Raw genomic sequence first — 60948 nt, forward strand, 5'->3', positions numbered from 1 at the left:
GGAACCGTCAGCCATTCTTTCGTTTCTTGCACCCCCACCCACCCACCCCTGACTTGTTTGCCTGCTCCGGTCTGCCAGTGGAGCGGTGGAACGCGGGGGTAGCTGTCTCACCCCCCCATCACCTGTCGAGATGCACCGATGGATGCACCCTGTGGAAATGAACGCCCGGATTATGCAAATCCAAATTGAACTGTGAAGTTAAGAGGCTCGGCCCAGTGACCTCGTCATCTCACTCGGGCTGGGGACGCGTGTGCGCGCAGATCAATGCACAGTGTTCAGGAGTGTGCACGCAGACACACACACACGGAGATGTATTTCTGCAGCAAACACAAAGATGTGAGGAGAGACACAGCCAAAAATCATTGCTTGTGTTTGTGTGTGTGTGTGTGTGTATGTGTGTGTGTGTGTGTATGTGTGTGTGTGTGCGCGCGCGCACTCGTGAGGCCATGTACCCGTCCTGCTTTGGCGCATGAGCTGAATTATAATTTGGTCATTTGTTCTGCGTCCCAAATCACACACACACACACACACACACACACACACACACACACACACACGGAAATAGGAAGTTATCCCAGTAAGTAGAGGAACACAGGAATGTCCCCAGTTATCCCAGTAAGTAGAGCATTTATTATGTCATGCATATGAGCACTCAGATGACATATGGCTATATGTGTGTGTGTGCGTGTGTGTGTGTGTGTGTGTGTGTGATATGTACATACTAGATACATGTGTATCTAGTATGTACATGTATCTAGTAAGCATCTTAGATGCTGTCCTTCTGATAATGTCTGTAATGTAAGTCAGTGTTCACATTGATGGATGGATATGTGGACTAGTGTTTAATTGGTGGAATAATTTATTCACAAAAATTGTGCGCATTTGTTCTCACATAAATTCACACATCTTTATTCAAGCGTCTGTCGCTCTGCCAGCTCTTAAATGATGGTGGAATCTAATGGTTGGCATTAGCTTCAAGTTCCCCTGACGCTTCACTGAAAAAGGGCTTCAGTTGCTATGCGTGTGTGTGTGTGTGTGTGTGTGTGTGTGTGTGTGTGTGTGTGTGTGTGTATGTGTGTGTGTGTGTGTGCGGGGCTCTAACGGACAAGCAGACGGCCGTGGGTGTGGGTGATGTGTAGGAGAGAGAAGTGGAGAGAAGGTGACAGAGATGGAGACGGCGAGTGGAAGATAAAGCCTTATAGAAAGACACTGTGGAAAAGACAGAGAGGCAGAGAGAGAACTAAAAGAGCAAAGGTGAGCCTCAGGAGTCCAGACGGATGAAGAGAGAGGAGCTGAGCGTGAAAAAGACGAAGAAATGAAAGACTGATCCAAAACCCACATGCTAAAATGCTAATAAAACCTTACAAATTAATGTACAGTATTTTTATTAAGTGCCATGCTATGTAGCACCTGAGTTCTAAATATACATCCATCCATCCGTCCATCATCCGTCCATCTTCCTCCAGTCTCAGGTCACAGGGGTGAAGACACAGCAGCATCTATTTCTTGAAATAGCACCTGAGGCTCCTCTTCATCGTTCTCTCCATCAACAAGGTTACGTTCTGACCTCCTTCCACTACATAACAGGATTATGCAAAACCCACCGGATGCTTTTCAACTCGGCGAGAGAAGAATGAGGAAGTACAATGAAGCTGTTAAATTATGGAGCAGAGTCTTAAAATCAGGCAGAACCAAGACTTTCATACAACCTTCCTTAACTTCAGGGCATTTTCTCAACATGTTCGCAAAAAAATGCACAAATCTATTAACGCAAAACTTTGCAGAGAGTTGGGTCATGAGTCAGGCAAAGTATCCAGTATGGTTTGGTGTCCCTCAGGGCTCAGTACCAGGCCCAGAAAAAATAAAAATAAAAATGTGAAACGACAGAACTAAATCATCAATACATCTCAATTTTCCCAAACTAACCCAGAAAACTGACTGCATGTTAACCAATCAGACGCCAGAGTCTTGATCAAGCAAAAGTAAGACCCGGATATACCTGGGGAAAAAAAATCAGATTGGTGTAATATCACATGATCGGATAGTTTTGAAGGTAAAACTGCGAGAGAGAAGACCTGAAATCCTGGTATTGATGATAAATCAGTTGTTAAATCCTGATCGATACGGACAGATCAAGAGGGCTGTGTCGAGAATGTGTGATTCATTTTCTACATAGTGCCTTTAAAATTTCCCACAATGCAATCCCCTCTCCCCTCTACATTCCCCCCCCCCATTACTTACGCTCAGCCTTCATTTCCCAATGACACAGCGGCTCATAGCCTCTCTCTGGGGAACGGGATGTAACCCAATGCAGGTCAGTGATACACAGAGAATGGCTCCACCCCCCCGCCTTTAACCCAGTTAGTCACCGATACTGTGGTGAGTGTGGAGCTGGGGGCGCTTGTGCGTTTGTATGGATGCACGCATTCCGACCGCCCCCCCTCCAACCGTGGACAGGAGATACTTTCCTTCAGCGCGCTAAAAGGGTCGTCATGACCTCATCTCACTTCCTGACCTCTGAGATGCTTCACTAATTGCTCAAATGCTGGTATATGATGAAGATGATGATGACAGTGATGATGACGACGTTGAGGTTGTCTCGCGTTTGCGGATGAGTCTCCCGACTGAAGAAGAATCGCGTCCTTGACTCCGTCCTCTGCCGTTCAGAGGCTTCTTGTTCCTGCAGGAGCTTCCTGTTCGGGAGGGTTGATGGGTTTAGGAGATAATCCACTTGAGAGATGCTTTATCTTTTATTATATGAATTTTGGGTTCTTTTCTCTACTTGGATGTATGATAGACACAACTCATCCTTAATTATTGGGGATTCACGTGCATCCTGATGACCAAACACCACCGATAACATCCTTCAATCGCAGCTTCTGCTGAGGCTTTCCGTCCATTGGAAGAGGGAGATGAATGAAAGCAGTCTTCTGACATGCACCACTGATCTGAATTCAGCTTATCCAGGTCAGCGAATGGCAGCTGTTGTATGGAAACATTAGCTTATTGCTTGAGTCAACACAGGACAAGACGATGACCGGAGGTTTTTTTCATCACCTTGAATACTACCTGGAATTCCATACTGCCAGCAACATCAAGTGCGTTTATCTGGGTTTTTATTCCAGTTTGCAAAGGATGCAAGAAGTCGCAGTAGCAAATGAAGACCCAGTTTCCTCACAGGTGTCATTAAAATTTATTCTAGCTCCGGTACAGTAGTGAGCAGAAAGAAAAACCTCGCTGCAGGCGATGCTTAAGATGCGACGGCAACATTTTCCCCATGAATGATTCATACAATTAAAGCAATTCATGATTTACAACGTGAATGGAACTAAATGCATGCAGTTACATTTTTTTAGCTGGGCTGTGAAAATGAGAGAAGTGATGACATCATGGCTAGGCCAAAGGTCATAGGTCAAAAAGATTAGAAATGACTCGAAACTGACACCAATATCCAAACATTTGAACCGATTTTCTCGATGTTCTTGTTATTTATCCCTGATGTCAACAACAAATTATCCTCAGATCATGAAAAACAGTGAAGAGACACGCATCGAAAGGAAAATGCATGAAGTGACCGCCGCCACGCAGATTTTTTTATGCAAATGCAACCGGATCGCGAGACGTCCTGCATCCTCTGAAACATTCAGTTGCTCGTCGGGGAGTGCCATTTCATTTCGTAGCTGACCAAAATAAAAACTGAGGGGTATTCACAGAGGTGTGCAGGAAAATAGACAGTCGGGGGAGGGTGAAGAAGTGATGAGACACTTGTTGGAAATAAAGCTAAATTGAAAAACACATAACATGACTGGAGGCTGGTGGCAGGAAGACAAATGAGGAAGTTAGTGTTGCTCTCATAAGCAGATACAAGGCATTACCGCTCCTTCCTTGGGGGCAATGTTTGAAAGGTGTTGCACTGAGTTAAATAAGTGACACCCCCTTTAGGAATTTTGCTGCACCTCCTGCAATTTATACTCATTTCGAGCCAATTGTTTTAATGATTTTAAAGGACGTTGTTACTGCTTTACTGAAAGTAATGATCTGTTCCACTGATTCCTGCGAAATAGATTATTTGCGAATAATGCTAACGCGATGAAACAACATTTTCGGAGGCGCTAAGGTGGCTCATTGCCTCGAATCAGACCAGAAGTCGATTTTAACAAATGGGAAGCCCGCGGCAAAAAAAGCTGCGATTCTCATTTGGATCACAGAAATGGGGAATTGGTGATTAATGGTCAATTTAGACAAACGTAGATTGAAAGATCTAAAGAAAGAAATATATAAAATGTTTATGCTGTGAACTCTTGTTCCAACCCTAAACCAACAGAAACAGAGGAAAACATTTGAGTTGCACAATGAAACATTCAAGAAAAATCCACAGGAGAGCATCTTTGTTAACCCGTGTAGGCAGAACGCCGTGGGACCTCATTAGAGGAACAGCTTTATTTGCTTCTCTTTGAATTTTTCCCATCAAGAGAAAACGAGTCGCATCTTGACACCCGTCTTTATCTACTGTAAGAACTTTATTTTAGACATCATGAGTTGTCTCATTTCCATATCGGAGCGGTTGTTATGTTTATCAAAGATACATGTCGAGCTAAGAATAACTTATTCAGTTCAAAAATAAAGGCTAATTCGGTTAGAGAGTGAGATTTCATGACAAAATGAGTTCTTTTTTTGTGTTTGTCCTGTTTTTGTCTGAGTCCAGTAATTTCGTTTTCATATCATCTCATGACACTTTCTTAATGAGCAGATCTAGAAGGCAGGCTCACGAGGTCAGAGGTCAGATGAAGCTGACAAAGCCACCTGCTGCTTTCTCCTGTTTGCTGCCTGGCGACCCAGTTAACAGACAGCATCCCATAGTTTCCACGATCACACGCCGACCGAACAGACAGGAAAGAAACAGAGACAAGGAGCGCCATCAACGATCCATATCAACACAGCTCTAATAGTTGCCCCATCCAGGATAGTGGCAGGAGGAGCCAATCAGAGGACGGCACACTCGTGGAGTGTCGGTATCCCATGGCTACAATCTCCCAGAGTACCCCCTGGGGGGGCACACACAGGATGGTAAACAACATGGAAGTGATGCACAAAGGCTCGTAATAGCGCTGGCTGTCCATCGACCTGCAAGTTTCCACAGAAACATTCCCGATACGACACGAAATGAAATCATCGCATCCTCCGCTGCAAAAAATAGGGTGTGTCTGCAAAAAATATCATTTTTAAAAATCAAGAGTGAGAATGATGAAATGGTTTTTTGTGAGTTTTATTAAATGAGCTCAAAGGAAAGAATTAGAAAATCTGCAGAAAGGTCAAATGCAGAGAGATGGAGCCAGTAGTTTTGAACACAGCGATCACGTCAAGGTTTTGTGATTAAATTTTCCGCTGCAGAGAGATGGAGAGGTCAGCAGGAGGAGCCGGAACCAACGGAGGAGGATGTCTGGCAACAGGTCGGGCATCCGGCGCGCCAAACTGTTAACCGTCTCTGCTCCGAGATGATTAAACATCCAGAGGAGAGACAGGAAGAAAAAGAAAGGATCTGAAGGAGGGTAATTGGGATGACTAAAGGTCAAAAGGGGGAACAAAAGACTTGTAATTGTCAGAGCAAGTTGGCGAGACAGTCAGGAGGGATGGGAGTAGAGGCACGGGTTGGACAGGAGGTGGAATTTGTGAGGACCTGACAGAAGAGGAAGAGATAAATTAAAAGGTAGAATGAATGTGTTAACACGTTTAACAGTTTCTGTCAGGAGTAATAAAAAGTCATGCAGGCAGTCATGACAAGAAAAGGTTGGGCCGATGTTTTTTTGGGCCGAGTTTTTGTGTGTTTTTGTGTACGTAATGATCGAAAATTGCACGACTGTCAATGTGCGGAAATTAAAGCCAAAAATTGTGCCTCCTTTAAGAAGAGAAATAAAAAGGTCAAGGAAAGGTCGTGGCGAGGTAGAGGGCGAGAAAGGGGACAAAACTGCAATTTAGTTAAAGACAAAGAAGATTTTTTTTAGCTAGAGACAATTAAAGCTGTGGTGTGTGTGTGTGGGGGGGGGTTAGTGGGGTAGAAGGTGAAGAAAGGAGGAAAGGGAGTTTAGAGTGAGGGCGACGATGTAAAGGGAGGACGAGGGTTATTTAAGATGACAAGGTTAAAAAGGGAGGGGGGGTCGATTTGGTTACTGTAGAGATGAAACCTGAGAGGAGGAGAGGATAAGGGAGAAAATTAGATGGGTGACAGAGGGGGGTTGACGAGGGGGGGTGACGTCGAAGGAACTGATTAATTAGACTCGTAGATCCACTGGGACTCAAGGAGAGTAAGAGAAGGAGTTAGAAGGCAGGAAAAAGAGTGATAATCCAACAGTAGCATTATCTTAGTGGTGTCAAATAAATTTATAATATTTTAAAACATAGTGCCATCTCATTCAGAGAAGATGGGGTTGATGAAATTATAGTGGAGGGGAGATAGCGACTGAATACAAGATGAGGCATAAATAAATTACAGTAGAGGAGAGGAGAGGAGAGGAGAGGAGAGGAGAGGAGAGGAGAGGAGAGGAGAGGAGAGGAGAGGAGAGGAGAGGAGAGGAGAGGAGAGGAGAGGAGAGGAGAGGAGAGGAGAGGAGAGGAGAGGAGAGGAGAGGAGAGGAGAGGAGAGGAGAAGCTCCCGCTTCCCCTTTTGTCCTCAAAGCGTCGGATTCATACTGGAAAAATTATCACGTCACAGAAAGGCTAACATCCCAGCTCCACAAACGAGTTGGGACGCACAAACTGACCACAGGAGGCGGGGGGGTGGGATGAAAGGGGCAGGCGCTGCATTCAATAATGGCTCAAATTGGAGGAAATGGCTTCTTGAAATTACATTTTCAGAGGTTCTCATTTTAAGTGCATGACTGCAGATCCGCATTCATTTCCTGGGGGACCGGGTCAAGCGTCACATCAATCAAACATCCCATAGCTTCATTTTTACAGCCTCGCAAAGAAGAATGAGATTAAAAGGACATGGATGGGGGGGGGGATCCTCTTGTGTGGGATTGAGGAGGATGCATGACGCACCTGATGGGATATGAGCTATATTTAGAAGAGCCTTTTGTAAATGAAATCAAGAACATGTAGTGGATCTATAACTGTTGATACAATAACACCAATAGTCACATAAAATAACAAGATTTTGATCAGCACAAGCCGGTGTGCAGAAAGGACTCCAGAATCACTATCCTGCACTGACCTAGATAATATATCACAGCACTTCAGGCCACCTTATCGTCATCGTTGATGCCTGCACATCACTGTTAGCTGTAAAAATTCACTCCATGCAAAAAAGCCTTATCATATTTCTGTGAATGAAAACAGGGCCCGCCCAAGCCAAGGATGACTGCGACACACTGCTGCCACCTAGTGGTGAGAAAGCTTTCTCTAGTGAAGCACAAACAAGATTCTAAGAATAAATCTGGATTTGTAATGATTTAAGAGTAATTTAAATAGAGAGATTTTTTTTTGGTGTAACAAATTCTCAGTCTTCCTTTCCTGTAAGTTTTCTGCATGATTGTCACTTTATAATGTTATATTATGTAATTTAATCCTAATAAAGAGCACAAAAGTGTCCATTAAGAACAACTTCCAATTGTTTTCCTCTGACAATAATGTAGGCTGATTTAGATGTTCTGTGTACTCGGTGATAATGTCATTTGTTTGCAGTAATTGTATTATGTCATGCAGTAAACAGGGTAATGAATTATTCATGTTCCAGGGCCACTGCCAACATATTCGATGCAAAGAATAATTGCTACCATTACATGTAGCAGAGCATTTAGAGGAGGTTGAGAGCATGTATGATGGTGATTTAAGAGCTTGACATGGCACCAGAGATCGATCCTACACATTGAAAAACACTTGCATTTCGATTAAAATTTTAAAAACTCACAACTATCTTTTAATTTGAAGACTATATGATAACCTGTGATTTCTTTAAATAGAGGTGTAAACTTAATTTTCATGCTTGTGTTATTATTTGCAAACCAGGTGACAAATGATGATAATCAATAATGGATAGCATATTTCATTTAAAAATATCCTGCGCAATTTTACTTAAAAAAATTACTCCTGTCATGAGACGGGACATGAATTCATAGAATCTCCTCTAGCACTCTCAGTCATTTTTGAGAATCTGCCATGCTTCAATCTAAACCACCAATCAGAGCCACGAGGAATATGTCTAAGACCCCTCCCACAGACACTCCTCCTGGCTCTGATTGGCTAATTAGATTCAGGAACTTAGGGGCACTAGATGGGGCTCAAGGCGACTGAAAGAGATAGTGATTTCAGAAATTAGGCCAAAGAACTAAACGTTACCATCCTTCAGGTGAAATTTTTTTGAAAACAAGAGAAAAATACTGACACAAAATTAATTTCCTTAATCAGAATTAACTTGTTTCTCTCCAATCTGAAACAATTTCTTATCTCTTTCATGACCATTGGTGGAGGAGGAGAAACTGAACAGCGGAATCAGCACCGTGGACAGCGCCACAGCTCTCAAACTCCACGCAGCTGTCACACGCGACGTTTTTTAATTTTTAATTTTTATGTAGCATTAAAAATATTAAAAATTAATTAATAATATTAATTATGTTTGTCCTAATGTAAAGTAGCAAGTTGTGCATAGGCGGAAAGGTGGGCTGACCAATCACTGGGTGGCCTCATTATCATCCAAAAACATTATATTTTCATACATTTTACGTCATAATCGATTTAAATTTGGTTCCAGTGCAAACATACCCGGATGTTAAGGTGTCCACCGCTGCACACAGGTGTTCTTACCTGGTCAGTCAGTCATTGTGATGAATGTTGTCGGACAAGCTCGACGTAAAAACGCGTTTAGTTTGGGCCATTATTGTCCTGACGTAACAGCACAGCTGTAATTATCAGTAATAACTCATAATTAAGCCGCGTCGTGGCGTCGCAGGGGGATGTGAGCTCAATTAATATCTGAGGCAGACCCGAAACGTCTCGTCTCCAGCAGAGACACGGCTGCAGCGCCGTGCCGCTGATTGGCTGATTGATGGTGCCTTTACGTGCTGCAGGAAAGTTGGAAAGGAAGTGTTTGTATCACATACCAAGATGTCAGATGACACTCAGCGCGTGCTTTACCAATAAATTAAAAAAGTTAATGATGATATGCGTGTCTATATTAAAATTGTGATCTAGCCTAAAAGTGCATTTTTACTTTTTGTAACTTGAACTAAATTAAATAATAATAATTCTGTATCTTTATTTTACATAATTTTATAATTTATCATTTGTAATTTTATACGCATATATTGCAGACAAACCGCTCTGGTATGAGGCGTCAATAATTTTGCAAGAAAATTCAGAGGACTTCCCACAGCTGATTCTGTAGTACAGAAATTTGGAATTTTCCGGGGCGCACTTGAAGGCGTCACTCGCTCCCCTCACAGTGCAGGAGATGCTTGCCGCTGCGGTTGGCTGTTCTGTGCTGGCGCTGCGGAACACGACAGAATGAATGTGTAGTGAGAGGACAAGTGAACCGCTCCGGACAAAAAAAAGTGACCGATCATGGCCAGTCGGTGGCGAGACCCCACGAGCGCCCTGAAAACGACGCGAATGCCCCACCAGGACCAGGAATCACCCGAGGAGACAGGAGACTCGCTGCGGGAGCTACCGCGATGGATGCGGCTGTACTTCTACGGGATGCACGGCGTGACTCTGGATGTCCTGCTGTCCTCCTTGCAGGGGCTGATGAACCACCGGGACCCCAAACTGGTGGGCTTTTCCTCTCCTTACCTCTGCGTGATGCATTCACTGACCCACTTCGCGCTGGAGAAGATCTACTCACAGAAGAGGTGTTTCGGTGGACGGCCCGTGGCGTTCCATCTCGTCTTCTACCCGTCTGTCTTCATCGGGCTGCAGATCCTGATCGGGAACGTCAACGCGTTGGCCGAGCAGGTGACGGTGGTTTCCGGCGCGCAGCTGGCCGTGCACTACATCCTGGCTCTCTATTTCGCGCAGGTGTTCCACAGAGGACTGTCAAGACTGCATTACCACCCCTCCGGTCCCGCAGACCACCTGCGCAAACCTGCTCACAATAAAGTGGCCCCTCGGGGCCTCCCCGGCTTTGCGCGCTTCTTGTTCTTCGGGATGCACGGCTTTCTGGATGAGGTGATCTTCACGTCCGTTTTCAACCTGGTGGAGAAGTCGGATCGGACCCTCAGCGGTCACACATCCCTGTGGTCCTTCCTCATGTACGGGAGCTGCAGCTTCGTGGTGGAAAAGCTCTACTACCATCTGCACTTCGGCAGAGGATGGGGGACGTGCCGGCGGCTCCCCATCTACATCTGCTTCATTTATGTGTGGGAGTTCTCCTGGGGTTTGGTGCTGAGGCAGTTCGATGCGTGCTCATGGGACTACTCCCATTATCCTCACAACTTCATGGGACTCATCACCCTCCTCTACCTCCCTGGATGGGTCTGCCTCAGTCTGTATCAGGACGTCCTGTCCAACGTCCTGCTCAGAATCAAGTGCAGCAAAGATGTCAGCTTGCTGGGGGAGAATGGAGAGGTGCATGGACACAAGGAAAAAGTACTTTGATTGATCTTTTAGAGGTTTTAAAAATCAGATTATATTAATTTAGGACAACACAGATTTTATTCTAACAAACATATCACAATAGACTGATTTAAAGAAAAAATGTGTACATTGTGGGACCAGTATGGCCTTTTATCTCAAATCACAGCAGCCTAAGAATCGGCCCGGGTCTCTGGATTTTTCCACATTTCTTTACAAAAATTCAGTGCACTTAATATTTTAGATAATCTGTTTACAGACAGAAGAGGTGACATTTTTCAGAATTAAAGATTTTTAAAAAATACCCACCTAAAGTCACTTGCTACTTGTTTAAATCAAAAGAAGCTACTGCCATTTTTAACCTATCTGATATAAAACCGCAATTCTTAATATTTTACAAACATTCAATACTCATGAACTTTTTTTATTTTATTTTGTGGATTGCATTGCTAGACTTTGCCACAATGAGACAGGTCTAGTTGGATTTGCATCGATTGTACCATTTATGCATCAGCATGCTTTTACTGTAGCTATAATATCTGCATGTTCCAAAGTACCAGTGAAATAACACAGGGAAGTTTTGTATCACAGCTTAGGTTTTGTTCCCTAATTTACAAATATGACCCCTTTATATTGGAGAGTCAATAAATGCTCATCTATTTTTATGTATCTTAAATTTACATGATGAAATTTATCTTGTTTGTGTGAAACATGCATGCAAGGGAATGTGTAGCAAGGAGACCCGTAGCTGAATGGAAACGAGCTAAGTGAGAAAACTGTGAATCTTTCATGAACCAAACGTCACTTTGTTGGAGTGCCTTCCTGTGTGAGAGTCAACCTGACCCCAACAAGCAGCGGTCGGTCTCTTCGGGGGCTCGTCTTTTTAAATATGAAGCACTACTGTTTCATTATTAAAGTTCAAGTTTTAATGAACGTTTATTTCAGCTGTAGAATAAAGTCAAGGTGAAATTTAAAAAAAATAGCTGAAAATTCAGATTTAAATTTGCCGATTTGATTTAACCCACACCATTTGCCCAATTTAGGTTCAATGTGTTTCAATGTGAATAATTCTTCTGGTTAAATAAGAATGGTCCAAGAGTTGAACCCCGAGAAAAAACTTTCTATTGCCTGTGTTTATTTTGTAGTTCTTAACAATTTTGTTAGTTTACGTCACTAATGGACATTTCATGTAAGATCTATTTCTTGACCAAAATTATTACATTTAGAACTTAATTTTACAATTCATTTAAAAACATGTAAAACATACCTGTTTGGAGTCCCCTTATTTTCTACAGTACTTAAATTAACAACTGTGTATGTTGCAAAAAGAATAATTTGCTTTAAAGTGACCTTTTCATGCTTTATAAACAAAGTAAACTTCATTAAAGTACCTTGCACTGTGACAAAAGTCAATTTATTCATTAACTACCCATTACTTTGGTTAAAATGTAGAAACATGTGGCTGATATTTCTGTCACGGTCGTACTTTAGCTTGGTGCTGGAATTAATCCTGCTCTTTAGGAAGCTGCCATTTAGTAAAGAATTAGAATTTATATTGTTCTAATCACAAGTTTAAATTCTGACTATTCTGTGAATAAAGCAATGAGTAGAATTTCCTGTTTTAGCTTGTGATTCGCTGGATGTATTTGAGTCTGTTTTAATACAATCTTCAATAAAAGGAAAAACGATTGATCATGCAGTGCAGCGATGTAATATGTTGATCATCTCTGGATATGATAGAAAAATTCACTTTGGATTCTTTCAATTAAAACATTTTATGGTCTTTTTAGAATTTATCAGCCAATCAGATGGCGTATAGTCTGCACATCTTTACAGGAATAATTGATGGTGGTGACTGATGTGAGTTGTAGTGGATGGTATTTAAAATTAAATCAGAATTCACCCAGTTGTATGACTGACATTCCTTCAGGTATTTACTTTCATTCAGCCAATTAAATGAAATTACACTTGGCTTTACTGAATAGACCAGGAGAGTACGAGGAAAAAGCTTTGCCTTTATTTGTTCTCTTCAGCTTAGAGTGAAACCGATTATCTACTACTGATGTACTGGATGTTCTGAAACGTTCAGTATCTACAGGTTACAGCCAAATAAAACCAGTGACCTATTTCAGACGATATATTATCCACTATAGGCTGCGGGTCCTTTGTTTGCATGTAACTTATGCATGACACAGATTCAAAGGTCTAAAGATTGGTGGCATTGGCTTTATGCCAGGCGCTTATTGGGTGTGCTAGAAAACACACAATGGTCTCTGGTATGCATAGTGTCATCTCTTCTTCCTCGAAGGGATGTTTTTGTGATGAATTCAACAAAAAAAAGCCCTCAAATTAAACTTACAGTACTTGTTTCATATCTGTGTCAACAATGTGAGCTTTTATGCTCATTTGTGTTTGCAGGTTGTAGGAATGGAACAAATATGCATCGTAATGCTGCGCACATCCATTATTCTGCAGCACAGTTTACATGATGCATGGAGAGTAAGTGCATCCTAGCAATTAGTGGCAAAAGAATAATTACACTGAACCGGAGCGGTTTCATCTCTACGTGCCCAGAAAATATTTAAACCAGGGTGCAAAACCAGTAGCTGTCTTTCTTTTTCTCTTGAAACATCCGGCGAGATTGGTAATGGCATCAATGCAGACACGTATCTCATGCTTACCACCCAGAGGACTGAGTCCATACTCCAATGACCCACAGTTTCTGCTGACAACACCACAATGGGAATAGCATTAACGCCGTAATGAGTCATCAGCAGTCTCAATTAGAGATATATGACCGCTGTGTGCAAACATGACAACTGCTACTGCCAGTTAGCAACAACCCTTCAGCGATGCACCTGAAAAATGAGCCATGTCAAATGGAATTTGATGCTACATTGAACATTGAATAAAATGAGTCCATCAGAAGAATAACTGGATTGTTCTAGAGCGGCCGACACTTTAATCCCAAAGAAAATCCATGGTGGAGTTTGAGCAGGTAAACCCAGGTATATTACCCGCCCACTTCTGCTTTTAGCCTTTTTATTGCCCGAGTTTTACAGCATGCATGTTTCCCATCTCTTATCAGTCTTGTTTCCATTTCAGGAAGATGTGGAGCTGTTTTTAGACACAAAAAGCACCAATAAACACACTTAGTTGTCACAATACTGTCTCAAAAGCGAAGCGAAAGCCAAGTTAGCTATTAGCTGGTGAATATTCGAGCATTTCATTGCTTACGTTCACCAGCAGGCCAGTAATATATGTATACACAGATGAATATAATATAAAAATAAATAAGATACCTTCAAAGTTAGCTGTGTTCTCATGGACTTTTTTTCTGTTCTCTTCTATATTTAAAATAAATAATGCAGCCTTTAAGGCCCCTGTGCATCCCCACACAGGTGGGTTCACTTATCAGACTGGACCTTTGCTAAGGGTGTAGCGCGGTCTGGAATGACAGTATCTTAAATCAACAAAGCAGGAGCACACAAATGTCACGATGTACATTCCTGCTGTAACAGATCCAGCTGGAAAACACTCTGCCGACGCCACCGTCACAGGAAACCTTGTATCGCTGCCAGGATGACATCACTTCACGGGGATCTACCTCATGTTTCATTAACACCAATGAATTAATTGCCCTTAGCATTTGGAATCACATGTACATCAGCAGGATTTACTGGTTACCAATAAGAATATGATTTTAAACCCATCTGCCATTGAAGTGTGACCAAATTTCCCTAATCCAAATACATATTTTATTAACTGGCTTTTGATCCAGATCTCCATCTATTTCTCCAGGGGTAAAACCTCATGACTCCTCCATGGGAGGGTATTTCTGTTTTTGATTTGCCTGTAGGACTGAAACTGCAACCGTATCCATATGCGACATGTCAATAAAAACACATTATTAATAGATATAAGAGATATATTGCGGACAAATAAACAAAAAATGGGTGATTACACAACTATACCACATATATATGAAAACATATACAGGGTAAGGAAGATTAATTTTCATCATAATTCCATCGATACCCGGTCATCCTGCTTATTTTCACAAAACCAGAAACAATGCTGCTGCCTGTCTTTTTCTTTATTTACATACACAGTCAAGTCATATACAAATACTTAGTGGGAATATTATTATCACAGGCAACATATGAGTATTTGGATGTTTGATTTGACATCAGGAAACAGGTCTCTGATTTTTAGCACGAAAAACAATCATTTATATCACGTGTCGCGACCCAATGGTGCAGCATTCATTTCTAACGGGAGGCGATCCTGCAGCTGTTGATGAGAAAAGTGTATGTGTGCAATAGATAAATCATTAAGGGCTCTTTAAATTATTTATGAGAATGTATAGCATGTGTAGCATCCGCATTGCAACGCAGCCTACAGACACAGAGCTATGGACTGAACGTGTAAAATCACCCTGATCTGCTCTGACTGGTTTGTTCATGTGGTACGTTTCCTGAAAAAATGGAATTTCATGTCATAAAAAGTCCAAAGGTGACCAACTGCTTTGAGTACAAGCTAATCAAACTAGCCTATGAAGTCCTTTTTAACACCATCTTTAGTTCCGTTGTCCTGTTGCATGTCATCCAATGTGGATTTATTGAGGGTGTGAGCTTTTTGGTACAACCTTTGCTTAAAGCTATACATCAGGGTCTTTGCTAGAGCTCTCTGTGTCCTGGGACAGCAGCTCAGTCCTTTATAGCACTGACATGTAAATCTCCTGCTGAAGGCCACCAGATCCAAGAAGGTAGGTCTTCCTCGGACAAAGTAACGGTTGTGAACACGCACCACCTTGAAATTGTCAGGGTTCAGGTGGAGATAGTGTCCGGAGTTGTAGTGTTTTCTGACACAGCGACCGTTCCCTCGACACAGGAAGTTGCTGCAGAGCTGGGCCGCTGTGGTGACGTTGGTGATGTATGGGTTGAGGGTGGAGGAGAGGTAGAATGAGAGGGCTTCACAAGAAGTCTGGGAAGAAAGGGGGAAAACAGGGAGAACAATTACGACTGTGTCCAAAACACAATGTCACAGCAAGGTTCTGTCAAAGAGATGGCGCCTACAGATTGTGCTTTTCTACATGCCTGCCTCCACAAATACAAAGACTGTTTTCACAAAACAGAACAAAGTGATTCAATACCACATTTTTTGGCTTAATCTGATATAATCGAATATTTTTCAACATGAATAAGAATAAAACAGTTAGATTAATTTGTAATATTTTTGGCTGTATGAACAAATTGTGTGAAGAGGAAGCAGCCACCATGTTACTTCCTGTCTCCTGAAAACAGACTCTAAAATCCTTTTCCTCTTTATAACCTGTGATATTTACTAATACATGTTTAAATGCACCATTCAGCTGTGATATGATGATTTGTCACCATTCGGTAACCACACTGTTTCTTGTTTTGAGCAAAAACCAGGCATCCACAGCAGAGACAGATGTACGATCAGCTTGTCCAATGAAATTTACCATCATCAAGCTAATCTCTTTCTTGCCACAGATTAACTAATTCTGTTGCACAACCATCTAATCTATCATCACCTGTCACTGAGGTATTAGCTCAGGCAACCAGACTCCTGTATCATCGTCTGCAGTCTAACTACCTGCTCTCAGTACTTCCTTCATGTCTCTCAACAGTCCAGTGGAGGTCTGCAGGGTAACGTTACCTGGTCATCGTAGTCTGCGCTGGCCCCCCACAATACAGAGCCGGACGCTCCCACTGCTGCACTCTCACCAATAGTGTTAACCAAGTCTGCCTGGAAATAAATGGTTAAATATTATAGAACTATAATGGTTTATTCAAGGCACAGATGTGTAAGGTGTTGTGTGATGTAAGAAGAGAGGATAGGGGTTACAGGTGAGGGTTACCGGCTGAGCAGGGTGTCGTTACACCAAGAAACCAAACACCTATTCAACCCAGATCTCAATGAAAACACCTCACAGACAGGGTGGAGGAGTAACCTAAGGTGCATCTAATCTTGTCAAGTGTGTGGTTGCTCACTAAAGAGTGTAATCTCTTCAAATGGTGTGTTTAATTATTGATTGGTGAATGCCTATCCCAGTGTTGTTTGTTGGTTCATTTACTTCTTGGAATAATATCAGAATAATAAGAAACATCAAATGGAAACATCTGAATTGCTCTCATCTACCGGGCTGAGGAAGCGTCTGTTCTGGTCGACAAAGACAGGTCGTGTGTAAACAAAAACAGGTGCAGCGCCATCTTGTCTGGGCAGGGCAGATACCCTCAAAGCTTCCTGGACTCGGTTTCTCACCATCAGAGCAGCTTTGGGATTGTCTGAAATAGAGCTCTGAAACAGTTTCAGAAATCTTTGCACAGCCTGCATAGAAATATAGGAAACAATTGCCATCCAACCAACCTGAAGGTAGACAGAGGGGTACAGGGCAGTACTGGACTCCCACAGCCAGAACAGTTCATCATTCTGCTTCTTCACCTCCTTTGAACACCGTCCTGTGTATTCTGGTTTCTCCCAGCCGTAATTATAGCAATTCGGAAACAGGTAGAATCCCCAAAGACAGTTGGGTCTCATGGCTCGGCCTGTTGCTAAAATCCCTGCCATGACATTCTTAGCAGCTGCCTAAAATGATTGAAAAGATTAGAAGAATTATTCATGTATACAAAGTTCTAACTTCTGTTAAATTACCCCACAAAGTTCCTTTTTACCTGAAACTGTTGTTTGGCTTTCTCAGATGCCTGCTGTGCAGTGAGGGAGTGATTAGTACGCATTTCATGGGCCACAGACAAGGTCTGGTAGATTCTCTTAGCTCCCCAGTTTCTGTCCCATAGGGGGCGCCAATCTTCCCAATCGATCACAGCCAAACCTCGGCTTGTTCTGAAATAAACACCGCAGTAGAGCAAAATCAACTATATCGATCTGTCTGTGGTGTTATTTAATAGTAGTTGGCGCACTCGGATGGGATGAAGTAGTTTATGTCTGCTCGGGCCTTGTTCATGCTGGCTCTCAGGTCAGCTCTCTGAGGGATGCCACCATTGACTTGTTTGCCGCTAGCGAGGTCTACATGTGGGTAAAGACCCAGACGGTCTGTGTAGAACAGAGACAGGAACTGGCCAGGGACCTGCAGCAGAAACAAATCTGTAATCATTTATCTGTTGTTGGGACGGAGGATGACTTGAGTCCATCCCAATCCTAATGTTCAAGAGCTAAATGAGCCAATTACCAATGGTTAAAGATGTAAAGGGGTTAAATCACTGCAGGTTTATTATGTAACAGGTGAATTAGGCAGTACTGGAATATGTGTAATACTAGATTTCAGCCTACCTTAGCAGGTGTGGCCACTCCTTTAAAGGCTGAAGTATCCAATGAGATGTTGTACCTGTTGCACACCAGATCTGGGATGTTCCAACTGACAATGAAAGGCTGATGATCAAACAACGGACCAGTGGAATGCAGTTGACCTGAGGCTTCTGGAGGAGATGGCGAGATGTTTGGGGAAAAGGTGGGAGAAGTTTTGCCCGAAGGAGGTAGAGATGTTTTTGAGGTTAAAGGAAAGAATGCAGTGGGAAGGGACAATGTTGAAACAGGAGGGGGAAGTTTTTGTGAAGTGGTTTGTGGTTGAGAGGTATTTTTTGGAAGCACAGTTGAGTTGGAGGCGGGAGACTCTTTAGCCAAGTGAAGAAGTTTTCCGGAAGTCAATTTGGACAAATGGCATCGTAGCAGTTTTTTGTCTAGATATGGTCCCAAAGCTTTGAGGGGTAAAGTCAGACATTGGCAGAGGTGAGGTAGCAAGCTGGAAACATTACAGAAAATCTGTTTAATGACTGGAAAAGAAATGTGAGATAAAGCTCGACATAGAATTGGATAGTTTGAAGAGACTTCTTTGCCAATTTCTGTTTTAGCAGAAGCTGTCAACGATTTCGGGGAATGCAGAGTTGTCAGAGTCGCTTTTGACAAAGTCATCGGGTTGACGGTGGGGGTGGATGTCATTCCAGAACTGGTGTTAGCAACAGGAGCTGTCGAAACGGTTGACGAAAGAAAAGGTTTGAGAGAGGCGGGGAGGGCAGGGAGGGCAGAGATAAGCAGCGAGGAAACGATCCATGGGGTGAACGAGAGAAGCAGCAGCACACAGATTCTGCTCTTCTGTGTGACTAAAAACATCCTTTACCCTGGCTGAAGAAAAAAAATCAAACTGATATGTTACCAAAATGCATATGATGGAGAAAATTTACATTAAAAAACAATGAAATGTTGCTACTGTACAATAATCACAATGCAAAATGTTTAAAATCGCATATATCATATCTCAATGGCTAGTATAGTGTTAAAAGATACTTTTCATGCAATCTATCAGAGGTTCTCTTCAACTAAACCCTCACTGCAGTAATCCAGTCTACCTAACATGGCAACAGAAACCACTAATCTCAGATATTTAAGCATTTCTAAATCTAGATGAAGCCACTATTTAGAATCAAACCTAAGACACAGATCATGTATGTGAAAGAACACAGTACCTGGACATGCCTTGAGTGGAAACGTCTCACTATAACACGTGTTGACCGGACCACGGAGAGCGAGCACGTCCTGTCAGGGATGGCGCCGTCTGATATAAATTCAGCGGGAGTGGCATTGTGGGTAGAGACGTGCCAAATGATGCACGTTCCACTCTCTGTCGTCAGCATACAAAAGAAAATATCTCAATGTGCCAAGTTTGAGTTGTGGAGCCAGGGAGGAAGGCACACATAGGTGTACGGTCGTGGAGCATGCACCACCCTCAAGGCAAAGGCTGCTCAGTGTGTAGGTTCGATTACAAGATCCGAGGTTGTGCAAGCAAACATTTAAAATGTAAGAAAAATATAATTCCGTCCCTCAAGATTTTATAATTACATGCACAATTAATTATATGTTCGAGAAAGAAAAACTGATCCAGGAAATATCAAGATTCCTTGGAAAATTAATTGCCCCATCCACGTCAGTAGGGAGCAGTTAGGAGACAGGAAAGTTCTGACACCTGGGTGGCAAGGCAGGAGGTATTTACAGATTTCATTATTAATAGCGCTTCTTTTTTTATATGAGAATTTTTTTTTTTTTAAAGGGTGTCTGACAGACACAGCGACGCTTTGAGAACTGTCACTAAGACATACTGTAGCTGATAATTACATCTTCCACCTCCGTGTTACAAGTAGTCGTACACTGTGGGGTGTATTTATACTGGACTGTATGAGTTTATGTCTCCGGTCATGGACACAGGATAACAAATGGTGGTAGTTATTTCACATGTAGCAGAACTGGGGAGCCATGGGACAGCGATCTTTGACCTTCCTACTCACTTTTACGAAGGTGACTTGTGTTCGCGATGAAATCCTGTGTATCCTGCAAATACACAGGATTATGTCTCAGTACAGATAAAAACTTATTTTCTTCTGAATGCAGTGTGAGATTGTGTTCACAGGGTGGCTTTAACTCAATACGCGATCTAGCGACAAGGGTTTATTTTTACTTCCCCCAGACATGATCGATAGAGCTGCTGAAACCAGGTCCAGTTACAACATGGCATTTCTACTATCCTTAACAAATAATAAAAATATGGGATGATGTTTACATTTTTATGTTTTACATTACGGAAAAAAAACCATGTGCCTCAATTACAGATTAGATTAGATTAGATTAGATTAGATTAGATTAGATTAGATTAGATTAGATTAGATTAGATTAGAATAATGATGTAATTTGCAGAAGGTTTTATACCACAGATTCCAAATTCAGTATATTCATACATCTACATGGTTTCGTTGGGATATTCAAAACATTTTTTACAAGTTCAACATAAAATGTGAATAAATGGATACCAAATCTTACTTCTCATTAATCCATAGACATTGATCATGCATAAGGCATTATAACATAAGGTGGCGTTAGATCTGATATGCATGCATATGCAACAAGCGTGCTGAGAGCACCAGCTGACACCAGTGATATCCTCGTATATGTAGTGTAACTCTTCCATCTAGTGGTAGAATTATGCACACGGTGCACGTTCCCACAACTGTTTTTATTCATCTCTGCTTTTAAGTTTCTAATGGTAACAGTTCCAAATTCATCCAATGGAAGATTACGCCACTCAAAAGCATCATCATACATGGCTCCATACCATATTTACGAAGCACAACTAATGACATAACCCTGTGATTGTATTTGTTGTGCAAAGAAATGTGTGGTATGCTGCTGTCATTTTGTTTTTGCATTGCATGAATGTTTTACCTCACTGTCTGCCTCGTTGATCATTTTACAGCTTTTAGAATTTTTCTCCTGACCCCTTCAGTGTCCTGATTGCAGCTTCCATTTTCCTTTTAATCACAATCTGCCTATACATTAATTTATGTATGTATGTAATTATGTATGTAATTCAAGCCTTTGTTGTAAACTTTAAACAATATATTATATATATTGTGCACAATGTCTGGCTTTTTAAAATGCTTCTGTCGATGTGACCTTGCCAGAATTTCCAAAAATCCACACTAAAGAGGGGTTGAGAGGCCAACCTCATTAAATATTGACACAGAGGCCTGCAGGGGATATCTTCCTATGGGGTTCAAAATATAATATTCATGTTGTCTTCTTCCCTCCTCCTTTTGTAACCTCAATTTTCTTTTGTTGTGGAAAATAGCTCAAAGGAATATGTCACAGGGTGTCAGGCCCCGGGGTTGTTTCTCTCATGGTAAAAATCACCTCCAAAGCACTTATAACATGAGGATGACAAAGACTTTCACATTCACTGAATACAATCACACCTTTAACCCTATTTATATAAACAAAAACGTGAATTGAAGAGGCTTCCTTGCTCATGGTCACAGATTCCTGTTCACATTGCTCATAATTGTGAGTTCTGCACAGGCAGCATTGTCTGTTCTCCTGGTTTGTGTGAGTGAGCGCATACCACACGTTATTATCATCAGTATGACAGTCATTGAGCCTCCGTGAATAGGCCATCTGTAACCTTCTCAATATGTAAATGAATTAACAATTTACTTCCTCACATTCTTAAATGGCTGCTTATGAACAGCCTATTGCAATCTTTGCTTGTCTGACGGTTATAACTCCATAGAAGAATAATGCATTTAGAGACCGTTCTTGGGAGACAAAAGGAAGCAAGGTCATGAAAGTTTTTTTTTTTGTTAATCAATGTGAAGTCTATTAATATTAGGTCTTTATAAACCCTATAATGAAACATGTAAAAAATATATATATAAAATAGAAATTAACATTTCCTTTTTTATTCACATTGTTCACTCCCATTCTTTCTCTCATTCACTTCTCGAAAAACACAATTCTTTCTTTTTCTTTTCTTTTTTTTTTTTTTAGATGACGTGTTCTTACATATTTTTTCCAAAACTTGCAAATCCAAGTCTAGGTGGGGTTCTGCTGTGTTCCTCAATGTGTATCTCTAACCTGTCAGTCAGGTTTTTCAAGTCTGACAAAACTCTTTTTCAGAACAGAAGCTGAACCTGGCCTAAAGGAGCAGACAGAGGAGTCTTAACAGAGAGTGTCAAAGCACATGGAATGTATGCCTTAAAATCTATGCATTGAAATTTCAATCAAATAATATCTAAATGGAAAAACAATATGCAGATTTTGTTTTTCAGAGGTGATATATCCTCAAATAACAATAATTTGACATCTATATACATCCATATCGTTCATAAATAAGAAATCTAGTCATGTAAAAATTGTTCACAAAATAGAATTAACAAACGAAAGAGATTCCGATTACAAATACTCCACATAAATATTAAAGACAATTAATAATGGAACAGATCTATTGCATTAGTCTCAACATTTGCATGCATTATTTGAGTAAAATGTTTATACAAGCTGCATGAATGTGAGCTGTATTTCCAGTCCTTTTGCGTATCACTCATCCAAGAATGTAATCCTGAAAACCACCCCATCCAGGAGCCTGACTGAGCATGTTGCAGAAGATTGCAAATACTGTGAGCTCATTAGTAAAGTGTGAGCTATGTTGTCCTTGTTCAAGTCCATCTATGCCAGCCCTAAATTGAGTCTTTTTGATGGTTGAACACAATTTATTATAGTCTGATTTCAAAGGTCTAACAAACATTTAAAATAATAGGGTTGAATTTTCTTTTACACACAAAAAAGCAAGCTTTGAAGCATATGCTCCAGTCCTAAGGGTATTTATATTAACTGGAGCAGTGTTAATTCAACTTCACTTTATTTATTGGCTATTTATAGTTTGTTGCAATGGAATCGAGATGTTTGTGTATCCTCCCGGGGGTAATAAATTCTGAGGAAAATCACCGAGGGGGCCGTATAAAAAGCGCTGCAGCTGAGTTTTCTGACTTACACAATAGCACATTTTCATCACAAGGAAATTATCGTTTCTGCTGACTTCACGACGCGTTCCTTGCAGGTGCGGATTAATCTTTGCGTTAATTCTCAGTTCACTAAATCCCCTGTGAAGAAACAGTGTTTCTTCTTATCGTGGCAACTTGCACCTTATTTCTTATCTCCTCCCATTCTGCACTCGCATACATTCCTGTCATAAAAGCCACGGGCGAACAGAGCCAAACCATCATTGGGGGGGGGGTGTTAGGAAAACTGTCATTTCCTTAAATAATGGTTATAAACTTTTCTTGATTAGAAATAAAAGTCTTTTTTGTCCTAAAACCACTTATTAGAATAGTGTGAATGGCTTACCTCGGAAATTTTCGCTTGATAATTATATGGGACACAGCTACGATTCCCTGTCTCCCCCATTCCCGGATAATGGACTCGTCCTTACTCTGCCATGTTGGATGGAACTGGCTCCGTGCTTTCAAGCGGCCGGACTTCCCAGGAAAGTTTTTACCTTGTACCGTCTTCACCAAGTCTGTGCAGTTTTGACATTATTGTGAAGAGGATCGGGATATCACTTTGCATTCCCAAATTACTTAAATTTTGTGGCACATCGGTCTCGGGGATCCCTGGAATAAACCAAACCGGTGTGAGTGGGGGTCGCAGGAAGGCCACGGATGACCGAGGGATTGTTTATGTATCTTTTTGGATCCCATATAACGAATTACAATCGGTTTACACTTTATAAATTGATCACCAATCATGAGCGGACCACCGCCGCAACGGCGGCAAGCGAATGTCGGGTCGATACTACTGACACCACAGGAAAATGAATGTCTGTTCAACCACCTTGGCAGGAAATGCATCGTAAGTTTTTCTCATCAAATTAAACTATGATAGCAGGCTAAGAAAATAAGCTAATACTGCTAACTTGGCTGTTTGCCGTATCGACACGGTTAGCTTTGATGTGTAATGGTGCGTTTATAGCCTACATTTCGGTGTTGTGATTTCTAGTTTTCCTCTAGAAAAATATTACAGACTTGAAACTGGTGATGTTGGAATGCTTTGACATTAAGGCGACTAAGGGGGGCTAATAACGAGGGACCCCCTGTCCCGTTTGGGTAAAAAAAAAACAAGTTTCAGGCCTTCGCTGATACGCCTTTAACTTTCAAGCTTGACACACCTGGAATCAGACGTGCAATCCTAAAATCCCAACGTCCCCTAAAGTAAACGCACGTCAGCCTAGCTGAAACAGTGAAGTTACTAGCTTTGGGTTTTTGGAACTGTTAAAGCCATCAGTGGGAAGCAGGGCAAAGAAATTACTTTTTTTAGGGAGGTATTACATAACACAGCTGAACCTTGCTTGTTTTCGGGAAGTGTGTCCACAGTGAAGAATGTGCCGACAAGACTTGGCAGAAGGTATCAGAGCTGACTAGCTAAAAATGCTTGCCATGCACACCACTGAGAAAGCATTGGCATTAGCCTACTGTACACTGTGCAGTCACGAATCAATACTGTGAGATGCTCTGGTATTATTTAAGACTGTCAGCATCATATTCATATGTCCTCATGTGTACTCAGTCATGTAGCTGCACAATAAAATCCTGCTCCATATGAATAAGACATCTAACACTGCAGCTACATGTTACCATATTTATAGATGATGTTTGTTTTTACTTTTCATAATCTTGCAGGACAGGTTTTTTCTACCTAATTATTTAAAACCTTTTTTATGAGTGACTTCTGCAGAAAAGATGAATATTCAACCATCTTCAGAGCAAACATGGATACCTTCGGGGGTTTATTTCAATCTGCTTCGCCACTGGTGAAATAATGTTCGCATATGCAGGCGATTTGCACTGCTGGAGTATGAGCCTAATAAATTAATACACAAGCATTTTCCGAAGAACATTACAATCTGGTCGTCTTTCCTGTGTATGTGGGACCTTTTCTCTTAGTTGATGAATGCTGCTGTCCAGAAGTGGGGGTTTTTTTGTTGTTGATGTTGTCTTTTGTTTCTTTGTGGGCCCTCTTTTATGGTTATCATAGAATTGCATTTTTTCTTTCGTAAGGTTGGCTGATTTTGAGGTTGTTGTCTACAATTAAAGGTGTGTGTAGTTGTTCACTCTGATCTTTGCAAATCAAATGCTGACCAGAGTTACTCATTGAAACCCAATGATATCACCTGCAAATAATGTCACACCCTCACCTTTTGTGCAGATAGCCTTCGCAGTAATTCAGTAAATTACTTGTCAGGTGCGGCATTTAATCAGGTTCGCTCTTTAGATCAAGGTCAGTCTGAAACAAGTTTGCTAAAACCTGCAGCTAAGACAGAAGCTTACAAATCTGAATTCTTCTTCTGACTTTCACTTGACCTGTTCTCAGGTTACTTCCCCATACTGATCATAGTTTCCAATAATTGTGTATTGTTCAGATAATGCGGCCGAGGGAAACAGGAATGGCTCTTCCTCTTAGTTGTCAGTGGAGCTGCTTCATTCCTGCAAATCAGTCATATTCTTGGTGCCCTGGATTTTCCCCATGTTTACTTTAAAGAGTGCATTTCCTGTCTCATGACACTTGCCCCGCCCCTTTTCAAACATGAACGCACAGGTTCCTGAGGTGTGTCTCCTGGCATCTAACCTGCTCGAGACAATCCAGTGACGAAGTTTCTTTTGCATTCGGGCAATCACGTCACTTGACATGTGAGAGAGATGTGGAAACAGGAACATGCCTGATATTATGGCACTCCTGTGTGTGTCTGGGTACATCTTTGCAAGCAGAGAGCATTGGAAAACCAACGGCGTATGAGAGTCTGAAGGAAGAGGGGATCTGAAGAGACGGGCATTGTTTGTCTCCCTGAGCCATCTAATTAGAATCCCCATCAGGTAGTTTAGTGACTGACTGATTTTGTGTTATGTAATGTTCTTATTATGCAAAACGTCCAGGTTTCATGGTCACCTTAACTTCCTTTTCCTACTCATCTTCTGACTTCCCGAATTACTCCTTTGTTGTTAAGTCCTTCATTATTTCAAGGTAGAAAATGTTCCATTTGTCCTTTGATGGTATTTAGAGAGATTTTATGTCCAGATTTATTGCACGGCATTGCTTTGGACCTTCCCTTATTATTGCAGCTCTAAAGCAGATAACAAATCACCTCCCACATTATGTTTGAATTCTTTTTTAAGAACTGTTTATTTATCCTAGCAAAAGGCGGTTTAGATCTCTCAAAACAAGGAAAACAATTGATTTTTCCATTTGGATCATGTGAGATCTTGAATATCTAGAGTCCTCACCATCTAATTTGTGAGTCAGGTAGTATTATTTTGCAAAAAAAGAAAAAAATTCACAGAAAATTTTCTGTAATTTTCTGACCTAAAAGATAAATGCAACTGATCCACATTTTAACATTATTTATGACATCCGTGTGTTTCACCCTGCTGTCTGCTGCTTTAAATAATGTAGCCAGACATGCATAAAGAAAGAGCGAGGCATACCGCTCCATGCGTGGTGGACTTACTCATTAGTATTCTTTCTGCTGTTTTCACCGTCGCCAACACTGTCTGACTGTGCAAAAGGTGGAAAAGGTCCAGTTCTGTGTGTGTGTGTGTGTGTGTGTGTGTGTGTGTGTGTGTGTGTGTGTGTGTGTGTGTGTGTGTGTGTGTGCGCACACACTCCGTCGCTGCCTGATCAGCAATCCCATCCTACAGGAAGTCCTGTGGTCGGCCTCCTCCGGTGATTTGGTGCTGTAGAAGTAGAACATGATTCCTCCACTTCACCTCCTCTCTAATTATCTCCTCTTTCCCAGTTTTCATCTCACCTCCGCTTTTCTCTTGTCGAAATTTCCCATTTAAGTTGTGATTTCATTCAGATAAATGTGATACTTCACACATTTTGTGTAGAAATAGGCCTGATTATTTGTCCAGGGAACAAACATGCCAACATTCTTTGTGCTGTTTATGACATCTACTTAGAAATGTTGTTTCGTAAATGATTTGAACGCTATGCTTTGTGGAAGCACTCCTTAGGTCAAAAGTTAATCATTCACATCAATAAACAGAAGCAGGCTTGTGTTTTTTGACTTATATCTAAAATATGTGACTTGTGTCATATCATTTTTCCATTGCACCTGTCTGGATGTCTATTTCATGTTATATTTCAGGTACAATTCAAATCCAGCGTCATTTTAAAAAAAGTACGGTGCTCTTTCTCAGCTCCTTTTTATTTTGTCCTTGTCTGGACAGGTGGTCAGCTTCATTCTTCCAGATCGAGTGAGTCTGAGGTAGATAATCTATTTTTTGCGTTCACACGAATACGGGAGGTTTTTGTGATGCCACCGATGAGTCTACTTCATGCAGCCTGTGGCCCCGTCAGGAACAATCAGCCCTTCGTGAGCTGACGAAAAAAACCCCAGGGCCTCGGAGGCTGGACGCCATCACCACCGCTTTCACAGAGAAGCAGAAATTGTGTTACTTTTTTAAATCTTCCTTTCTTACACATCCAAACAGTCAGGAGCTGTGGTGCTCCAAATAGTCCAAACGTCTCTTTGATTATGAGTAAAAAAATATCTGGTGCTGCAGCGGGGAAGGAAAAGTGGCCGTTCAGTTATTGTAAACCTACTCAGGTTGTGCAAATTCCAGCTTGTTATAAATATGAATTACAAATGAATGAAGGTAATCATCATTTATAGATGAGTTAGAGGGCCAGCTATTTTGTTATAATCTCTTTCATAATATTAATGCATGCAGCTGAGGTTACAGAGCTCGCTGATGTGATTTGGGATGTCGTTCATTCAGGGAGGCTCTAGTCTGATTCACACATCATCACTGTGATGTAACGGCTCCTCAGCATGTGCACTTACTGTTCTCTTATGTGGTGTTAATTGGGCTGCATGCAGTTTCAGCTCAGTCATGTTTATTTCAGCCTTTCATTCAGTCCCTTTGAAGCTTGTATACACTGTTGGCTGGGGCGCATCGAGCATTTAAAATTAGGAGTACAGGATTCTGTTTTCAGACAAGCTTCCAGGAATCACTTCTCTGTGTGTTTCAGAACTATTACCTGTATTTTAACAACAGGAACAATCAGTTTTTGGACTTTCAGTTTTGGTTCCTTAACCTTAGTTCTGTCACTCAGAAAGGAGCTGAGAGACAGACCTGGTAACTTTAACTTTACGCACCCATGGCACCATACTTCTGAGAACTGGTTATTTCATCAACAGCATTTCATCTCCCACAGTTGATGTCGCCCACATCACCGTCATCTAGTCTGGTCACGCTGACAGCTGTCTGTAAATGAAAAAAGGTTTAATGGGTTAGTCGGCTCCGTAGGCTGAGCTAACCACACAGGAACCGGCTCTGCAGGGTTTGGATCACGGGTTTTTCTCAGGTGTTAAACAAGATATCGCCTAAGTGGCTGACGGGTGTGTACTTTGTCTAACGGCATGTTTTCCACTGTCAACATTTTAATGAAAAACTTTTATCCATTTGGGCAAATTCATAGAACAAAAAGTTCTCACTTTTACCTAAAGAAGATATTTTCAAACTCATTGTGGTCAAAATTTGCCTGCAGGTGGGAGGAGGCTTAACTTCTGTATTTTCAGAAGAGAGGTTATGATAATTCCATTTGCTAACTGATCAAACACTTCAGGCTGTGTGCAGAATTATTAGAATCAATATTGGGACTGGAAACAAGTTGGGGTGTTTTTCCAGCTTTGGGTTATTTTATATATTCAACTAAAAAACTGACGTATTGACGTTGCCTCTGGAAACATCACTGCTTGCAACATCGGCGTCAAAAATAAATGAATAAATGGGAAGCCCTATATTCACACAATATCTTTCACAAAGCCTCACACACAGCTGCCTGTGTTGACTCCAAATCTGCAGGAATTGTTAGCCAATCCCGATGACGCCACGAAAATCACCGAGAGTTCCTTTCGTCGATGCGCTCGCTTTCATCTTCGTGTTAATGGCTGTAAACCGGACCCCTCGGTGTGACACGATGCCCAAGGCAACCAGTAAAACCTGCGGGAGTCGGATTTGGTCTTGTGATCATGGATGTTTTTGTCTGTGTGTGTATCGCTACAGGTGTCATAATATTTAGTGTTCAACCTTGAGGGGGGGCTCCCCGTAGTTTAGGATCAGATGCATCCTTTTAAATCCCACCAGTGTGAAACAGGAAATGCTGACTCTCAAGATCTGTCTGGTATTTGTCATTGATTGGTTGTTGGTTCTTTTCCGTGCGTGACGTGTGTGGCAACTTCCTTCTCAGAGTCGCAAACTTTACATGTCTGTCACAATAAACACTTGTATTTAGCAAAGGCGAACATTTGACTGATTGATATTGATTGAGAGACCGACAAGCTGGCAAAGTGTTCAACGCTGCCGTGTTGGTTTTAGCGCTGTGCAGCCGGTTTTTGAATTTCAACGCAGTCAGCTTGACATAGCAAGGATGAAGTCGCTCTTGTTCTGAAAGCCTGACTTAGTATTGCTCCGTCAGTTTCCTGTTTCCTGGGGGATTGTATGCATCTTCGTTCATTCAAGTCGCTCAATATTCATTCCACGCCGCAATTAGTTTGGTAGTTCCGTTTATTTTCAGTTTACATAGCAGTATTTTATTCACATTTTTCTCTCTGTCTCTCTCCAGACGTTATCTTCAGCCGTGGTTCAGGTCTTCACAGCGGAGAGGAACACCAGCTGGAACAAGAAATGCTGCGGCGTGGCCTGTCTGGTCAAAGACAACCCCAACCGGTCCTACTTCATCAGGGTCTTTGATATCAGGGTGGGTGCAGAGGTGTTACAATAACGGAATATGTGGTTCTACATTATTAATCAGATGACGGCGCTCTCCACAATTAATACCCAGCGGTGGTTTGCCTCTGCTTTTAATTCATGATGACTCTGTCTTTATATTGGGGGTCTGTGGGATGTCTGACCTGCAGCATTAACCTCTTCTGACGCCTGAATCCTTCATCAAGCCTGTTTTTTCATGTTTCCCACAGGATGGTAAGATGATGTTTGAACAGGAGCTGTACAACAACTTCAACATCTACCTCCCCAAACCATACTTCATCACATTTGCTGGAGATGTGAGTTCCCCAAAAGTCTTTTTATTCCTGATCTCTCCTGTAAACAAACATGGCATAGAAATCATAGCTTTATGGAATGTCCATTGCTAATTGAGTTTTTACTGTGTGCGCACAATTAATTCAAGGTGTTGGAGGCAGTTGGCATTTCTTACATGTACTTACAGTGAATTTACACACCTTTTTGTTGTGTGTGTGTGTGTGTGTGTGTGTGTGTGTGTGTGTGTGTGTGTGTGTGTGTGTGTGTGTGTGTGTGACAGACATGTATGGTGGGTCTGAATTTCGCCAGCGAGGAGGAGACGAAGCGTTTCCGCGGTCATGTGACAGAACTCATGGGGAGAAGACAGAGAAAAACTGGTACCAGCTTCCTACTGCTGTTTCTAACTTCTCATCGTTTCGCACTGCTGTTATTTTCTTTTAAATTTTGGTCCAAGGGGGCACTGTAGCTTCAGGCTAAAACATGATTGGTCATCTCTGAAATGGACCATAATAGTCCAATGACTTGTGTGAATGGGGTCTTTATTACAGGTTATATTTTTCTCAAAAGAACTGAGTAGTTTTATAAAATCCATACGATCTCTTTAAGCTTTAAATGTTTGTGTCCATCCAAGCAGAATCACATTAAGAATTCAATGAAAAACATATTGTTCATGCGAAGCGGTTGGGATGCATTCCTAACTTTATTATTGACGCTCCTTTTTCTTTTTTTCTTCTTCTTCACTCTTCTCATCACTTGCTTGATTAAGACCGTCTGTCCTGCTTCCTCTTCTGCGGAATCATTTCCTTTACTTTTCAGCAGATTGCTCTTTCATCTTTCCCTTTCAGCCCTTCGCTTTGGGCTCTTATCTTTCCCCTGAAGACTTCTGCTTTCTGACTTTCAGCCAGTGGAAAAGCCAAGTCAGCAAGTTTGTGTGACAGTCAATGTCATTCTAGCATCACTGATGTATTCTCTCTAAGAAAGGAAGGAACTTTCCCCTGTCCTCTGCTGACCACTGATTTCACATCACGGCAATAGCTGGTGTCGAGTTCCAACTCTAAACCTGCTAACGAAACCCTTTGCTTGGCGTTTTCCCAAATAACTCATGCACAATGCTGCCAAGCCCTGTTGTTAACAACCTATAAACTCTTCTCCTTCTACGTCTGTGCTCTAACGTATTCTCACCTATCACTAACACGACTGGACACATCGGCGCAGGACTTTATTGATTTCATGTGTGTTGTCTGTGTTCACAGAGAAGAGACGCGACCCTCCAAATGGTACGTTTGTTTTTGTTTTATTACTCTCTTCCTGTCGATAACTTCAGAAATAAACCGACTATATATAGAAATACAGTAGACCTTACATTCACCTTACATGGAGCAGGCTTGTATTTGAAGGCCTGATTCATGTAAATTAAAAATAATTTACTAAATTTTAAAGTTTTGCTCTGCTTTTGCCTTTTCAGAGTTACTGATTACTTTTGACATTTCCTTTGTCTTTCACATTAAAATCCCTCGACCATTTTTTTGGACAGACCGCCTTAATTTCTTTCATTGTGGCGTAATTCTTGGAGTATTGCTGTACGAAAGAGTCCTTGAAGTTGTTAACAGAAGCTGGATACTAGCTCAGTAAAGTTATAAAATACAAGACATACGAATAAAACAACATGAACTCAGACACACATCCACTGTTACAAAACTTGTTCTATTAAAATAAAACCAATAGCCTCAATCCTTTCACTCTTGCTTGTCGGCTACACAACCGCTCTGATGACCTGCCTATCCTGGAGCTTTAAAACCCTCTCTTTAAATATGAAATCATATCGAAAATGTTCATTATACATAACTGGTATACACACTATTATCTTTTTTTTAACCTGGCTTTTATTTGTTCTGGTCGACCAGTATCAGAGGCGCAGCTTTCAATCCACCCCAAGCTCAGATTTGAGGAATGTGAAACGTCCTAAGGGACACTGACTATTTTTACCCAACATAGTTTGAACCAGCGGGCTTTTAAATGTGCCAGAAATATAACATATGTGTTTCCCAGACATTGAAACTGTACCTGGAGCATCTAAAAGGTCTGCCTATGCTCACCTTTACTGTTGTGCATAAATGTACGTGCCAATTTCCGTCTCAGGTGGGTTCAGTGCATCCTATGAGTGAATTGGTTTGTTTCCAAACGCCATCATCTCCCTCCCTCCCTCCCTCCCTCCATCTGTTCCACTCTCACCTCCCGTTACCACGTCACCGCTTCGGTACTATTGCTATTCTCGTACTCGCTTTTTCTGGTTTGCCTTTTTCCTCTGCTATCCTCTGGTCATCTTTGAATATATCTTTGTTTCTCTTTTTTCCTGTTTCTACCTCGACTACAGCATCTTTCCCTCATCCATCAGATTCATCATGTTTTAGAAACCACTGAGATTACTGTAGGATTATTCATGGAAAGGGTTTTAATGGTTACATAAAATCCAGCTCTAAATCCACAATGATTTGCCTTGGATTTGATGCATTAGCGTGTTTTTGCATGGAGGAGGAGTCAGTAGCGGAGGTGGGCGGGGGAAACAGTAGCGGTAAACCAATCGGAGCGTGACGATCTGACATTGCGCCCAGCTGACCTGTTACGTCAAGTGAAAAGAAAAGGCTTGGGGATTGAAAGCATGGCGATCCCAGATGAAAATATAAAGCGGGGAGAAGGAACTTTGTTGACTATTTTCTGTGTCAGAAGAAAACGATGCGTTGTGATGGAAGGAATTTCAGGAAGAGTAAACTTGCCGTCTGCTGACTTAAATGTTGGCCGGTTCTTCTCCTTCGCTGGACCTCTGCCCTCCCAGCTCAGACTGTGTGTCTGTGTGTAAAACTCCACCAGATGTCTGATCAGGATATTCCTTTATTAAATACAGACCGTTGCTCCAAGTTCATCACAAGTTGGCTTTTTTTTGTGCTGATGTTTTGGAAACATTTTGGACCTTTTTTGGTTTCAGTTTCTCTTTAAGATACCGGAAACATTTTGAGTATTTTTTTTTTACCTGTCAGGTGAGACAGGAAACATTTCTTTCTTTGGCTGAAGAATCTGTCCTCTCAGTCTTCTTGGTGTCTCCATCCGAGTCATGTAGTTCAGTTGCGGTCAGACGCCATCATGATGTTCTGCACCACCTTCCTGTCCGCTCCATCTGAGGACCTCAATTGCGAGGGCAGCGGAGAAAGAGGATCGTTATCAGATGGAGGCTTCGGCCCGGGGAGCTGCCTGTCCTCCTTGCACTGCCTGGTTCTCCCACAGGACGAAATGTACCCGACTCTGTCTGAACTGACCTCCCAGCTCCCCGTATCCCCCAAAAAGCAAAGTCCCAAGTTGGTGGACAAAGCGATTTTTGATGTCGGTATGACCACCTGCGGAGCGAGAGATAGTGGGTGTGTTTGGGAGAGGAGGAGAACGCAGGACAGTCGTTCAGCCTCACCTGCACACAGAAATTCTTCCAGAAGTCTCTGTAGTGAGGACGTTAAAGGTACGTGCTGCACCTGAGGCGCTGGAAGGAGAAAACTGACCTTAAGTTAGTGGATTGAAATGATTGTCAGACCTGTGTGCCCTCAAGAGTCCGTTTCAGCAAATCAATATTGGGTTACGTCTTTGAAAAGCCCCTCTTTTGTTTTAATGAAGTGTTTCAGTAAAGATGTCAGAATTTATTCATTCTTCTTTTAAAAAAGCAGCTTTGTTTTTAAAGTTTGTCATATTTCAGTGCTGTTGTTCCACTTTCGGACATGACACCTCAACTTCCTTGTCATCTCCTCAGGCCCGTCGCTGCCGATGGCGACAGTCGACATCAAAAACCCAGAGATCAGCGATGTTCGCTTCCACCACAACAACAACACTCAGATGAATAACATCGTGCACTCCCCCTTCCCCAAGAGGGAGAAGAAGACGAAGGGGAAGAAGAAGAGGTTGACCAAGGCCGACATCGGCACACCGAGCAACTTCCAGTGAGTTTCCTGGGTTGCTCCTAATGTGGGGTCGGGTTCAGTTAAGGCTGTAGTTCAGGAGTCTAAATGAAAACTAGTTCCACTCATGTACTTGATGTGTTTTTGTTTAGGTGCACCAGGAAGCTTTAGTCGGTACAGAACCAGAGAGAATGGTCCCACTTGACAGATATGTGTGTACATTCCTCCCATTCAGTGCCAAGATTTGAAAAACATTTACAAATTTCAGTTGGAGATCAGCGATTTTGCCTGTAGATGGCGCTGCATTATAAAGTTCTACATCTTGATCTGTCAACTGAGGCTTTATAGAGTCAGTACTATTGTCAGATTAAACATTTACCTACATGTGAACCTGGAACGGTCACATGACTGTCAGCTTTTGAGTGTACGACAGACGCTTTTCGATTCGATAAATTGGTCCAGAGTCCCAAATCCGTCAAAATGCTGATCAGTCTGGGCAGGACATAAATCCAGTCTGTCCTTATCCTGAATCCAATCCTATAAAGTCTGTGCTGTGATTGGTAATGCATGAAAATCTGCGCTGTGCTTTCAGGAAAGGTCTATGGCAGCATGCTTAGTCCTTAATGAGATACCACAGATTACCAACGAGCCCTCTGGGTAAAGGAAAGGGAATCGGGTCACTGCAGCTCGTGCAGCGGTTCAATCAACCCGATCCGGCGATTCTGTGATCTTTGATCTCACCATGTGATCTGACCTCTTTCACAGGCACATCGGACACGTAGGATGGGATCCAAACACGGGCTTCGATGTAAGTGTAACGCAAAAACCTTGCATCCCTTCATACGCGACACCTCACTGGTCAAACATTCCCTGTTCCTCGCTCATACTGAAGTACAGCTTCGAAATGTTGAGCCGAGCTGCACAAGTGAACACGTCACAAGGAGATTTTTAGATGGGAAAGAATCAAGCTGCATCTGCATAATCCATGGACCCGTTCCCAGAAACAAAAACAAAAGAGCATCACCAGATATTATCCTGGATGATGAAAATGAGATCATGCAGGTCAGGCGACTTCTGTCTGTCAATGAAAGATGAAATCTAGATTTACTTTGACAAGTTTAATATTTTCAAGGACTTTCAAGGAAGAGGGAAATTCTTCTTAACTTGATGCATCAGCTGTGATCCATTGGAATGTATAACATAATTATGTAACAATGGCCGATAGTGTCACCCCACACCACTAGGTGGCAGCAGAGCGGCTAGAATTTTGGTCTTGTTTAAAAAAAAACTCATTTTCATATATTTTAGACGGAATACCATGCAGACCATAACCATCAAGGTTATTCTTTTTAAACTAAGGAGCCCATAATGATCCAAAATAAAATAATATTATTAGATATTTCCACGACACCAGCCTCCGTCATTATGGTTATTATCGTCCATGGCTAATAACCATAATCACCTGTGTGATAACCTTTAAAGCTGAGTTGTTAGAACAGACTCATCTCTTCTGTCTTCAGTTGAACAACTTGGACCCGGAGCTGAAGAACCTGTTCGATATGTGCGGCATCTCAGAGGCGCAGCTGAAAGACAAGGAGACCTCCAAGGTCATCTACGATTTCATCGAGAAGAAAGGCGGCGTGGAAGCCGTCAAGAACGAGCTTCGGAGACAAGGTAAGTCAACGTAGAAAAAATGACCATATTAAACCAATAATAATCGGCTTTCAGTGACATTCCGGTATCTTGATGTTAACCGGTGTGGTGGTTCTACCCTCAGGCCCCCCCAGGTGGAGCGGTAGGTTCCTCTGCACCATCTGTTCACGCATGTCGGGTTGGATTGTAGAATTGAGCTGAAGTGTGCGGTTTTGGTTTGTTTTGGAGTTTTTTTGTTGCCGTGTTGTTTGTAGTTGAATTGACTGGTGTATTTTTTTTGCAAAACACAGGAAATATTATTTTATTTTGTTCTTTACAGTTTGCGTTTGAAAGAACTTTGCATGTGTATTCAGGCTTTAACAACCGTCCATCAGACCGAAGCGACGAGATGTTTCTGAATGAATTTGTTCTCCTGAGGTTTTCCAAAACCGTGTTCAGATTTTCAATTGCATCTTCGGAATTGAAGTCATCTTCAAATAAATCGGCCAAAGTTTTGAGACAGAAAATGAACAGTAGCCTATTTGCTTTCTGAGTGATTTGATTGATTGTTATCAATCATTATGATCGATCACTTGTGACCGTCCAATCTAATCAATCGTGATTGGCTGTCGTATCTGAAGTACACTTTTTCAATTTTTTTTCACATTTCTTTCCAGCTCCTCCCCCTCCTCCATCCAGAGGCGGCCCCCCTCCCCCACCTCCCCACCACAGCTCAGCCCCTCCTCCCCCTCCTCCTGCCCGGGGGCGAGGGGCCCCGCCGCCACCTCCGCCCTCTCGAGCTCCCAACTCCGCACCGCCTCCCCCTCCTCCATCCCGACCCGGCATGTCCGCCCCACCCCCTCCCCCTCCCAGTCGAGGCTCCCTCCCACCTCCACCGGCGCACGCCTCAATCCACGCGTCGCCTCCCCCGCCACCTCCTCCACCCCCAAGCAGTACAGGCGGACCACCTCCACCTCCTCCTCCTCCTCCGCCTCCCGGCCCCCCACCTCCCGCTCCACCTCCGCCGCCCTCGGAGGCTAACGGAGGGGACGGCGGTCCCCTGGGGAAGTCGGCACTGCTGAGTCAGATCCGAGAAGGCACCCAGCTGAAGAAGGTGGAGCAGAAGGAGCGACCGGTGTCCAGCACCGGCAGGGACGCCCTCCTGGACCAAATCCGACAGGGAATCCAACTGAAAACGGTCAGAAACTAACCCCCCACCCCCCCACGCATGTCGCACCCATCAGTCGCCTCCTTCGTGAGCTCAACGCTGTTCATATTTTACAGAGGGACGACACCATCGAATCGACGCCCTCCACCCCGGCGCCATCAGCGGGCATCGTGGGAGCGCTGATGGAGGTGATGCAGAAACGGAGCAAGGCGATCCACTCTTCAGGTACGAACCTACAGGAAGTTACTCCAGGTTTTATTCCGGTTCTCTCACTGCATGTATTTGTTTTACTTTCCGGCTAAATTTTTATTCCATGAATCAACACTAAAGTTTGATCAAGAAACTAAATCAACGTCTTTCTAAGATGCTGCAGTAAAAACTTCACATTCCCTCCCATCCATTTTAAGCCGTCACATGAATTCCTTCTTCTCATCCACAGATGAAGATGACGACGACGAAGAGGACGAGGACTTTGATGATTACGACGAATGGGAGGACTAGCGATTTTTTTTTGTCCACTCCCCAACTTCCTGATGATTCTGACATTAAAATAGCTCATGTCTTTCGTTAAAAAAAAAAAAAAGGAAATCTTTAATTTCAAAATTATAAATGTAAATGTTCTATTATTGATGTGCTGTATATTTTTGTTGCCTTTATGCTTTTTTTTTTAATTAATCTGTGCAATACCTCATTTAATCTGTAAATGTTTGTCTTTCTCATATCTGAGGTCGTTTCTTTATATCCGTCACTCTGTCAACTCCATGTCTCCTGTCTCATTTTAATTGTTCTGATTTTTTTTTCCATCTCTTTTCCCGCATCCCAAAACTTCTTTGACATCCGTCAGCGACATCGGTCTCCCATCATCCCATCGCTGTAACTCATATATTCACACACCCCCAGCTTGATATGTGCAATTTTCCATCAAGCTGTCATGTGAATCATAGAATCTAAGATGTTTGGGGTTTTTTTTTATTGTTGCTTTTGGTCAGCGATTGAACGGGGAGGGCTTCCAATTTTAAGCTCCCCCAAATCCTCACGTCAGCTGCGTCGTCATCGTTTATCAGGAGGGAAAAAGAAATTAACTATTTTCGTACCCTATTATTCTCTAGTTTATTTTTACTTACTCAAATTATCTTAGTCTGAGCACTCATATTTTCTTAAAAGAAAAAAAAAAAAAGGAAAAATGCTCTTTTTGGAATATTTACCTTCATTAGCTGACAAGTGTAAATTTTGCGGAAGAGTTTGAGTCTCGCTATATTTTTGCACAGATTGAGAGAAAAGACTTGCTGCATAAATACAGGACATTTTCAGGTCTGTATCATTGTTGAACATGTATGCTTTATACAATGACACAAAAGCATTCATGTTAACTAACAGTATCCTACACTACAGTACACAGAAGTTGCCTACGCCATTCAACTGGGCTACCTGCTGTGAATTTAAGCTCTTTTCTTAGTCACACTACAGATTTATTAAAATTGTTTCTCCATTTAAGCCTTTTTTTTTTAAAAAAAATTTATTTTACAGTAGCAAAGTAGAGTATAAATGAAACTGTTGGAATCAGGTCATTTGTCGTGTAAAGCTTTAGGAATAAAGAGTTCTTACTTTTACACACCCGATGCTAATGATGGGTCCATATGCTAAGTTACTTGACAGAAACAGCGAGGCTAAAGTAGCGTTCCTCCCATTGTCGACTCTAGAGTCATGGAATAATGGAATTTCTTAATAAGAGCAGTTATTTTATCCAAAGTAAAAAAAAAATTGAGTAATTCCTGTCTTGTGTTTATTTAAAGCTGCGTTTTTCCCCAAGATAGTTTTTTCTAATTTCCAGTTTAGTGCACAATTATAAAATAATTTTAAAATCTAGTTGTGTATTTTCAGTAAAGGACAACAACAGCATGACTAAACCCATCCAAGCTGGCTAAGAACAACATTTTGGGCTAATGCGAGGATTTGTTTGCTATCTGCAATTGAAATACTGTACGTCTCTTTTAAACTTACTGTAATTTGCTTGAAAGCAGCCATTGGTTGTGACCTTTATAGAAAAAGACTACATGCTAACACTATGTGCAGAAAAGCATTTAGAAACTGAAGTAAAACAAAGCTAAATTTCCATGACAACCAGCACAAAGTCATGCTATGTCATACCAAAAAAAAAAAAAAAGGCTGCAGCAGCAAAACCCCCCAATGGTTTTTGAATTGAATTTTTTGTGTTTTTAGTGTTAAATCCATCAGTTTGTTTTTTTTCAAGAGTTATAAACCAGCTGTTAACCTTTTATACTGAAGGACATCTGGTTCTGTGGCCTTGTGGGGTTTTTCTGCAGCAGCCATATTAGCTTGATTTATGTAAGGCTGATTTCAACATTTTTGGCCAAAATAGTAGTTGCTTAAATTAGCATGTATTTTTTAATTTTTAATTTTATAAGAGCATCCCAGAAATAGGGATAGCCTATGAGGTGTAAATTGTGCTAACTAATAGCATGCCAACATTAGAGACCCAATAAAAAAATATTTTCACCGCAAAATGGAATGTTGGCATCCTCACAATCTTTTCTTTGAGAGACAAATTTCCAATGTTTTGTTTTTCAAGCTAACCTGTCCTCTTGTGTCAACATACACGTTGATGTGGGGGGGGGGGAAACGCCGTATTTTCGCTTCTGTAGGTAACGAGATGTTATGGATGCCAAGCCTTATCAGCAAGGTTATACAAATAAACTCTTACAGTGTACACTCCAATAAAACGTTGACATTTAAATCTTTTATAATTTGAGCTTCTTTGTTTTTCCCAGCTTTTTCTTTAAAAAATCTCTTCTAGAAACCTTTAATGTTGGCGGTTCTTATTAACACATCCACGCTGCCTTGCCTCCTATGTGCTTTGTGGCACTAGTGTGTAAGAGTCACGTGTAATTCGACCGTTTGTGTGTTTGCCAGTGTGTGTGTGATGAATGCAACACTCATCACTTGAAATAGAAAGCTGGACAGATCTGGAAGCAGCTGTGTGAGGGATTAGCGCTGCTTCGACTGCTACCATTTCAGCCCCTCAGCCAGGTAGAAATTAATGAGGCCCTGGTGTTTCTTTGTCAGGATGTGCATCAACCACCCATTTATTCATATTTATATCAAGATCATAAAATGTCTCGGAACATAAACCCTCCAGGGAATAAAAGAGAAAAGGTTAGGACCTAAAAACTGTTCAGTGATACTTTGGGATTCACTGACTCTGTGATTTACTGTCGGACACAATAACGGCCAAACAATTCCATGGTTATTTTTAGCTGCTGTACACCTCGGCTGACCCTGTATCAGTTCTCTCTGAGGATCTTATGAAAAGTATTAGTATAGGGAGGGCATTTTCCACAAACACAGCCGGAAGAGGTGCAGCAATTCTAAATATGTCATCCATAGCATGCAAAATGAAAATGCATGATAATACTGGATCCACATGTCCAGAAAATCAAAACTTTGAAATATTAGATGCATTAGTAGTGAATTTGCCATTTAAGGCACAAACGAAATTTAAATTTAAGGAATTTTGTAGCCTAAAATTAGCCGTTGAATACTTTTATTATCAGCAACACTGCATGTATACACTGGAAAGGAATGCAAAGGTCAGATGGTATGAATGTTACAGCGGTGATGCATGAGTGTCCTGCAGCTCTGTGCTCAATGAATGTGTGCTAACTTACAAACTTAACAGGTTTCTTGGCACATAAGGACCTCCGTCTTTCCTGAAGCTAATGCTAAATTAAAAATGAGGACTTACTGATTTGAGTCCTGAGTGCAGGGCCCCCATTTTCACACAGGAAGTGACTGCATAGATGGAAGGACATAACCCCCCCCCAACCCCCCCACAGACTCCTATTCACAGCCACGACAAAGTGCTGCACTCGAGGAGAGGAGGTTTTAGTCTCGGGACACTTATCCATGGGAATGCATTGTGCACACTCAGCTGCGGTTAGTCCAGCATAGAAGTTTGATTTAAATACAGTTTAAGGTCGGATTTTCCTTAACAAATTTTTTTTAATATAAGTGATTACACAATCTTGTACTCATATGCATGTATCATCCTACACTTGCATGCAAATACGCAAACTCCACACAGAGTTAAGGCCCCACATCTGGATTCAAACCTCAGGTCAGAGGTCAAACGGTGGGATGCACTTTGTAAAACTGTCATGATGCAGTTGGTGGTTTCCTCTGTTGTTGTTACCCATGAGGCCCTAAATCTGTGGTCTCTAAACAGCTGCATTGTAGATTTAGCAATCGAAGGCACTTTTCCAACACACACTAGCAAAAGCAGGACCAGGATTAGGAAGATGAATACTAATAGCTCACATCTCTCAGCCTCCTGTTTTCACGCTCTCTCTAAGTGCCCCCCCTCCCTCTCGGTCATGTCAGCGTGTCTGTCTTAACAAAGCATCCTCTTCTGTCAATTAACCAAACCCTTCTTTTCTTGGACCCAGCTCATGGAGTCCCACTAGTAAATGAAAAAAATAGAACTTTAATTCATCAAGGAACCACAAGCTAAATTAGAACCTCCAAAACTTTTGAATGGGACAAGTACAAAAATCCTCCTTGTTTCACTTCCATTGAGGAGGATTTCACAGCGGGCCAACCTGTGTTCCGAGGTTAGAGAGATCTGCAACGGCTGCTTGAGGAAGACATTGATATACTTTGAAGAACAGATGCCGTAGCAACACAAATGGATTACTAATCTGTGTTTTCTGCAAGAAATCATAAAATGTTGTCCTAAAATGTTGATTTTGAAGAAATTCAGGTTGGATCCCAAACCCAGAAAGTGTTCCAGGTACAGATCCAGATTCTGGATGATGTTTTGTCTTTCTTTTTGGAACGTATCTTAGAAATTCAGAACAGCCCATTCAAAATAAAAAAGCCTGGGCATGGATAATTCATTATTTTACATCATTCAGAACTGTCCTATATTAAACTTTAAAGTTGACGTACTGTATGTGATATCTCCTCTGTATCAGGTGGCGATTATTTCCTTTGTCTTGCATTGTTCATTGTTCAAATGATGTCTAATAGGCATCACAAGACACCCACTCCAGTCACTGCACTGACTGGAGTGGGTGTCCTGTGAGTCCGAGTGCAGGGAATAAGCATCAGCTGCACTTGACCAGCAGGCTGACTCATACAACAGCGGCGGTGTGTGAATCCTATTCTGCTAGACAAACCTTTAACCCGTTTCTTTCATCCAAGAAAAACAGTTTACATACAGTCTCTGACGAGCAGCATTGTAAACATCAAATGGCTATATTTAGAAATCAACACCAACAACAAATCATATTTACAACTTTACAAGAAAACAGTGAATTAGAAAACTTCAGTACAGTCAACTCAAAATTAAAATACAAACATTGTTTTCATTTTTTTGCTTTAAAAACTTGAGCAGTAGTAAAACGTAAAGCTAATATCGCAGTGCAAATTTCCAGTATGTTTTCATTTTCGTGAGGAATTCAGTTTTTCCCTCCTCAGGACTCATGCACATGTTTCCACCTTGTCATTTTCATTTTTCTTGGTCATTCCATTGCGGTGACGATGCAGACTCCCCCTGTTTCCACATCAACAAAGATACCTTTTTTTTTCTTTCTTTTTTTAAATTGTATTATCGGAGATAATGTGGGAGGTCAACCTGGAAAACACATAATGCTGCGTCAGTTCTCCATGCAAGTTGGGAAAAAAATTTTCAGAGCATTTTAGGAATTTTTAAGAAATCTTGCGAGCAAAGATGGGAATGAATGAAATGGACAGAAGTCTTATTCATGACTGAGAAACATCAAAGTTAGTATTTATGACTGAGAGGCTTGGACAGATACAAGAATGCAGCTTTCAAGCCACGCTTTCCGTCAAATGAATTCTCTTCATTATCAGAAGTAACGCCAATTTATCCTGCGACAGAAAACTGTTTAATTACAACTTTTACTTGATGCAAAATTTTTATGTTGCAATATTAGTCAAGTTAAAGTTGACTACTTTAACTTAACTACCAAAAAAATAATATTTAGGAATATTGTCAAGAAATAATATTCCTAAATAATATTTAGAAATATTTTTTCTCGACACAATTTAGATTAGAAAATCAGATACGCTGTTATGTATGATTTACACCGTACATGACACCACTGATAGCAACCCTTAGCTTGGCTTAAAATCAGGACTGGAAACAGGGAGCAGCCAACAAACGTTTGTCTCTGTGGTTATAATCCGTCTTTGTTAAAGGTTTTGATATCTACATGTAGAGCTTCAGAGGTTCTGGTCGTTGTATTTTGTTACCTTTGGCTGTTTCACCCCAGTGTCTAACCTGTATTTTAAGCACAAGACGTATAATAATGATCTCTACAGCAAAGAATTGAAGGTGTTTTTTTTTTAATATCTATTAAGCTTGTACTTAATGTCTCAAAGTAACCTCTTTTTATTTTAGAATTAGAAAAAAAATAGCTAACATGCTAATTACAGGCAGCGCCTCTCAATAAAAATGTCCAACTCAGATGTTGGATTTGCAGACACTCTGAAGAGTCAACAGAGGAATCGTGATTTTTATATGACATTCAGATAAATTCAAACTCATTCTGACTGTTCGTCTTTGGTATACTTGCTAACCCTGACTCTGGATGTGTGTCCTAAACGGCCTGAGCAGATGAAGTGTTAGTGCACTTTTGTTGTCGATTGTGTGTTGTTGGTGCGTGTTGTGGTAATGCGTCATATCTGCCTTTATCGCAGCTCAACTGAACAGTTTCTATTAATACCTGCACTAAGTGGCTGGAATCTCACAGCTAGGAGACCTATTCCTCCGAGGGCAGAGCCAATTTTCCACTCGAACAATGTAATGAGCTGTGCTCGAGCTTCAGCCAAGGTAACACTTCATAACAACAACACGAAAAAAGTTCAGATGTTCAATACTGTTATGAAAATGTAAATGTTGTGGTTTGTTGTGTTTACCCATCCTTAGTTTTTGCCTCATCTTCCTCTTTAAGTGAAGACATTATCATCCCGGGACGGTGATGTTCTTACCATTGTTGAGTTGTTGGTTTGTAGGTTTGGCTAGAGGGATTACACATAACCGATTTCCCAAAAAAGATTCCTCATTTTTACACATTTACCCAAGTTTCCCAAGGTCATAATCCATAAATTGCAATTTGATATGATGTGATTGTGAGTCGTGCGTTGCAACTCCAGATAATTATGTGTATTTGTAGGAGGTGACCTTTCCTAAGATGCTGTACCATAACAAATAAATCAGGAAACACGCCACGACCGCCAATGATGATGGGGTTGTGAGTGAGACTCCTCGAGCTTTAGAAATATAAATCTAGAAGGTTTTGAGCTACTTTAAGATTCTGATGTGTGTTTAGATTTGTTTTATGTAAAAATGTGATTGTAAAAAGTTCTGATGACAGTATGATTAGCACCTAGCTGCCAAAAAATATACCAAAACTAAAGAAAGCTGCTTCAGTTTTGACCTTATATAACTTCTGATCACAAAACCATTGAGGCTCAAGCTACAGCTAGCCCTCTACCAATATGTCATATTATATATCCATTGATCATTACATCCGTTTTCTTGCATTGCACTTAAATTGCACTTGTTGGCTGCATGTTGGCTTTTTTAGCATGACTTTCTCTCTGACTGTAAAAGCGTTGTGATCATACCACAGCACTGGATGGGGGGGTAAGCTGCCCTATATCCTGCCCACCATGGTGGTGTAGAGATGGAACATAGAATGACGGCCATGGAGATGAGTCAGACGCCACAGATTCTGTGTCACCGTTGTCTAAATTTAACTCCCGACTGTTGGGTTTGTCTGCAGAGAAGCTGCGGGTTTGAACTAAGTGGTTGGTAGAAGTGTTTATGTAGGAAGAGTTCTAATTTTTTTTTTTTTGGCCCCTTTGACTCAATGCATTTGTAGCCCGGTGCTGTATTAGCAGTGATAACACTTCCTACATGATTGGAAATGAAAAACATCCAATTATACATCACATATTTATACAAGATATTAAAACATCCCTGTTGTTGCACAAATTCCTCCACTCACCCGTTTCAACCCACTGATGCTGCTGCTGCGGATGGATTCCATCAACTGGTCGTGGGCTGACCTCACCGGCGTGGACGGCCTGCTGCCCTCCTCCCCTCTCCTCTCCATCGACACGGGCCTCAGCGCGTTCTTCAGCTCCTTCAGGATGGTGGTGGTCTCATCTTTGCCCGACGCCTTCATCTTCTCCTTCTTGGCCTTTTTACCTTTAGCTGCCTTCTTGCTGCCGACCTCATGCTTCTTGATGACCTCCGCGATCACCCTGGTGGGCTTCTTCTCCCGCCGAGGAGGAGGTGGCGGGGGAGGAGGTGGCGGAGGAGGAGGTGGTGGAGGGGGAGGAGGAGGCGGAGCAGGAGGAGTCTGCTTTTTAGGGATTTTAGGTGAGGACCAAGGAGAGGCTCTGGGGGAGCTGTAGGGTGATGAGCGAGGAGTTCCTTTCTAGAGATGAAGAGAAACGAGGAATTCCTTCAAAATGGTATTTTAAGCAGCTAAAATTTAAGCATGTTAAATAAAATACTCATTAAACACTTAAAGGTTGAGTGGGGTCTATTAAATGGTGTCCATTAGAGGGTAAGGAAATTATGTTTTAATTTTTAATTCATGTGTAGCATTGAATAATGAATAGGCTGTAAGCTGATTTTAAACAATTTAAAAAGATCTTTTTTTCTGCAAGAAATGAGATTCAGAATGAATTGTCATAATTTGCATATCATTAGCATATCGCTTGTTAGCAAAAAAACTTGACCCTGTTCATTTTAGACATGGGGGCTTCAAAAAAAGTAACAGAGCACAACAGAAAATCATCATCAGGCCAGAGCAATTAAAAATATATCGTTTCGTATTTATTTTAAGAATTACCAGCGCAGTGGTTCTGGGGTTAACAGCTCCCTCCGGCGCCCCCTGCTGCTGCTGTCTCTGCTCCTGTAGTCGTTTCTGCCTCTGCCGGTCCTGGTTCCTGGTGAGGATCCCCGTCATGCTCATCCTGGGGCCGGGCAAGTTGAACTGGTAGCCCAGCTTGATCAAGGTATAGTTTTCCCGAAGTATCTTCACCATTTCCATCTCTACCTGTGGGTTAGAGGCAGAGAATAGAAACTTTTAACCAAGCTGGGGGTTTTCTTTAGTGAAGATTTATTTGATGGAGATAAATTTGGTAGTGTAAGAGGAGAACAAACCTGTCCGCCACACATGTGTCTCTGGTTGTGGAACCGAAGCTCCGTCAGGGTGTTGTTTCCTGGAAGTGCTTGGACCAGGGCCATCACGCCTTTCCCAGTCACATAGTTGGACTCTATATTCAGGCTGACGATGGACGAGTTCTCCCTCAGCATCTTAGCGATGGCCAGAGCCGAGGGGTCATCGGCTCGGGTGTTTGCAAGGCTAAAGACACGCACGTGTGTGTTGGACCTCAGCGCTTCAGCAAATCGGATGAGGGTTTCCTATGAAAAAGTTAGATGTTTAGATTTTTCCAGAACATGGAGAACTTGTCAGCATCCATAACACACCAGTATTCTTCATGTTGGCACAGGTGATGTAAAGGGATGTGTGAGGAATCTGTGGTATTCAGCTACACAACGGCTTTGTGTTAAACATGGAACCATCTTTTTATAACCATGCCTGGTTCTAAAAATAAAACAAGCAAAAGTTACTCAACAGTGACGGACAGGATGCTGGAAGCTAATCCCCGCCTATCGCTGATGAAGCCAGTCAAAACACTGGAACACTTTGATTGGTCGGTTTAATTGTGTTGCTTTTTTTTTTTGTACCGATCATGTCAATCTTTCGTCCCCGTTTGTACCTGTGAGATATCGTCAATGTTGTTGAGGTTGACCTCTGTGAGTTCGGGGTCGTCGCTAAGGACTCGTTGCAGAGCTTCGTCGACAACTGTCGGGTTTCCAGTTGCGTTCGGGTCAACAGGTGGAGGGGGTGGAGTCAGCCTCATAGGCTCCACCCTCTGCGGCTTCAGCAGCATCGGCGCATCGGCCTGTGACGAGGACTCCCCCGAATCCTTTGAGGGTTCGACTTTTAATTTATTATCTCGTTCCTCCACCTCTTCCTCTTCATCTTCCTCTTCCTCTGTCACAGCTTCCTCCTCTTCCTCAATCTCCTCCTCTTCTTCATCGTCCTCTTCCTCATCTTCTTCATCTGTTTGCTCCCTTTCTTTCTCGTTTTCAACATCTTTCTCATCCTCTGCGCCGCTGTCTCCGGTCACACACTCCTCATCTTCCTCTTCTTTATCCTGTATTTTTAGAAATTGATTAATTTTTGGAAATGGGTGAATTTAAAGTTAACAAACACACATTTGAGACAAGTATGACTGAACGATCAGCTTATTATCACTGTTATAATCATTTGGTTCATCAAATCACTTCTTACTTGAAGTTTTCAAGTAATCCATCATGAGTTCTACCTGATGACACTAGAAACAAGCTAACTTTACTTCTGGCACTTAAAAACAGCCAAATAAATCTTACTGAATGTCTACACTGACCGCTTTGGAGCTTCCTCCACTTATCTCGTCCTCCAGCAGTCGACGGGTCTCATTTTCCCAATACTTCATGAGCGAGTCCCTGCTAAATGTCCCCGTTGGGGACTTGTCGGTCTGGTCTCTCTGTCGGAGTCCTATGGGTACGTTGGCATCGGGATCGATGTCAGCCAGCTCCTTTTCCAACTCAGCCAGCTCTTCAGGGCTGAGGGAAGCCAAAAGCTCGTCCTCGTCGACATCTTCGTACTTACTAAGCTCTCGACGGTACCCAAAGAAGCTCATGGCCAAAGCCTGATCAGTTCAGACAAGTCAGTTGTTGCTTGTTTGTCGATTCGATCGCCGACCCAAAGCGAAATAGTTCTGTGTGGATAGAGGTTCCAACTGAAGACAGGGTCCGCGTCGATGCTGCTGGAGACCCACTGACATAACCTCTCACAAACCAGATGAGGAGATGCTTTCCAGGGGAAGCCGGTTGGACATGCTGGTCCCAGTCAAAAAGGTGCGTCTGGTTAGAACCCACACCAGTCTGAACCAGATCTATCCTGGCCTTGTGTGTGTGTCCGTTGGTGTCCTCCCCACTTAAATCTCCCCAGCTGCTGTTCAGGCCTTAAGAGAGGGATCAGAGGGGAACGTACCAAAATGTGGGGCCCATGATGCAGCGTCTTTTTTGGGAGGCACCGCTCTGAGAGACAGATCCACAAAAAGCATGTGAGCTCAGATACTCCAGCCTGTCAGCGTAGCGGTCTGTCACCACAGCCTGAGTGTCTTTGTTCGCAGCCAAAACATACCAACGGAACAGAACAAGACCGGTAAACAGAGATAATGTATCTCCCAGTGAACAGCACGGCTAGCTGCGTGTTGGTCAGCAGAGGCATTAACACTCCATCCGTTGTTATTAATAGTTGATATGGACAATTAATAAACTGGGAGAGATACTTAGACATAACTTAGATCTGATACGGTGGTGATTGTTTTATTTTTCTGCTCTATTCCCTGACCCAACACCAGATATCTTTATAACTGCGGAAAAAAAACACTATTCATGCTTTTTAGCAACAAATAGCCTCATAAGACACAAAATTACTACTCATGCTGAATCATGAGTGAATCATTGCAATATTTAATTATTTTGTGGAGAATAAAATTTCGCTTTTTGAGTTCAGCTTCCTCGACTGCAAGTCACGTAATGGAATGCACCCCCAATGTTTGTTATGACTGGAATGTTTTTGCAGAGAAAAATATTTTTTTAAAAACCTTTGGAGTCATGTTATAGAAATGAATCATAGCTGATGGAGGGGTTTCAGCGGAAGGGAATGACGGATAGAAACAGATCAAAACAAACGCTAAAGAAGAAGAAGAAGAAAGCTGGACTTGGTGATAAATGGTCTTTGTGATTTGAGCTGCAATGTTATTCAGCGACAGATCTGATCAACAGAAGGCTCTTTGTCGGAACGACTGGACTGCTGAGCTATGAGGTGCAGAAAAGACTTTTCTCCATTTTTGTGGTTGATGAGTTCGGATGATGTGCATTAGGCTTTGCTCCGTCCTGCAGAATATCAACACTGTCCAGGTTTCCTGATCCAGCTGCATCTCACAGGTCTGTGTGTCCATTGTCGGACAAGGTGCTCACATCACCACCTAGTGGAGGAGAAGGAGATTACAACAATATCCTTTTCCTCTCCAAGCAAAATACCAGAGGTTCACAGCATCTGATTTTATCACCTTATTTTATTCAGGATTTTACTTTCCTACAGTGACAGACAGCAATTTATTTCAGATCGGTCTGAAACTTTTCTACATGCAACTACATTGTAGTTGCATGAATCTGTCACGCCCTCAGGCGACCCTGCTTTGTAGCCAGTGTGGTTTCCTTTTTGTGTTATACGTATATCCAACTTCATTCAAACTGAAATATACTGAAAATTATTGTTGCTATCATTACCTTTAGACACTACAGTATGTGCATCCCAAACAGAAGTTCTCAACCAGTAATAATAGTAATAATAATAATAAAATACATCTTTTTATTTCTGAATCTTCTCCTTATTCTGATATGAATGCAATAACTAATAGTCTGTACATTCAATAATCTTAAACACCATGATTTCAAAGTATTTCAGTAAAAAATGTATAACCCTAAGAAGCTCTGACCCAACAGCAGGATCTATGGGAAGCAAATGCGTGGTGAAAAGAGGGAATCCAGAGGGGATGAGGATGAGCAAAAGAGGCAGAGGGGAGTCTGGGAGGAGCTGAGCTAGTGGTGATTGCAGGAAGGTGAGTTCCAAGTATGTTATGGGGGTCCAACGCAGGAGCAAAGGGCAGCAGGAGAAAGCTGCAGACAGGAATTGGTTGCAGAAAGTCGAGTTTATCTGGTTGTGACCCGAAGCCTGGCATTCATCTCAATGGAGATTGTAGCTGGAGATCACCTGATGGGCCCAGCACACCTGATTCCACTCCTGCAATGAAACAGCAAGGAGCTTTCTGAATCGAAAAGAGTGGAAAGCAAACAGAGGGCACGACACCAACAGTTAACAAGTCCCCATCATCATCTTATTTCCACTTTCTAAACAACAGCTTGAGGAACAACCTTGGTAATATTCTGAGCAAAACATTAGAGAACAAGCGCCCACTTTCTCTTGATGCACAAACTGATACGTGGGAGTTTATGGAAAAAAAAAGTCTCCAGCAGCGTCAGTGTGTGTGTGACACGGTGACTCAGTCTGTAGGCGGCCTCTCCGCCACCACGTCAAAAGACCTCCACCAGCCTGTCTGGAGTGGAAGCAGACTGCCCCGTCCTCAAGTTTCACTCCACGCATGGACATCACTCACAGACGCACAATGAGCTGCGCCTTTCTGCAGAAAACCCATCGTTTCATGCACTGGATTTAAGGAACTGCAGATTTTTGCTCCATATGAGGAAGAAAGTAAGTTGAAGAATTTAAATTAAGGCTTTTTAAATTGTATGTTGTAGAGCGTTTGGGTAAATTTACTGATGTTTATCTCTCACTTGTGTTTAGGCAGGAGATTTACAAGTAGAGTAAGAATTTTTTATTTTTTTTTAGACTCTTTTTTTTCACCACAGTGAAATACAACTGATGGCACAGGGTTGCTAAGATTTCTCTGTAATTTGTAGCACTGAATGCAAGCTACTTAATATTTCAAGATCATGAATTTTCAAATTGTGTAAAATTCCTTCAGTGTTTAAACTGGAAATAAAGTTTTTTTTAAAAAAACACTGACAATGAATGAATGCATTATTTTATATTATTAGCATTGTTGTATTAATATGTGAATAGTTCTGCATTGACTGCTCTCTTCACTGCAATCCTTTTGAAAGGGGAAATACTTCCTGTATTTTATTTTTGCATGTGTATAAATCCTTCTGAAGCCTTTTCTTCCTGTCGGACCGGTGGCCCTGGACTCTGTCCATTAGTCATCTGTGAGCTCGTGCATTTAGAATCATTACACCTCAAAGTATCGACGAGTCGCTGCAGCTGTCACAAACACTTTGACAGCATTCACCACCAGCATGTTTCATCTGAATCACCAACTAAAGTAGAAATTTGGGGTGTTTCAATCTGCTGCTCCCATAATTGTTCACATCAAACATAAATGAAATTAATCAGATTTGGAGCATCAGATTTACTTGTTATAAGTTATAAAGAAAGATACAAAATACTCTGTTTTTAGTTAAATCAAACTTTATCTAGCGGATCGAAAATGTTTAATGAAGCCGATGTGAATTCAGATTTTGTACAGTAAATTTTTGAACAGTATATTTTTAAAGTGTATTTTCTAATTTATCACTATATGCTATAAATATATACACGACCGTTATATATTCAACATATCTATATAAGAAATGTGCATATATATATATGCATGTAGATAGAAAAATAGATGTAGATATATATACAGTTATATAGATACAGATAGATATGAGTGGATGGAACCCATGAGCAAGGCATTATGGGTGAAGTGTATTTTCTAAAATGGGCCTTCCTGAGCTAAAAAGCAGTTAAACGTTCAGATTATAACTTTTTGCTGTTTCTGTCATAAACTTTACTATATCTTGTACCTGTTGTCATGTAAATATACTACATGTCATTTCTGCTCTTTTCCTCAGATCTTGAAATCAATTTGTGTCCTCTTGAGTCTGTTCACAAGTTTGAATCTCTGCTGCGGAAAATTTACGACTCCCATAACTGACGATGTGAGCAAGCTGTCATTATTGGTGAGGATATTGAGCAGCTACAGGATCGATACGTATCATATTCATATCTGTTTGTATTTTTGTCTCGTATTGACATTGTGTAAATGATGTCATTATTCTCATTACAGAAGCAGAACATCCCCTCCGATTATGAGATTCCTGTTAGTTACATTCCCAAGGAAGAGGTACGTATGGAAAGAAAAAAAGAGGGAGAGGGAATATTGGGAAATACAGATTTGGTGGGGGAAGTTGATTTAGTCAAATCTTCCAGGCTGGTACGTGTTGGGTGGTGTTAAACATCTTTCCTTTGGAACAAAGCCTTGGGAAGCTGGCCAACAAATTTGGTGCCATCTCCTCCAATAAAGAACATATAATTGTCTTCATCGCCATGGTGAAGAGTTTACGCTTCACCTTTAACCACGACGAAGTGGTAAGCAATCAGAAAATGTCCAGTTTTCCTTGAAGCAATGTAATATTTCTACAGTTTGTGATGTCTTTGTGTCTGATCCTTGCAGGAAGCAATGATGCAAGTCTTCCAATGCCATTATCGGGAGAGTAGATTAGTGTCTGATCTGTACTTTGATTACATCAGAGATATCTTACAAGCTGCCACTCCGGGAGAATCTGACTTCTCATGCAAGCTGGAACCGTGCGTTAACTCACCGCAAACACCAGGTACATCATTCATTTGCATTTTGAATTTTTAATGGATGCCTGAAAGAAACAGCCGAGTAGACTATTAGTGGGCAGATATTGATCTGGGATCAAGGACATACAACTGGGACTGGAATCTAATTTGTGAACATGAGCACACAGCTAATACAGGTAATTACATGGATTATATGATCAAACACGGCATTAGAGAAAGCCAAGTCAACCTGACATTTCAATGAAGTCTGTGTTTTTGTATCTATGTTACACTTGAATCCCCTCAGAATTCCCTCTACTTGTTCAGTAAATGGTAATCCTGAGGTATCGGTCTACACGCTATCAAATTTCTGAAGTGTAACCATAGTCAGAGCAATTTTCCAATAATACTTCCTTCTTCCAGGAGGTCATGAGGAGGGTCATGAACACAACTGGTCAAATAGAACTCCTTTGCTGGTCGCTCTAATCCCCTTCAGTGCCTGCCTTGTCATCATCGTCTGGCTGGTACGTGGGTCACGTCAGCATCAGTCAACCTATGTGAAACAGGAAACACAGAACCACACAATGTTTATTACTTATAGCATGAAACTGAACCAGATGAATATGCATCTACATGACAGTTAACTCTGATGAAGGTCTTTGTATTTTGCCTGCTAGCAATGTAGCATGGTTAACTTAAAGTAATTCATCACAACATCACAAATTAAGAAAAAAAAATCCTGCACTGTCTTTGTAATACCAAATATCTGCAAGATTAATGACATATTAGCCTCACTTGTGTTACGTGTTAAATGCATTATCCAATAGCACACCATCTATCACTGAAAAGCATTACCAGATGCTTTATTGGTAGTTAAAGTTGTTTGATTTTAGAGTCATTTTTATATACAGTGCGTCTTCGTTCTTTGCGGTTAATGTGTTCCAGGAACCACACGCGATTAAGGAATCCGCGATCGAGCGATGAACTATTTATCTTATTATTTAAGGTAATTTTAAACATTTATGAACCCTCCCCAAACTGATATTAAACCACCTTCTATCTGTATTACCTTTTCCCACACTTTTATTGACTGTTTAAAGTACTTTTGTGTCTCACGTAAGTCCGAAACTCACGGAACGGAGCGCACTTCCAGATGCCATCAGCCAATAAAATGCGCGTACGGTATCATGTGACTGCTTACCAACACTCCGCAATGAGGTGAAGTCGCGACTGTTGATGCACCAGGGCGCACTGTATTTATTTATTTTTATTTATTACAGTGTGTTAGTCTATTATGACATCATAACATGTCTTCATTTTCATGAGCACTTCCAGGAAGGAAGGAAGTCCTTGCAAAGTTAACTACCCATCAAATATTCAGTACTTCAGTGCTCCCTTAATGCCTAATTCTCATGGTGCCTCCTTGAGAGATTCATCATCATCTGTCATTTGTTCATCCCACAAAATAAGATGGAAATAAATGCTTTTCCAGGATGCGACTTCTATTTTATAGATTTCTTTTTTTTTTTATTTCTAGCTGAAGTCTGGGAGGTGTTTGTCCGTCTGCAATACTGTAAATGATGAACTGGAACCATCTGACGTGATCCCAAGTGTGTCTCTGGCCGTCCCGCTTCAAACACTCACCGAAGATGACGCACAGCCAGCGGGGGAGGCCGTCCCTGAACACGAAAGTGGATGATTCATGACTAAAAGGAAAAGGGAAATCTGAACAGAAACACAACAACTCACTGTCCAGGTTGTGGAGCTTGCTGGATAAATGGGTGTGATCATTCATCTGCGTGCATTAACCTGAACTGTGAAATGAAAATCGCTAAATTCTCCAGAGACTTCTACAACTTAAGTATCCAAAGATGTTGCTTGGGACCAATGGGGGAGAAAAAATCCAGCTATCTATCAAAATAGCTGGAGGAGTACCTTTTTATTGTCTGTTCTAGGCCAATGTTTAGAAGCATTTGGCTTTGACCTTCTGTCAGCAGATGACAAATTGTTTTTTTCTCATTCCACTCAGAACTGAAGATTAAAATCTAATCTATCCTAGTTTGGAAGAAACCATCTCAATCTGTTGTGGGACGCCTGTCAGGAAAGCATTGGTGATGTCTTGACATCACCGATCCAGTCGGCAGGTCAACACACCGAATCTCAACCTGTCTCTTTATGCTGACTTTTACTGAAATGCATCAGGGGTACAATGCAAAGAAGTTTGTGCACTCAGTGAAATAACTGAATGCATGAGAAGTAAAAGGGCAATTAAAGAATCTTTTGAGGAGTGCAGTTCATTGTTGACGCTGTTCGGATCTGCCACATCGGATTACCAGCCTACTAGTTGCAAACAGCACGCCAAACAGTTCAACAAGCGTCCTACTTTGTGTATCAAAGATCTGACCAGATGGCAGATAGCTATCGCCAGAGGCACTTTGAATCCATTCATTGTATTTCAAAGCTGTTGCCCAGTGATCTATAGCCGCTGCTCGGCCCCAGTGAGTGTGTTGGAGCATTTACTGCCTTATTCACCGAGTCAATCATGAGAACATGACTCCTCGAGTGTGAGCACTCTTGTACTGTATGTGTCAGAGAGAAGGAAAGAGAGAGACACCACAAACAGGACGAGGGAAAGTGAGGGAGATAGGGATAGATAGATGGACGGACGGATGAGCTCAGTGAGAAACATAAGGAGGGCTTGTTCTTGTCACAAAAGAACTGGCCGTAGGCTGGAGGAAATACCAGTTACAAACACGACTGATGTCGGCAGATCCCTATGAATCAACAGGCTAAGAATCTTTCCAGACCACAGGGTTTGAAGCCTCATCCACACAGGATTGTTAGTAATTCAATAACAGTTTCTATATTCTAATGGAGTACTACTACTTATACATGCAGTATTGTTGTTTTCTGGTGATGAATTTGTATAATTTTGATATGATAATCTGTATTTGTACTGTATGTGAAATTTTAAGTTATTTTATTAAATAAACCATTCACTAAAGGTAATAAACGTTTTGTACCATTTGAATTATGCAAATGAGAAAATAGAGCCATTCAAGTTTGTATGAAGGAGTGAAAAATCACTGCAATAACTATACCATCATTTTCTAAAGCAGACTACAGAACAGCGAGTGCTATCAATGGATTCCAGGAACTGTTATGCTATATATAACACTTTATATCATAGTAAATCTGAACAATGGACTTCGTAGAAAACCTGTCTGGATCTAGAAAACCTGGCTCGGAGCGATTAAAATAACACCTGGATAGGGTGATAGTCAGTATGTCATTAATTTGGCAGTGGGTAGATCTGAGTAAAGCAATCATGAACCCCTTTCTGATGTAATAATACAGGATTTTGTTTATTACAGCCTGTCTTTCCGAATGATCAGGGTAGAATAGCAATGGCTTTAGTGTATGCTACGTATACTCCATACTTAGTCTAGTATGTCTTTAGGCATTTAATGTTTAGTTAATGTTTTAGTTTGAAGCAAATTTACATAAACACACACATGAACACAAACACACACAAATAAAAAGTCAAAAATACACTGTACTTGAAATTTTTAAGTTGTAATATTAGTGATAATAAATTTGTAATAAATTCATAATCATATTTCACATGTTGGACACTCATGTTGCTCCTCGTGGTTTTCGCTCCTCCCCAACAATTTCAAATAACGGTGCTCTTATTTCTAACAAACATCCGGCGGAAGTAGACGGACTTTTGTTTTGGAAAGCCGCTACCCAGCGGTCGCCATTATTCTTCCTGGCTTGACACGCGGTATTAAGACAATTTAACACTTTTAAACATTATATTACGGGTTAAGGCGCTGCTTTGGCAGCATATCTGTGCAGCCGATTGATTTTCTTATGAATGAGCGGAAAATCTTCAGTCCGGAATGGAGAAACGAAGCGATACCGCAGGTAAGCTAACATTAGCGGGCTAATAGTAGCTGCCGCCGAGGATGACTGTCAAACATGGAGAAGCGCTGTAAGCCCATCTATTTACAACCAAGCGACTTCTCGCATTTAAATTTACACCAGAATGCATAGAAGAAAGTTTTATTTATTATATTGAAGATATTTTGTGCTTAGCTAGCCAACTAGCCCGGGTAGCCAGACGGCTCGGGTGTAAAATAGCTGCATATCCTTCCCCATTAAATGTGCGTCTGCAGCGCGTCGTTCCGCGAACAGCGTGACGATTGCGGTAATTCAACGCACTGCCCCCGCAAAAACTTCATGTTTGAGTCTCATGCGTTTTGCGATTGGCGCTCAATCTCTTAACGGCTTCACACGCAAACGCGCACACGCTCGTCCCTGTAGGGGGTTTATCTGAGCGTGTCGTCAGCGCTGCAGCGCCCCCCCACAACAGCTTCTGGGTACACCTGCACAATCTATCGATACATTACTATTAAATGCACGTATTGATCATAGATAGGAAGGAACACAGAAACAGGTGCTGTTCTTGGGAGTGACTTATATATGTATTTTTAAAAAATATATTATTATGTGTGGACAGGCAAAAAAAAATGACTCTTGGAACTCAGACATTTGAAACCTGGAGAATAGCGGGTGAGAGGGTTTCCTCAGGAAATCCTGATTCCAAAAGGATAATCAATCTTCCTTCTTCAAACACAAAACATGCTTCCAGATTTTCACACTTGCTAATCTTCTCTAATTTTCTTTTTTTTTTTTTGAGCGCAGGTGGTCTCCCGCTGGCCTCCCTTCGCTTGATGGCCTCTCCCCTACAACTGACGTATTCGTACATATGGCAGGTCATCCGACAGCGGAATGTGAAGATGTATGGGAAGGTGGAGGAGTTTGTCACCTTGGTAACGCAGACTGCTCCTGAGCTCATGAGTTTCAAGCAGACTGCCCAGCTCGTCTTGGGCTTGAGAGCCAGGGTGAGAGTTTCTCATCTACAGTGTGTGTATGTTTTCATATGACGTTTGTTCTCGACTTGGGTTATAGCTTGTGTTATGACTGTTTTCTTTCTTCTAAATATAGATTATTTTGGATTTGCTTCACAAAGATGGCCCACCAGATTCTAGGGCTATACAAATCCTCATAAATAAGTTGAAGGTCTCAACGTCTACAGTGGTAAGAACGGGAAAATTGTCTGAGAATCATACTGTATATACTGTATAAAAGTTATACTTCATTTTAAATGTTGCTTGTGTTCAGTTTTACTCAACATTGTCGAACCTCGATGTGAAAACGAACCTTTAGTTACAGTATTCCTCGTGTTACAGAAAGACACTGAGGTGGAGAAATCACAAACAAACTTTATGGTGCTGGTCCAGAATCTGCTGAAAAATCCTGCTGAGAGAAAACGCTTCTTCCAGGTAAAAGTTAGACTGTCATCACAAAGGCCATTTTTCATTTACTAGATACTTTTTGCCTTTGCCCCAACGCGGTTAAACTCATACATATTCTGTCTGCAGGAAGTATTCCCTGTTCAGTATGGCACAAAGTTTGACACGGCTCTGCAGGCTCTGACTGCAGGTCTGGTGTGCAAGCTGGAGCAACTGCTTCCTGTTCCAAATCTCTCCCAGGTCATTACATTTTAATATTTACCTGTGTTGAGGTGAGCTACTGGTTGCAGACAGGAAGGACTTCTTATCTGAATGATCCTGATCCATTTACTTTAAAAAAAAAAAAAAGCTTGATTTTTCACCACTCGGCGCGTTAAATGTTACTGCAAATTTACGGATTATTTTCTTTATACCTCTAGCTTGGCACCATGATCTCAACAGAGCCCATACTGGAGGAATGTGGGGGCTTGATCCCTGACTCAAAGGACCTGAAGATCCTCCTCCGACACCAGCAAGCCAAGGGAGTGCTTGGTGTCAAAGGTACACTCGTATGAATGAACCCGAGATTAAACAGAGGGCTATTGAATGAATCAAAAATGAATCTATTCAAAGTGTTTTTCGTTTCTTTAGCGACCATCTCATCCTCTGTGGGCGACTGTGTGCTCTCGTCGCTCGCCTTTCGCCCCAAACCAGTAGAACCACCAGCGCCACCACCTCCACCTCCACCCCCACCTCCACCCCCAAAATCCCCACCACCACCAACACCAACACCAGCACCAGCAAAGCAATTAGAGGCCACTGTCAATGAAACAACCCCAGCTGCCCACAGTGACACAGAAGACTTGGGAATATTGTCAGACGACTCTGACAGCCAAGTGGGCGTGGCGACCAGACCGCAGAGAAAAGGTCAATACGGTCAAAAAACAGCTGAGGAAGGCGTTTCAACGACAACTCAGGTGGATAAAAATGTGGTGCAAGAGAAGAACTGTGCAAGCGAACAATCTGATGATACTCCACAAAACAAAGAAGGTGAGGGAGCACCTGCCGCTCCAGAGAAACCAGAGGAGCTGCCCTTGAAATCAGTCCCCCTGAAGGTCGTTCCAATTCCGATCAAAACGGCTTCCGCCATGCAGAATTCGGGCGGCGCAGCCCCAAAGGACGGGCAGAAGACTCAGCGAGTGACATTGCATCAATGGGTGTCACAGATCGCCACCAACTCGCTCTCACTGCCAGCTTTACCGCCGCTCCCTCCAGCCAGGTTGAGCTCGGCGGACGACATGAAGCCGAGCATAAGAAAAAAGAAGCAGATCCGACCGCCGGCCGACAGATTCACTTGCACCGTGTGCGATAAGAGCTTCCCGTATCAGTCCAAGCTGCTGGACCACGAGCGCATTCACACCGGAGAGAAACCGTTCATTTGCACGGCGTGCAATAAAAGCTTCAGAACGCAAGCTTTCCTCAACAACCACCTGAAGACCCACAGCACGGTGCGCCCGTACGCCTGCGGGCAGTGCGGCAAGTGTTTCACCAAACTGCAGACCCTGACAAAGCACATACTGGCCCACAGTGGCCAGAAGCCCTTTTACTGCAGCATCTGCAACAAAGGCTTCACGCAGTCGACCTACTTCAAGCGGCACATGGAGTGCCACACCAGCCAGATGACGTTCCCCTGTAAGCACTGCAGCAAAAGCTTCCCGACGGCTTTCAAGCTGTCCAACCACGAGCGTTGGCACACCAGAGATCGCCCTCATATGTGCGAGCGTTGCGGGAAGAGGTTCCTCGTGCCCAGCTTGCTGAAGCGCCACATGGGCTACCACATCGGCGATCGTCAGTACCTCTGCTCCCAATGCGGCAAGACCTTCGTCTATCTATCCGACCTGAAGAGGCACCAGCAAGACCACGTGCCCAAAGCGAAGATACCCTGTCCCGTTTGCCAAAAGAAGTTCTCCAGCAAGTACTGCCTGAGGGTCCACCTGAGGATCCACACCAGAGAGAGACCCTACAGGTGCTCCATATGTGAAAAGAGCTTCACTCAGGTGGGGAACCTGAAGGTACACATCAGGTTGCACACCAACGAGCGGCCGTTCAGCTGCGACGTGTGCGGAAAGACCTACAAGTTGGCGTCGCACCTGAACGTCCACAAAAGGACTCACACGTGCAAGAAGCCCTGGACGTGCGACACGTGCGGGAAAGGGTTCTCCGTGCCCGGCCTCCTGAAGAAGCACGAGCAGCTGCACACAAGGGATGCCAACCCAGACTTCGCCGCCAAACGGAGGCACAGGGGAAAGCACAAGAAGCATTCACTCAAGAGGAAGTACGACGAGGAAGAGGAGGGCAGCGACGATTATTAAGGGACTTGTTTTATTAGAAATAAAGATGCTGTTTCCCGATAACGGAGAATAAATCAGCAAATGAGTAGACGGCTGCTGCATTATCATGTACTTTTCAACATTTTTTTTCTACTTACCTTTATTTTGTAGTGGGGATAATGTCACCTTGGTTGTTCGAGGGGTTTTTTTTGCGATATTTTAGCACTAGATTTATAATTTGATATCATGGAACCAATATATTAAGGGGTATTATTCCAATGCATGTGACTGTAAATACCTTCTGCTGAATCATACAACATAGCATCACTCTTTGTAACTGTATCCTTGTGGAAAGTAATTCAATTACTACCATTCTTTTTTTTTTTTGTAATCCTAACCCGTAGACATTAATCTGCGTTTGTTTTAGAGTTGAAGTAGACAATTCTTTTACTTTCACTTTTAAAAACAGTAGATGTGTTGTCGCCGCAACAGTGTTCACTAAAGAAAAGAGAGCTTCGAGATATTTTAGCGTGAGCGTTTTGAACTTTATAAAATAGCGTGAAAAGGTTCTGATTTACTTTCCCGTGACTCATCCCGTTGTGAGCAGCCGTGTATGAAAGCCATTACATCATGAAGCTGTTCTCAGTAATTCTTGTTTTGGATGTTTTGCAATAAAGTGAGTATACGTTTCAAAGGACTGTTGCGCTACTCTCTTGTTTCTTTTTGCTTGGTCTTGGTTGAAGTACAAAAAAAGAAAATTTAGATCGGCTTTTGGGAAATTTCTGACAATTTTCAAGAAAATCCAAGTATTTTATGCAAAATTGGCAGAAATGGTTGGAATAAAATCCCAATTATTCAATATTCAACTTTTACTAGATATTCCTTGAGTGCTCTGCTTTCTAACCTCACTGATACCACTGATCAAAGTCGTCTGTACATTTGTCATACCCTAATTTCTGCAAGGTACAAGCTCCACTTCTGTCCTTCTAATTGACGGAAGTTGGGGTTGCCGGACCGCGTGAGGCCCAACGCAAACCCTTTTAAGTTCAAGCAACCTTCCTCTTTTAACCTCTTAGGGACCGCTGAGGACGACCTCATCAATTTCCGCTCCACTTCGCCCGGCCCAACGATGTTCTCCCCTCAAATGCTTTGTGCTTTATTACCCCACTTAACAGTTCTTGGATCTTTTTTGACCCCTCCTTTATTATCCCCATAGGACTCCATATTGCTACCTCATGTT

General features: G+C 41.9%; 6 protein-coding genes across 8 annotated transcripts; 4 read left to right on the forward strand and 2 right to left on the reverse strand.

The window, feature by feature from the left end:
• Positions 1-9555: 9555 nt before the first annotated feature.
• Positions 9556-10587, forward strand: tmem229a (transmembrane protein 229A). Its single transcript, XM_068307506.1, has one exon. The coding sequence runs from the start codon at positions 9556-9558 to the stop codon at positions 10585-10587; it is 1032 nt and encodes a 343-aa protein (XP_068163607.1).
• Positions 10588-14709: 4122 nt separating this feature from the next.
• On the reverse strand, positions 14710-23334 carry LOC137589641 (hyaluronidase PH-20-like). The gene is made up of 8 exons (XM_068307507.1): positions 23275-23334; positions 19071-19140; positions 17881-18026; positions 17511-17677; positions 17265-17433; positions 16732-17178; positions 16249-16338; positions 14710-15549 (listed from the first exon to the last, which is right to left on the reverse strand). Exons 1-8 carry the CDS (start codon positions 23332-23334, stop codon positions 15112-15114), a joined length of 1587 nt encoding a protein of 528 aa, XP_068163608.1. The 3' UTR covers positions 14710-15111.
• Positions 23335-23373: 39 nt separating this feature from the next.
• Positions 23374-38210, forward strand: waslb (WASP like actin nucleation promoting factor b). Of its 2 annotated transcripts, XM_068307218.1 has the most exons (11): positions 23374-23778; positions 29554-29688; positions 29909-29995; positions 30253-30349; positions 31226-31249; positions 33763-33949; positions 34673-34715; positions 35428-35581; positions 36217-36737; positions 36824-36932; positions 37147-38210. In XM_068307218.1, exons 1-11 carry the CDS (start codon positions 23674-23676, stop codon positions 37206-37208), a joined length of 1524 nt encoding a protein of 507 aa, XP_068163319.1. In that variant the 5' UTR covers positions 23374-23673; the 3' UTR covers positions 37209-38210. The 2 variants fall into 2 exon arrangements, with proteins under 2 accessions (XP_068163319.1, XP_068163321.1); XM_068307220.1 differs by lacking the exon at positions 31226-31249.
• Positions 38211-41962: 3752 nt separating this feature from the next.
• lmod2b (leiomodin 2 (cardiac) b) lies at positions 41963-47840 on the reverse strand. Its single transcript, XM_068307417.1, has 6 exons — positions 47244-47840; positions 46551-46991; positions 45931-46191; positions 45617-45823; positions 44762-45196; positions 41963-42360 (listed from the first exon to the last, which is right to left on the reverse strand). The coding sequence occupies exons 1-6, from the start codon at positions 47517-47519 to the stop codon at positions 42334-42336; spliced, it is 1647 nt and encodes a 548-aa protein (XP_068163518.1). The 5' UTR covers positions 47520-47840; the 3' UTR covers positions 41963-42333.
• A 2184-nt stretch (positions 47841-50024) lies between these two features.
• On the forward strand, positions 50025-55081 carry LOC137589446 (kit ligand-like). Its single transcript, XM_068307221.1, has 7 exons — positions 50025-50161; positions 51364-51471; positions 51579-51635; positions 51722-51880; positions 51966-52125; positions 52502-52602; positions 53616-55081. Exons 1-7 carry the CDS (start codon positions 50150-50152, stop codon positions 53775-53777), a joined length of 759 nt encoding a protein of 252 aa, XP_068163322.1. The 5' UTR covers positions 50025-50149; the 3' UTR covers positions 53778-55081.
• A 696-nt stretch (positions 55082-55777) lies between these two features.
• On the forward strand, positions 55778-60398 carry si:dkey-14d8.1 (zinc finger protein 629). Of its 2 annotated transcripts, XM_068307027.1 has the most exons (7): positions 55778-56008; positions 56789-56988; positions 57092-57184; positions 57337-57429; positions 57529-57639; positions 57819-57939; positions 58030-60398. In XM_068307027.1, the coding sequence occupies exons 1-7, from the start codon at positions 55984-55986 to the stop codon at positions 59748-59750; spliced, it is 2364 nt and encodes a 787-aa protein (XP_068163128.1). In that variant the 5' UTR covers positions 55778-55983; the 3' UTR covers positions 59751-60398. The 2 variants fall into 2 exon arrangements, with proteins under 2 accessions (XP_068163128.1, XP_068163129.1); XM_068307028.1 differs by lacking the exon at positions 57529-57639.
• The last annotated feature ends 550 nt before the right edge of the window (positions 60399-60948 follow it).

Source organism: Antennarius striatus, chromosome 22, assembly GCF_040054535.1.
Source record: "Antennarius striatus isolate MH-2024 chromosome 22, ASM4005453v1, whole genome shotgun sequence".
Taxonomy (NCBI): Eukaryota; Metazoa; Chordata; class Actinopteri; order Lophiiformes; family Antennariidae; genus Antennarius; species Antennarius striatus.

Bases quoted from the DNA above. Each gene is read 5' to 3' on its own strand.
- waslb (XM_068307218.1), top strand. From the start codon at position 23,674: ATGAGCGGACCACCGCCGCAACGGCGGCAAGCGAATGTCGGGTCGATA. The intron at 30,350-31,225 runs GTACCAGCTTCC...CTGTGTTCACAG, and splicing joins GAGAAGACAGAGAAAAACTG to AGAAGAGACGCGACCCTCCA. The intron at 36,738-36,823 runs GTCAGAAACTAA...CATATTTTACAG, and splicing joins AGGGAATCCAACTGAAAACG to AGGGACGACACCATCGAATC.
- LOC137589641 (XM_068307507.1), bottom strand. From the start codon at position 23,334: ATGGGGGAGACAGGGAATCGTAGCTGTGTCCCATATAATTATCAAGCG. The intron at 19,141-23,274 runs GTAAGCCATTCA...CATCCCTGACAG, and splicing joins ATCAAGCGAAAATTTCCGAG to GACGTGCTCGCTCTCCGTGG. The intron at 17,678-17,880 runs GTAGGCTGAAAT...TTTCTGCTGCAG, and splicing joins GAGTGGCCACACCTGCTAAG to GTCCCTGGCCAGTTCCTGTC.
- si:dkey-14d8.1 (XM_068307027.1), top strand. From the start codon at position 55,984: ATGGAGAAACGAAGCGATACCGCAG. The intron at 56,989-57,091 runs GTGAGAGTTTCT...TTCTAAATATAG, and splicing joins TCTTGGGCTTGAGAGCCAGG to ATTATTTTGGATTTGCTTCA. The intron at 57,430-57,528 runs GTAAAAGTTAGA...TTCTGTCTGCAG, and splicing joins AGAGAAAACGCTTCTTCCAG to GAAGTATTCCCTGTTCAGTA.
- tmem229a (XM_068307506.1), top strand. From the start codon at position 9,556: ATGGCCAGTCGGTGGCGAGACCCCACGAGCGCCCTGAAAACGACGCGA.
- lmod2b (XM_068307417.1), bottom strand. From the start codon at position 47,519: ATGAGCTTCTTTGGGTACCGTCGAGAGCTTAGTAAGTACGAAGATGTC. The intron at 46,192-46,550 runs GTACAAACGGGG...ACTTTTTCATAG, and splicing joins ACATTGACGATATCTCACAG to GAAACCCTCATCCGATTTGC. The intron at 45,824-45,930 runs GTTTGTTCTCCT...TCTAACCCACAG, and splicing joins GACACATGTGTGGCGGACAG to GTAGAGATGGAAATGGTGAA.
- LOC137589446 (XM_068307221.1), top strand. The intron at 51,472-51,578 runs GTGAGGATATTG...TTCTCATTACAG, and splicing joins TGAGCAAGCTGTCATTATTG to AAGCAGAACATCCCCTCCGA. The intron at 52,126-52,501 runs GTACATCATTCA...TCCTTCTTCCAG, and splicing joins TAACTCACCGCAAACACCAG to GAGGTCATGAGGAGGGTCAT.